This window comes from Passer montanus, unplaced genomic scaffold (genome assembly GCF_014805655.1).
Source record: "Passer montanus isolate IOZ18808 unplaced genomic scaffold, ASM1480565v1 scaffold51, whole genome shotgun sequence".
Taxonomy (NCBI): Eukaryota; Metazoa; Chordata; class Aves; order Passeriformes; family Passeridae; genus Passer; species Passer montanus.
In genome coordinates, this window is record NW_024370041.1 from 4,464,857 (window position 1) to 4,533,447 (window position 68,591).

Below are 68,591 nucleotides of genomic sequence, written 5' to 3' on the forward strand. Positions count from 1 at the left end.
CCCCTCATAGTGCAGGAACTCTGTGTAGCCCTTTTGAAAATGAAGCCTTGCTGTATCATGGAAGTGTATGGTTTTTTCCCCCAAGGTGTATTTCTTCAGGATTTGATTTAGTCCATGGAATTGCCAAAACCCCCATTTATTCCCAACATGTAAAAAGTTTGGTTTTATTAGAAGATATTAATTGAAAGAAGTTATAAATGTTGCATTGCCCTATACTGAACACTTTGGTTTCTGTTTTGTGACCAAAATGCTTTGTTTTTTGAATCAGTTTTTATAAACACTGTTGGAAGGTTAATTTTTTGTTTTCAAATAATTTTGAAGAAATAGCAGAGTTCAAAATCAGGGGAATTGTTACATGTTTGCATTTTTTAAAATGCTATGCCAAGCCTTGCACTCGAGTTAAAATTCAAGATTCTTTAATTGATTTTTAGGGAATCTTTTCCTCCGCCAGGGGCTGAAGAACAGTCCTGTGCATAAAATCAAAACCAAAAAATTGATATTATGGTTGTTTCTTTAATATTGGGTTTCAAGGGAAGGAAAATGAGGTCAGGTAGTAAAGCAGAAATATTTTCCTCATTGCTTTTAAACAAAATGAAGGAATTTGATGTCATTGGGACCAGTCTTTGAATACTATACCATGTAAGGAAGGCTTTGTGATAATACCTTTAAATAAGTTATTATAAATTTTTTCCTTTACATTCCATTGCTTTCATAATTCGTTAATTTTTTAAGTTGTTTTGTTGCTTTTTCCTCTTCATGTGTAACAGCTCTGTCACTCTGGAACAGTGATGCCCCAGGTCCTAAGAGGCAGATCCCCCATTCCAGAAGGCACAGTCTGTGCTGGCAGGCTCTGCTGCACCCCTGGGGGCCCACAAGCACATCCAGCAGAGCAGCATGCAGGACAGCCACCCCTTGTGTCTGTCTGTGGGGACAGAGAGACTCTGTTCCCACAAACAGATCTGAGCCAGGGGCTGTTTGACCTCCTGCTTCCTTCTACCTCTCCCTGCTCTGTGCTGCTCTGGGCCCTTGGAGCTCTGCATCGCTGAGGCTGCAGCCCAGGAGTCACTTGGGAGTTCCTGGGAATTCCTTCCTCCTGCTGGGCACGGCTGGAGGCTGATCCTGAGGATGAGTGTGGATCAGATTCTCTCTCCCTTGGTACTCACTGGCCACGGGACACTGCGAGCTCAGCTCAGGCACTCAGGTGGTGATATGGGAGAATTTTGGTTTCTGTACCAGGACAGGTGGGGTTTAGGTGCATTGTAATGAAGACTTCTGTACCTTGCTCTGCAGCCTGGGGAAACAGGCTGAAGCTTTGTTTAAAAAAGAAGACAGAAGAAAAGTTATGACATTGTTTTCTTTCTCCCACTGTTCAAATACAAGGTAAAACAATCCTTAAGACTTGAGCTTTCTCATGATGCAACTCAATACTTTTTAGCATTCAGCAACTTGAAGGATTTTCTGTTATAAATTAATCTAAACAACATTAACTGTGGCATATTATGTGGCCTTAAATGATGTTCTTTGTGTCTTGCCCATCAAAGTAGCAAAATGTCTTTCCTTTTCTAGCAAAAAGCTGATACTTGACAGCCAATTTCAGAATTTGTTGTTCTTTTATCACATGAGCAAGCATGGAAACAATTTTCAGTTGAGTATGTTAGATGTAATTTCATACAGCCTAGGAAAAATAATCAGAGTAAATGTCTGTTTTGTTCAATAGCTTTGTGTTCATGGTCAGGTTTTAGGAGGATTTTTATTTGAATTACTTGGAAAAGCAAAATATCTTGAAAGACGTATTAATGGGATTTTTCCACATTGTTGAGTCTCGTTATTCCATGTCTGACTGCTTGAGAAACTTCAATGTCTTATTAAATGTTGAATTTTATTCCTAGTTATTTAAGAAGTTGCTAAGTCTCTTTTGTAAAACAGCTCTATATACTTACTTTGGTACCTTTTTTTTCTTCTAAGAAAAAAGTGGAATTGATACATACTGAGCAAGCATGGTTTGGCAGTGAGGGAACAGGGCTTTGTTCTCTCACAGGGAAAACTTACACTCCAGGCCTTCCTAAGAGATGCCCTGGAAATACTGGTTTTGTGCTTCCACAGAGGTGATAATGATTGTGCTGTGGCTTGTTTTCACACTCTTGCTTATCACAGAACTGCTGACATTTCTTGCAGTCCAGTTTTTCCAGTGCTGCTCTCTGTTGCTCATGATTTTACAGGTTTTTGTGACACTGAGCTGGGGCTCCCCAGCCCAGCCAGCACTGCTCCCTCGGGGTCCTTTTGCTGTCACAAATGCTGGTCCTGCTTGGTCAGGTCTGAGTTTGGCTTTTTCACAGTTTTTTTGGGTCTGGTTTGGCTTCACTGTGGAGTCTCCCACGTGTGATAGCAGCTACAATTTTTAAAAAAGCATTTCAGAGATCTGCTTTGATGCTGGTGGCTGATAGTACTGCTGAGGTCACCTGGTGCTGTGCATCAGGATTGTGTCCCTCTGCTGCTCTGAGGAAAAGCACAGCCTTGGGCCAGAGAGAAGCTCCATGTCTCCTAAACCAGCAGTGGGAGAGGCTGCATGGAGCTCTGCCCGTGCAGGGCAGTGGTCAGGGCTGTAGGAACCATCCCTCTTGCTGCTGATCCAGAATAGAATCACAGAATGGTTTGGGGTGGGAGAGACCTTAAAGACTCTCTCCCCCCCTGCCATGGGCAGGGACACCTTCCCCAGGCCAGGCTGCTCCAAGCCCCATCCAGCCTGGCCTTGAACACTGCCAGGGATGAGGCAGCCTCAGCTGCTCTGGCACCCTGTCTGCCCACAATGGCTGGTGTACCACTCTTGCACACAGTTACTCACCTGATAGAGCTGAGACAGATCAGAGAACTGATAGATTTTATAAACTTTTTTAAACACTTTTAACACCTTCCCTGGGGAGAGGGGAATGAGCAGCTGAGGGCAGTAACCACTTAACCCCCCACAGCTGGGTTCCTTCAGCCATCTCTGCTGCTGGAAGGTTAAGTGAGAAGTAACACCTGCTACCACCTCTGTGCAGAGCCATTGAAAATCGTGGATCTTTTGACAGAGATATTGTTTTTACTGGCCATTGAGAGCTGGTGAAGCACAGCAGTGACACACAGGGTCACAGCTGGCTGGGCTGGGTTTACACAGCACCTGTGTGGGAATGTCACTGTAGAAGGAAAAGGAAAACAAGGTGGGAAGGTTAAGAGGCCAAAGGTACTGGTTTCATGGAGCAGTTGACACTGGCTCCAGTACAGGTAATGTTGAACTTTTTCTGGGCATTTCTGACTGCCTGGGATGCTGGCTAAGCATTTCCCAGAGAAAAAAACAGTGACTCTAGTACAGGTAATGTTGAAATTTTTTTCTGGACATTTCTGACTGCCTGGGATGCTGGCTAAGCATTTCCCAGAGAAAAAATATAATAGGGGATACAGAGCAAACAACAAGTTAAGAGTCAACCAGCCACACACAGGAATCATCTCTGGAAAAATACAAATCCCATTAGTTTAACCAGATGGTTAAACTGGGCTGGGTGCACAGAACAGGGCTTGGAGTGCCACAGCAAACAGGTACAAACCAGTGTCCAGGATCAGGGACAGAACTTTGCCCAGGCATTTGGGCAGTGGGTCCCCTACAGCCCCTCTTCTCAGCATGCAGAAAGGGACAAGGCATCTTCTGTGCTTGCACCATGCTGCTCCTTTGGAGCTCCACTCTGAAGCACCACCTGGCAGCAGGAAATAAAAGGAACATTTTTCCAGAAATCAACCATTACTTTAGTTGCACATTTGCCCACAGCTGAAAAGAAGGACAGAGCTTTAGGATCTTTGACTTGTGCTTATGCTAAAATTTTGAGAATGAAAAACAAAAAATTGCATATTATTAAAAGGAGGTATACTCATGTTAGTTTGTGCTTGGGTGGAAATTAGTGTTGTATCAAAGGGATCTCAATAACTGGAGCAGTCACTCCTCACTCTGTTAAGCTGATTATTAAAATGGAGAAATAGATAGGTTGCTGGTTGGTGTTTGGAGGGTTTTTTCCCCCTGAAGAAAGGAGAAAAGTATTTACTTGTGAAGGAAGCCAGGAATTGGAAGACTTTTCCCATCAGCCCAGGGCAGCAGAGCAGGCAGCTGGGCTGGTTTACACAAGGAGCCACAACTCAAAAACTGACTTTTATTCCCCAGCGCTGATTTTTAGCTATACAGAAGTAGGTTGCTGATGGTTAAACACCTTGCCCAGAGCCACATCTGCGTTGCCCCAGGGGAAGGAGAGGCTGCAGGCCATGGCCAGGGCTACCAGCCAGCATAGACAGGCTCTGTGTGTTCTGTGCCCCCGTAGGAGGCGGGTCCTGAGCCCCGGGGCAGCAGCAGCCACTTCAGGGAGTTCTTGCCGTGCTCCTGCCGCCTTCTCAGGATTATTAGAAAGACAACAAGGATCCCACCTGGGAAGAAAAGAATGGTAGTTATTCACTGATGGGAAGGTAAAGTGTCAGGTGATGTTTGCTCCAAAGCTTCTCAGCCAGGTATTCTCTTCTGGTAAAATAAGGGTTTTTTTCCTCCTACGTGTTCTGTCCCTCTCCAAAAAGAGGGGGGAAAAAAGGTTCCACTAACAATAATAACAGCGTCAGCAGTTCAGCTTAACTCTGCAAGGAATAACGACAAGTTTTGACAAAATAATTCAGTAACTTGCTTTCCCACTCCCATTTACTCTCTGGAACTGTTTTCCACTTGGCATCTTATTCACTGCAGACCCCACCAAAAGGATCTTGTTGAGAAATTAGTTTGCTGTGTGCAGCACTCACACTGAAGCACAAGAAGTAACTAAGCTAGATTAACTCTGAGTCTAGACTGAGATCAGGGCTGTCAGGAAAAATTACTTTTGGATTGGGCATAGACATGGAAGTAATTGGCAAATCTCAAGTAGTGTGACATTCTGTTCATTTTTTTCTGGCAGAAGCATCATCAGAGAAAATGGATCTGAACAGCAGAGCACAAATCTGTCTCTGTGATGCAATATGGCCAGACAAATACACCCAAATTTCAGTTGTGTGAGCAGACAGCCTCATGGTAAACACTTGATTTGTGAGACAAGCCGTGAAAAACTCGAGGGTTCCTGCGTGGGCTGTTTCCTTTCCCCCTCTCTGCAGCAAGCTCTGGGAGAGGCAGGAATGCCGTTCCCTGACCCTGGGACTTGTTTATCACAAATGCTGGTTAATGGGCCATTGTCCCTCTCTGAGCAGTCTTTTCATGTACTTCAGTTTAATCTACTTTTTCAAATTAATACTCGCTTCAGATGGCATCTGCTTTGGCAGATTTTTGGACAACAGCCTGGCATGAGGGGATAGGGGTCAGTGGAAGACCTTTCTCATGGCTCCAAGCCACAGCTTGCGAGAACAGCCCTCATCTGCTCCCCCCAGGCACTCCAGCACTCAGAGGGTGCTGCTGGAGCTCCTGCAGACCCTGCTGTCCCTGTCCCCTCCTCAGCTGCCAAGTGTGATGAGAACACTGCTTTCTTGTTGGAGAAGCAGCTTTGCTGTGTGTCTTGTAACACATGCATTGAATCTCTCCTCTCTCTCCTTTTAACAACACAGCCAAGTGGAGAATGGGTCTTCAGGAAGCACATAAAATACACTTGAAACACAGAAGCTGTGAATATGAGGCTTGTTGGATATTCTTTATCCGCTGATGGCTTAATCATCTCTATGACTTGGCTCTTTTGACACAAGATTTTCATCTCTGGTACTGTAAGTGGTACTTAGGAATTTCTCTTCATCTCTCTGGGCACAGAAGACAGATTCCTCCTCCCAGCTTCCTCATCTGCCCTTCTTGCAATCCACAGCACTAATAGTTGCTCATTTTCATCATAACTCTGATTAAACCTCCTCCCAACTTTGATTAAAATCGAGAGAACTCTATTTTTCCCTTTCCTAAGACTAAAAATGCATATTCATTGTTTTGGAATGATTCTTCATGGTGCAGCTTCCCAGTTGAAAAGTTCATCCACTCATTAGCTTGCCCTAGTGAGCTAATTCACAGCAGGTGCCATCTGGAGGGATGCTCCCCACACTCAGCAGGTCCTGACTCTTGGATACAGGGAACATTTGGCATCAATGCAACCGGCACTGTATGAGCCAGCAGCTCCCCATTCTGTGGCATGACTTAAGGCAGGAATGCTTTCAGGAAACCAAGTCTCATACCAAAAGGAAATTGTACTTTTTCCTACTTTGGTGCAGCCAAGGAATCCCTTTTTGAGGGTCCATACAGACCCCTGCTTCCCAGGGACAAACAGCAAGCATTCAGCACTGTGCCACCTTCCTTCAGAGCAAGGGACAGGACTGGCACTGAAAGCAGCCAGAAGGACTTTCATTAGAAATCCAGCTTTCCAGAAACACAGAACACACCACCCAGAGAATGCTGGGTTTAACATGAGAGCACAGAGAGGACCCAGACTGACCTGCTGAGAAGGTGGCCAGGACAATGACCGTGGCAGGGGTCAGCCGGCAGGAGTCCCCTGCCTTGTACAGGAAGAGCTCCATGCAGTAGGTGGGCTCCACGCTGCCCCGGGGGCAGAAGGCATCGGGAGGGCACTTCACTGGGTTCACATCTGGGCTCTGCCCAAGAGAACAAGTAACTCAGCACCAGCAAACTGCAGAAGGTAACCAGGGCAAAGGGAGGTGACATTTTAGCATTAGGAGGAAAAATAATTAAAGGAATGAGCATGCTATCATTAAATTCAGCCTCATCTGCCCTGCAGTGTTAGAGTGTGGGGAAGAGCAAGTGTTGTTGCATAGCAAGTCTGTACCCCAAACCCCTTCATTAATGCACACACCATCCCCTCATGGCCCAGCCAGAGCAGGCAGCTCCAGGCACAAAGCCACACTCCTGGAGTCTTAATTTTAATCATCTCCTTCCATCAGAGCCCTGTCTATGTTTAAGAGAAAAGAAGCTCAGGTTACAAGAAAATATAAAGTGTTAATTGAAGTGTATTTAGCTTGTCGTGGGACAGCTCTGGCTGGCACAGGCTGTCCCCAGCTGCTGGGGCTCGTCTGCCCGCAGTATTAGAGTGTGGGGAAGAGCAGGTGTTGTTGCACAGCAAGTCTGTACCCCAAACCCCCTCATTAATGCACACACCATCCCCTCATGGCCCAGCCAGAGCAGGCAGCTCCAGGCACAAAGCCACACTCCTGGAGTCTTAATTTTAATCATCTCCTTCCATCAGAGCCCTGTCTATGTTTAAGAGAAAAGAAGCTCAGGTTACAAGAAAATATAAAGTGTTAATTGAAATGTATTTAGCTTGTCGTGGGACAGCTCTGGCTGGCACAGGCTGTCCCCAGCTGCTGGGCACTCACAGGGCAGTAGTGGTTTTCTGGGCACAGGTCACAGCTCTCCTTGCCCCGCTGTAATTGGTATTCTCCTGTCCTGCAGGCCTTGCATCTGTTGTCACTGGGACCTTTGAATGTACCTAAACAGCAAATAAGCACAATATTAAGATTTGAAACTAAACCCCAGGACCTTTGCAATTGCATATGGATGAATCAGCTTTCAAAGCCACGGGGAGAAAGAGCATTAAGTGCTCATGTGCATAACAAAAGCTGAGCTGGACTTTGGTCCTGGTTGGGTGGCAAACAGGTGGTCAGAACAGAACAAACAGGGACAGAGAGACTAAAGAATATTTGGGGTCAGACCTTGGCAAACAGAGTAGTGTGAGTAGGAGTAGAGGAGAGGGGTTTAGCAGTGAGTTCTGGCTTTAATGTAGGGAAGATGGGAGCTGGAGGTCAGCAGTGTTTCATCCTCTCCAATTCTGGATTCAAACACCTTTTCCAGCTCTTTGAAACTTGCTGAGCAGACTTCAAAGCACAGCTCAGTTTCCCAAGCTTTGTAGGAGAGACAGGTCACAGCAGTTCCAAATCTCACAGTGGTAAAACACTTTCCTGCGTGTTTAAGATGCAGCTTGGCTGTGAGACACCCTGGGGCTGTGTCCGGACCGGAGGCTGGCCCCTGCCATGGCAGGAGTGCCCTGCCCAGCCCTGCCGGCAGCCTGGCGGTGTTTCAGCCAGCACAGGAGGGAGCACGGCCGTGTCCCTCACGTCCCCTCCCCTGTCCCTCACGTCCCCTCCCCGTGTCCCTCACATCCCCTCCCCTGTCCCTCACATCCCCTCCCCGTGTCCCTCACGTCCCCTCCCCGCGTCCCTCTGCCCCAGGCTGCCCCCGCAGAAAATCCATCTCTGACAGCACGGCCGGGCTTTCCTCAGCAAAGTCACCACCACCGGCAAAGATGCTTTTTGCGGGAACTGTTTTGTTACCCAGCTGTGGATTTGGGCTCCCGGGCATGCCAGGGACCAGCACACATCCAAGGCATTAACCAGCCTGGCACGGGCACAGGCACAGCCTCCACCAGCACCGGTCAAACCACCGGCACCATCCCTCACTGCCAGGGCTCAGCTCTGCCTGCAGGGCACCTGCAGGGTCAGCTGGGATGGGTCTGGAATGAGCCGCTAGAGCTGGAGCTGTGCTCCCAGCCAGGCACAGCCTCCCCTCAGGCACAGCCTCCCCATGGGCACAGCCTCCCCTCGGGCACAGCCTCCCCTCGGGCACAACCTCCCCTCGGGCACAGCCTTCCAGCCTCCCCTCGGGACTCCTCAGCACAGCCTCCCCTCGGGCATAGCCTCCCCTCGGGCACAGCCTGCCCTCAGCACAGCCTCCCCTCGGGCACAGCCTGCCCTCAGGCACAGCCTCCCCTCGGGCACAGCCTGCCCTCAGGCACAGCCTCCCCCATGGGCACAGCCTCCCCTCGGGCACAGCCTCCCCTCGGGCACAGCCTGCCCTCGGGCACAGCGCCCTCAGGCACAGCCTCCCCTCGGGCACAGCCTCCCCTCGGGCACAGCCTCCCCCATGGGCACAGCCTCCCCTCGGGCACAGCCTCCCCCATGGGCACAGCCTCCCCCATGGGCACAGCCTCCCCTCGGGCACAGCCACCCCTCAGGCACAGCCTCCCCTCAGGCACAGCCTCCCCTCGGGCACAACCTCCCCTTGGGCACAGCCTCCCCTCGGGCACAGCCTTCCAGCCTGGCACAGCCTCTCCTCAGCACAGCCTCCCCTCAGGCACAGCCTCCCCTCGGGCACAGCCTCACAGCCGAGCACAGCTTCCCCTCAGGCACAGCCTGCCCTCAGGCACAGCCTCCCCCATGGGCACAGCCTCCCCTCGGGCACAGCCTCCCCTCGGGCACAGCCTGCCCTCGGGCACAGCCTCTCCTCAGGCACAGCCTCCCCTCGGGCACAGCCTCCCCTCTCACCTGGCGGGCAGGACTCGCACCCCTCTGACGCCTCCCGAGGAGCCTCCTGTCCCCCGGGGCAGGACAGACAGACCGAGCAGCTGGTGGTGCTGGCAGGGGAGAGGAGGCAGGACACGCTGTAGGATGAGCACTTCCAAGACCAGCCCAGCCCACCAAAGCCAGCTCTTACAACCTGGAGTCTCCAGGAACCTCTGCTGTTTCTCTGTCTGTCTGACTGTCTGTCTCTAGTGCAGTTTCTCACACAGAACCACAGAATGGTCTGGTTGGAAGGGACCTTAAAGATCATCTCACCCCAACCCCCATGCCATGGTCAGGGACACTTGACCAGGTTGCTCGAAGCCCCATCCTACGCCTGAAGTGGCAGGTGACTTGTCTTTGAGCACTACACTGGTGGTTCCAGCTCAGTGGCTAAAGGGAAACCTCCCCTCCCTTTCCATCTGAGCTCCTGCACCCCGGGAGGCTCCTTACTTGCAAAATGATCCTGGCTGGCAAGGCAGACAAAAAGCTGCATTTTGCTTGGAGCTAAAATAGCCTGAAAAAGAGAAGAATAAGGCTTCAGGATCCTGTCTCCACACCTCTGCCCCACATTGTTGTGAATGTGCTCATGTCCATTTTACAAGCAACCAAACAACTCCCCACAACAGGCTTCAGGTGGCATTTCAGGGCTTTTGCGGTTATATATTTGTCAAAAGCTCTGAAAGAGGAATGGAAATTCCCTGCTGCCCTGTGCCATGTTGAGGGATGCATGGAGGGCTCTGGCAGATTCCCCTGGTGAATCTTACATCACTCAAAACCACGCCAAGGAGACAGAGAAACCTGTCACCCTCCCCAGCACCACAGGCTGAACTGGAATGAAGCTGGAACAGGTGATTCCAGTGCCAACTCCCAAGTTATTCAGCTGGATGGAGCAGGTCTCTGGCCAGGGGGAACCTCTCTGGTCGCCCCAGTCCTTCCAGGCCTGCCTCCACCCCAGGAAGTCTGGGATGCATCTTCTTCCCTGCAGAAGGAAGGACACAAGACCCACCAGCCAAGGTGCCCTCCCTGCACCAGGATGGGCAGGAGGACACGTACAGACCCTTCCCAAAGCACAAAAAGGAGTGAAGTGCCCCAAAGTGCCCAGGGGCCAGCAGGACCCAACTTGTGAGTCCCACCACACAACAGGAAAACTGAGAGAGCAGCACTTGGGAATTCATGTGGGTTTGGAGGTGTCTGATGATGCACAACGTGGTCACTGCCCACATGGGACAGAGTTAAGGTTCAGAGAGGAGCTGGATATGGTGTGGGTTAAGATCTGCCTCACACCTGGATTTGCACCAGGCAGCAGAAGCTGTGGCACAGCAGGATGAAACCAAACACCTCCCCTCTCCCTGCAAGGAAAAATGAACTTTTTACATTTACACTTGCAGGATTTAGGGGCCAACCCCACAGACCCCCCTGTTGTCTAACACAGTGTTTAAATCCACTGAGTAAAGGGAGGGGCAGACCCCATTATTGTCACCAGTCAGATTTTGCTCCTCCCAAACTCAAGGTTCAGGTACAGCCCAGCAGCTCGGTGGGTGGATTTCCAAAGGAACAGTTGTGCATGTTCAAGCAAGACCCCCTTTGGGGTGCAGAGGAGCTGCTGCATTGCATGTGTTAATTAGGGCTTTGCATAAGCAAGTGCTGTTCTGTTCTGCACATGCTGTTAGCCCATCTACAAACACATTGTACCAGGCTGGAGTGGCATTAGCCAGGTGCAAAGCAGCTCCTTTTTAAAACCCCAGTTTTAATGTGTGGAAAATAAGGAGAGTATTACACTTAATATTCAGATTTTGAAAACAAAGATGGTTTAGACTCAGTTTTGCTATCAGAAAAAGAAAGTATTTTGTTTCCTGACAACCCTCCCCCCTTGTGCTAAAATGGAATTTCATAGAAGTTTTTTCCTGACTTTCATTGCAGAGTTAGCATTAACTTGTTGCAAAAACAAGCATGGCTGAGATCTGCTCTTTTCATTTTAATAACAACAGAATAGGGAAGAGATCTGCTGGGCTATTTTTAGCCTGTTTACCCTTCAGTGCTTTTAAGTTACCTGGTAATTGTATCTGCCCCTGGGAAAAAGCATCATGTGATGAAAATGCATTTGGGTTGAACACAGACCAAAGCCTACCTCGCTCACAGGCTCTGCAGGCTGCAGCCCCAGACTCATTAGCAAAATGTCCTGGTGGGCAGGGAAGACACACAGTGCTCCTTGGGAAGCTGGGAGGGAAGAAAGCAGAGTGGGACACAATTTTAGGTCACCCAAGCCTCCATCCACTTGGAGAAGAGAGAGAAGAACATGACACTGACTGCTCTAGAAATAGAGAAATTATGAAAAAGGAGTTCAGGCAGAAAAACATTGGTTTGAACTCACCTAAATTTTAAAGGTCTACTAAAAACTAAAGTTTTCTGTATTATTAACATTAGAAATGCCCTGTGGCTGTGGGCAATATGGAAAGGGACCACCTGAATTGAAGGTCTTTAAGAATATGCTGTCAGACTTAAAAACTTTTGCTTAAGACTCTTAAATCCACTCTTGCAAATGGAATAGGGAAGGTGTTTGCTGTTCAGCATCCACCAGGGATTTCAAAAGGAGCTAAAAAAAGGACCTAAACCACAGGCAGTGGTCAGACTTAAAAACTTTTGCTTAAGTCAAGACTCTTAAATCCACTCTTGCAAATGGAATAGGGAAGGTGTTTGCTGTTCAGCATCCACCAGGGATTTCAAAAGGAGCTAAAAAAAGGACCTAAACCACAGGCAGTGACCTGTGAGAGCCCTGACCTTAAAGAGCAAGGGACTGTGGAAAAAGGGAGGCAATATGTCAGACCTCCAGGAGGAGGGGGAGGAAATGAGGCAAAGGCAGGAAAGAGGAAGATTTTACATTCATCACTAACAGAGCCAAATCCCCCTCAATTCCTTATCAAAGGAATTTGATAATGGACTCAGAGATGCTTTGGAGGAAAACAAGGACATGCTCTTTAATTCCTTCAGAAATTGCAGGGCTGCATGAGATTTGCAGGAAAAAAACAACCAAACAAAAAAAACCCCAAACAACAAACCAAAAAAAACCAAAAAACACAGTCCAAAACCCCCAAAACCAACCCCCAAAAACATAGTAAATGCTTTGCTGAAAACAAACCAACACAGGGCCTGGGTCAGCCAGAGCCTCTCAAAGCTGAAGGCCAAATTCTCCAAACACCACAGAAATGTTCAATGGTCCTGTGGAAGCCCTGAGGCCCAGGCAGCCACCAGGAGATGGCCATGCACACACTGCACCCCAAGTCCCCTCCAGATCCCCCACTTTTGGTCCCTGCTCTTGCACGCACCAGCCCACCACTACTGCCTGACCCTCTCTGGCCCTGGCCCTCTCCCACATGCCCAGAGCAGAAGCTCTGTGTGCCCTCGAGACATCTCCTGGCTGATTTTTAAAGCAATTTGGGGGAACATTTTTAAGGCAGGTCCTCACAGCACAAACTGCAAGGGCAGAGCATGGAGGGGAGCACAGAGGAAGATCCTCCTGGCACCTCAGACTCAGGGGCTGCTGCAAACAAACTGCACAGTCAGGTCACCCTTCCTACAGCCCAGGACTGATCCACATGGAGCTGCTCTGCAATGGACACAGTCCTGGGAGGCTCTTGCCACCCTTCCTGTCCTTGTCACCCCACAAAGGACACAGCTCACTGCTTGCAGACATGGATACAGCAAGAGAAAATCTGATAGGAATGGAGAGAGTGGCACATGCACATGTCCCCACAGCCAGAGGACACTCGTACAGCATCCCTGGATTGGGCAGCCTGCTGGAATTGCAAGACTGGGCTCCTGGCTGGGTTGTCTTGTCAGCTTTTCCACACTCTGTCAGTTGAGGGTATTGCTTTAAATGCCAGCAACTCAAATGTAATGAGACGCCTCAGGGACAAGAAAACAGGGATTGAGAAAGTAATTGGGCAAAGCAGGGAGATGGAGCCTGTTTGTCAGACATATCCTAGAGAAAAGCTGTGGAGATGAACCCACATCTCACTGCCAAGTGTCTCCCCACCATAAAACATGTTCCCTCCATGCAGACAAAAGGCATGAGGGTAAAAAAGGGAAGCCCACAGAGGGGCAGCCCTCAGCATAAGCAGATCCACACCAGCTTTCCTGATGAGGAGAATTTAGCCTCTGAGAAACAGCCCTGGCAGCACTTTTTCTACAGCCCAAAGGAAGAGATTTTTCTATCTGGGAAGTGTTTTGTGGTTTATCACCCAGCCCCCATGCTAGGGGCTCAGTCACTCACCTGGTGTAGGAGCCCTGTGGGCAGGGCAGGCAGGATGGTTGCCCACCTTGGGGCTGGTAGTGGCCTGCAGGGCAGGGGCTGCAGGCACCGGGGCCGATGCACGCGCCCCCCGCGCAGCACGAGCAGCTCAAGGTGCCTAAATCGGGACAGAAAGTCAGGATCAGGATTGCAAGACTGGACTGAAACCCCTGTGTCTGCCAGGACAGGTCACTGCCACAAAGGCAGAAGCTTTGGGATGCAGTTCCTCTGGCAAGGCTCTCATAGAGGGTAGAAACTGCAATATTCATGCTAATGATGCTGCTGTCCACTGTTAGCAAGCTGCAGAACAGCCACAAGATGATCTAAGAAGTCAAGGCTATCAGTGTGGATCTCCAGTAATGAAGCTGACTGCTTTTTCCTTCTTTAATTTGAGGGGCCAGGAAAATTTTTCTTGTCTTCCCTCCAACACACAAAAAAAGACACACAAAAAAAGAAACCAATATACTTATTTAGATTACTGATAATTCAAGCTTGTAGAAAGCAGAACTGATGAGTAAAGCCCCAGAGTCAAGGATCTGCCTTAAGCAGCAACAGCTCTTCTTTGAGGATGGGTACCATGGCATTCCCAGCAGGCAAGTTCTACCCCTCTCTTCTCCACAAAATCAGTCCCAGACACACAGAGGAATTGGCTGGTTTTACTGCAGCTGCACCACCAACACAGGCAAAAGGAAAAGGCCCTGTCAAAGAAGATCCTGCATAAAACGGAGGTGGGAGATAACCCCTGTCCTCTGCAGATTCACTCTAAAGCATCAGAGCTGCTTTTAAAAAGTGCCCTGCAGGGAATAAGCAAAAAGTATGTGGCTTGTATTTTGAAGAATTATTTTCTTTTTTGAGGTTTTTTGGTTTTGTTTTTGTTTTAGTTTTTTTAGGTTTGTTGTTGTTGTTGCTGTTTTTGGTTTGGTTTTTTTGGTTTTGTTTTTTTTTTTTGTGGGATGGGTGGTGGTGTTTGAAATCAGAACCTAACCATGTTACAACAAATAACTTCTGGGAAAGGTTATATTATGTACTGCTGACCACAACAGAGGTTGATCAAGGATCTTCTCAAGGCCATGGAAAAAGGCTGTGTCTATAGCAGAGATTCTATTTCAAACATTCAAGACAGCTGGAAATAGACCTCGTATTTGGCCCTGGAGCCCAAAATGATGTTCTGCCAATAAATCAAACTGCACTCATGTTACACTTTGTGCCACAATCCGACTACTTTGTCACCCCACTGGGGAAGCCTCAGAAAGACCAAAACACAGCACAAGGCCAGGGAAGACCAAGCCTCTGATTTCAGGAGGGTGAAATGAATTAAGTCCCTCTCCTGCTGCCTGTCCAAGCTTCCAACACAAGAACAAGTGCTGGCTTCACCTGCCCTGACAAATCCCATTTCCTCTAACACAGCAGCAACCTTACCTTGTGTGGGGACAGTCCCTGGGGGGCAGGGGACACAGGCTGTCACATTCACTCTGCTGCAGTTGGAGGGCTGGGGGGTGCTGGGGGGCAGAGCTGACGACGGCAGCCCAGGGGATGTGGTCACCCCTGGAGGGGACGCTGGGGCACTGCTGGGTGTGCCTGTCAGTGCTGAAGATGCTGGAGAGGTGGCCCTGCTGCTAGAGGTGGGGACTGTCCCCGTGCTGGAGGGCAGAGTCTGGGCAGGGGTTGTTGTGCTTGGATCAGCAGATGGAGCTGCTGTGGGTGCAGCAGGGCTTGCAGTGGTTGGTGTCAGTGCAGCTGAGAGTGTTGCAGGAGCAGCTGGAGGAGCAGAGACGGTAGCAGGGGTTGCACTGGGAGGTGTTGGGGTGGATGCAACTGGGACCTCAGTGCTGGTTGCACTGGGAGGTGCTGGGGTTGATGCACTGGGAGGTGCTGGGGTGGATGCAATGGGAACCTCAGTGCTGGTTGCACTGGGAGGTGCTGGGGTTGATGTGATGGAGACCTCAGTGCTGGCTGTCTGGCCTAAAGCAATACCTAAGAGAAGAAAAAACATAATTAGTAGTTGAATTATTGTTATCTCTTTAATATTGGCTTCTCATTTAGGTCTTTATCAACTGCTTAAACCATGTGTCCTTGTTTGATGTCCAGAAACTCCCCTCTGCTGTGTTCCACTACAGAGCAAGGATCTGAGGCAGCATCTGGGCATGTCTGGCACGAGAGACTTACCAAGGAAATAAATTAGTGGGTTCATGAGGCCACAAATAAGTAAATGCCAGTGTCTGGGAGGTCTGACTTACGGGTGTGAGAATTGCCTGAAACAGCCAGTTTTGTTAGCTCCTTGAGACTGTTTACTCTGAGATCTCATGACAATCTGATTTAAGATGCTTGTCAAATAGCTGACTGCTTTATCCCATCTCCCTTAAACACATCAGCCAAGAAAAGACATGGGCTCAAGGCTCTTTTAAACTGCTCTGGTGGTACTTCCAGTAACCATGAAGGGAACCTGTGGGCCAAGACTTGCTTTAATTCTGAAATCCCTCATCAGAGTGAGGATTGCTGAAATCTGTAGAGAAAGGAGGCATTGCTGCAGCTCAGGTTGTTTTGCTGTGATACATGATGGACTGGAACATCAACTGCTGATGGAAGATATCCCTTGGCACAGCATGGGTGATGTCCTTCAGTTTCTAACAGAGGAGACACCCATGAAACTGAGCATGGAAAGCTGCAGGTTATTGTTAATTTAGCAGTGTGGTACTAAGCAAAGGAAGAAAAGCAAAACCAAAACAGGCAGCTCCTGCCCCAGCAGCTGTGCCACCAGCTGGGTTCAGGAACTCAGGGCAGGGATTTCCTCAATATTTACTGCAACTTCTGAAAACACCCAACCTTATACAGCACCAGTAGCAACTGGAGCTGATACTGTGGGGTGTAAATGCTCTCTCAAGCAGCACACACCTGCTAAGCCCCCTTGCCAATCCATGCCCAGTGGCACAGAAAACACAAGGATGCCTAAGAAACTGGTTTATGGTTTTCCAGGAGGTCAAAGAGTGCAGCTGACACCTGACAGTGGGATGTAGGTGAGGAAGGACACGGGCAGGGTGACAAGATGGGTGACAGCACAAGCTGTCAGGTGTCAGACCCACATCCCTGCAGCCTTTCCCCCAGCCCTGATTCAGCCCCAGCCTTTAATTTCTCTCTTAATTTTGTACCCACCATGCCAGGCCAGGCACTGTGGGCACCAGAGCTCAGCACTACCATGGTACAAACATCAACACGCAGCCCAAGCTGATGGCAGCTCCAGTTAAAGTTCTGCACCAGGATCAGGACAGTGGATAAAAGAGTCTTTATAAGGTTGTGGTCACATGGAGACAGTTTGCTGGGAGTGCTCCCTCCTGTTGTTGACTGCCTGCTTTGTGCTTTGTGCCAAAATCCATCTTGGTGTAACTACACAGTACAGCAGATGAGCACCCAGCCATCTGGGCCACTGCTCAGGTTTTAAAGAATTTACAGAACAGTCTGAGTTGGAAGGGACCCAGAGGATCATGGACTCCAGCTCTTAAAAAGAATGGCCCAAGGTGGATCAAACCCACAACCTTGGCATTATTAGCACTGTGCCAATAATGTTCAGTACCAACTGAACTATATCTCATTTTCTTGCTGTGGCCCTAAAACAGAGACACCAAATCTAACAGTGATCATTTTGTAACACACTGGTTTGCCCCTGGCTCTAATTCAAAGGCCAGAGGTGCCAGCATTGATCCAAGGCAGGGAGAGCAGCTCCACAGAGCCCACACAAGACACTGCTGCTGTGGCCAAGCCTCCACCCAGAACCAAGATGCACAATTCCCCTCATCTGACTCCCCTGCCTCAGGGGTTGAAGCCAGTCTGCTTGCTTTTTCCTCACCTCTGGCAACAAACTGAGTCAGTCCTGAGATCCATTAAACTAATCCTAACATAAACACTTGCAGTAAGGTAAGGGCAATGTCAAATTCCCAGAAAAAACCTTTCAGAAGGACCTCTGAGATCAAAGTCTGACCTCCCACAGCTCCCTCCTGACCCCAACAGCTCAACTCTGCCAGCCAGAGACACTGCAGAGGTTTCAGCAACTTGGGCTGGATGAATTTTGCTGTTGTTGGGGTTTTTTAGTTGAATATGTTTCATTGGTTTCTCGGATTTAATGTCAAATGGTGGTGCCCTTAAGAGGAAATTTTAAAAATGGAAAGTAGCTTTCCACAACATGTTACCAAAAGTAGTAAAGTTGTTCACAACACTTCAGTAGCCATCAATAACCTTTGATAGCCAGTACTTCTTAATAATTTAAACAACTTCTGGAGGAAAAAAAATAGAAGTCAGAAGCCTGAAAAAAAATTTTTTTGAGCACTACTTAAGTGTTTATGTATTTTACCAGTTCTAGTCAGTCACAGCTGTGAAAAATCAGTACTCAAACAACCTCAGCTTCATCAGACAAAGCATTTTCTCCTCTGCACTTACACTGCTTATGTCATGGAACAGCAATTTTGCTTTCTAGAGCCTTTTTTTGTTTTTTTGTTTTTTTGTTTTTTTTAAGGAGCACTGTGAATCACCTGAAGTATCTCCAGGGGAACTTGAAGGATGTGTTATTTTGCATGTGACGCCCTGGTACAAACAGGAGCCTTGAGCAAGTCAGGGAAGGATAGAGAGCTGATCTTTCCCAGCCTATCAACAGGCATCCTGCTCCTTGGGGTTTAAGATAAAGCCTCTGCAAATCCTCACTATGCAGAGTAATATAGCTCTGTTTCTTTTTTTTTTTTTCTTTTCTTCATGTAAAAGAAAATTTTTGTATTTACCGCATGCACCCCTGAAACACTGCCTGTGTTTCAACACTTCCCTCCTTCCCACAGCCTCACCCCACGGTGAGGCCCAGGGCTCTCACAGTCCCACTATGGCTTCACCCCCCTCTTTTCAACCAGTGAAGAGAATCTCTGTGTCCTTACCTATTAAGCACACCACGGTTAAGCTCCACAGCAGAGGACACAGCCAGGCACTCATTTTTCCCTGAGGAGTAACGCAGCCTGTCAAGAGGCAAGATCAGCAGCTAATGCCCTCACCCAGCTGCTCATTCTCCTCCGCTTTGGTGCCCAGTTTTGTCACCTGACTCATCATGTGGCTCAGTCAAGTCAACCTCTCCCCAACAAAGGGGGGTTTATATTCGCTTTATATTCGGAGACTGCAACAGGTCTGAGACCATACAGCTTCCTCAGAGCAGAGCACCCAGCAGGCACCCAGAGGAGCAGATCTGCCCTCCCAGAGCTGCAGAAATCCGTGTGAGGAGTGTTCTGGGGGAACTGATGGGAAGGAACGGGCAGAGCAGCATGGCAACCCAGCCTGGCTGCGGGCCAGCCCCCCGTGACCTCGTCAAGTGAGAGGATTTCATATTTTAGACCCACGGGATTTCCTAGAGAAACAAGAAAAACAACCCCAGCAGACTTCCCATTTTAACTGGGGCCAACCATGCTGTAAGAAGAACACAGCCTCTGGGGAGCACAGAGCTTTCCCAACCAGCATTTCACTCCCCTTCCCTCCCCCATTGCCCCACGGTGTCCAGCTTGATGCATCAAGTTGTTATCAGGATCAAGCTCGTAGATCCTGATGATGACGATGATTTTGAGGTGAGAGCATTAAATTTAATGGGGCCCCTCCCCATTTTCTGTGTGTTCCAGTGTCTGTACTGCCTGCTGGGCCACCTGAGGACACAGATGTCCCCATGAGTTCCTCACCTTGCAGCCCTGCTTTGAAATATCCCCCTTTCCCTCTGCCCCTACTGTTCAGCAGTCAGCATTGCCAAGCCCCTGCTGTGAGAGGATTTCCTTTAGCATTCAGCTGAATGCTGACATGTCACATGTCACCTCTTTCCCCAAATTGAGGGGACAGAGGGCTACTCATGCAGGATTGTGGATGCTCCACACACAGCCCCACAGCTGCACATTCAGTGACAGCAGGCACTGCCATGCGCTGCTCATGTCCCTTGTGCTCCAGGATCCTCAACAGGGCCCAACATGATGAGCCAAAAGTAGCCTGCTCTGACACAAACCCTCTGGCTTTCCTCACAGTGGCCCAGGTGGGGTCAGTTTGGGGGCAGGGACACTTTCTTGTTCTCCTGTGACAGTCTGCCTAACCATCCTGCTTCATGGTAGGAGCACAGAGACAGGGCAGCCTCCTCCACCCACTTTGGGTGGGTGTGGCATTTGCGTTCCCTGAACAGAGAGAGATGACATTCTCTCTCAGGGTTTTTCCTGGAGAAGCACAGAGAGAAGAAGAGAAAACAATTCTTATCCTACTTGCTGCTCCTGTTGTTTTTGCACGTGTGGAATGTGCTAGGAAGATTGTCAATTGTTTACCTGAAGTCATTTGGATTCTGCTGAGGATTGTTTTGTTTCTTGGCCAATTGGCTCGAAGTCTTAGACAGTCGCGGGATTTTCTTTAGTATCTTTTGTATAGTATACTATAGTATCTCTTTAGTATAGTTATAATATAGTAAACTAATGTAATATAGTATAGTTTTAATAAAGCAGTTGTTCAGCATTCTGAATCAATGAAGTCAGATGCCAATTGTTCCCTGCTCCAGGGGTGCCTGTTTATGCTATAGGTGGGTGCAGGTCAGACTGTGACCAGCTGCTCCAACACTGTCAGACAGAACCTTAACCTGAACTGATGACTGCCACAAGCAAGACACCAGGCTCAAGGACTGAGCCCTGGCAGCCCCTCAGCGACGCTGCCCAGTGGCTCTGGACAAGGCAGGGCTGGGTTGGGTGCTGCCCCTTCCCTGCAGGCAGGAGAGCTCTCAGAGTGACACGGCTCTGCTTGGCTTTGCAGGCTGCACAAGCCTTTGCACAGGATGTTTGATGTCAGTCTGTGTAGAGAACCAGTTCCACCCAGAGCTGTGCAGGGCCATCCACTCTCAGTGGGCTGAGGCTCTGCAGTGAGAGACAACTTCTGCAGGAGCGGTATTTGAGGATGGAGCAGCTCTGTGCACTGTAAAACACTGCCAGCAATTCCCCAGTGAGATTTATCCTGCCAGGGAAGCTGGCAGCAGACCAGACCCCTCCATCCCATCCCACAAGCTGTACCCCCTGGTTAGTGGGGACACCCTCAGTCCCAGAACCAAGTCACACATTGCTGAGCAGCTACAACACCCATGAACACACTGGAAAACCAGTTCAGAAGTGGATGTGGCAGCACTTTCACTGTCAGTTTCAGCCTAACATGGAAGAGAAAGGGAAATTGTGCATTAAAGCCATTCCTGTGCCCTCAGAGCTCCCTTTCTGGGTGAGCTACCAGAGCCCAGGTGAGAGATGAGACAGGCTGCTTTCCTCTCAACCATTTTAGCAGCTGGGCAAGCTGGAAATACATTTCTGATGGGGAAAATCTAATGTCACTTCAGGGCAGAAAAATACATACAGACAAATTCATAAACTCCTGAGCTGCCTGGGCCTGTCTCCATTGAAATTAAATGCTTTTGCTAGTTGGTTCACCGAGAATAAAAAGCAGTGTCATGGTTTATCAAAAGCAATGTCCTAGGCTGGCACAGGGCCCTGATCTTGTCAGTTCTGTTGCTCTTCCACAGTTGGCAGACCTTGTGTCCCCAGACAAACCAGACAGTGCCCTCCACCCTCAGAGTTTACAGGGCAGAGACAGGAACAATGATGCTCTCCCAAGAACGCAGCATCCTGTGCAAACACTCCAGCAGTTTGTGGCAGCCCCCTGGCCTTGCCCAGCCTGGAAAGGACAGGACTTGTCCAAGGCTCTCCTGATCCATCCCAGCTGAGCAAGCAAAGGATGTGCCATTAGAGGTTTCATCTGCTGAGGGCAGACTTGGATTTCTGAGCTTCTCAGGCTTTACAAAGCCAAGGACCACCACAGGGCTCTGCATTAACTGCCTGCCAGTCACCTGGGTGTTAGATATCCAAGTGCTCTGTTTACAAGCAGAGCTGCCTGCTGAATAAGAAACACCGATCAGGAAGACTCTCAAACCCCAGCCTTCTTCACAGTGTCACCTGTGACCTACCACTGCCTCAGCTTTTGTCAGCTGGGATGTGACTAAGTGCTGTGGGGTGAAAATGCCCAGGTGAGGTCCCACCTGCAGTGGGGACAGTGCAAAGGAGAGGAACGTGTGGAGCTGACAGCTGATTGTCACATCCATCAGCCTGAAAATGGTAGGGCACCAGGTGACTCCTTAAGGTCAGGATGGTATTAACTACAAGCAGAGGAGAGCAGAGTGGTTTGGCTTGAAAGGTACTGCTAAATATCATCTCCTTTCAACCCCCCTGCCATGGATAGGGACACCTCTACTAGACCAGGCTGCTTCAAGACTGATCCAATCTGACCTTGAGCACTTCCAGGGATGGTGAAGCCACAGGTTCTTTGGGCAAGCACTTCCAGTGTCCCACATCCTCACTATTAAGATTTTTTTCCCCAATAACTAATCTAATCCTGTTCCTTTTCAGTTCAAAGCCATCCCCCCCTTGTCCTATCACCACGTGTTCTTGTGTCCCTCTCTCCAGTTCTTTTATAGCCCCTTGAGATAGCAGAAGGTGCTGTAAAGTCTCCCTGGAGCCTTCCCTTCTCCAGACTAAACAACCCCAATTCTCTCAGCCTGTCCTCACAGCAGAGATGCTCCAGGCCTCCAAGGCCCTTAAAAACCCCAATTCTCTCAGCCTGTCCTCATAGCAGAGGTGCTCCAGGCCTCCAAGGCCCTTACGGTCCCTCCTCTGGGCTCAGATAATTTTATCCTTGTATTCTTAGGCTCTTCCATGGTTATCCACCACTCCACTGCACTGTTGGTGTCCTAGGCTTAGCAGACACCTGTTGGAGTGGGAAATGACTGTTGTGCTCCAGGGCAGGCAAGGTGCAGCAAAGCTGTCCTGTTCCCATGACTCCAGGAAGAATGGGGATGCTCGGTGTGCTGCATGCAGCCATTTCACAGGACTGTGGCCCTTTGGCAGTGCTGCTGAGCTAGAAACTGGGAGGGCTGAGCTGCTGCTGTTGCTGGGAAAGAACAACATATTCAGGCAAACTGCAAAAGATTCTGACAGGGGCTTTTTCTTGGAAAATACTTTTCTTCAAGCATTATATGTTGTGATTCATACCCAAACCTGGCTGTGTGTAGGTACCAGGTATCACTTGATCCTCCACAGACAAGAAAGCAGAAGCACTCCTGACCCCCCTGGGATGCACCACCCCACAGGATGTGCTGGGAAGCAACAGTGAATCCAGACCCCTCTTTTAGGTGCAAGGTTATTCCAAGGTATATCCACTGACTCCCATAAAACAGGTGTCCAGGCTTTAGGGACACAGGTCCAACAAGCAGTCAACAGCTTTGTGCCCAAGGGGGAGCCAAGACACTCCTACAGAGGTGAGGGGGAAAAGGAAAAAAAAAAAAAAAGGGAAAAAAATAGAAAAAAAATTTAAAAAGGCATCACCACTGTTCCCAGAGGAGCACGCAGGGTTTTGTGCTCTGGACGAACGGGAACGGCCACGCGATGGCACCACAGCGCTGGGCAGGGACACCGCCACCAAAACCGCCTCGCCCAAAAGCAGCCCTTGGGAGCGGCTCTTCCCAAAGTGCCCCCGCAGAAACCTCCGGCAGCGGTGGCTGTTGTGGAGGTGGAATAACGAAACCCACAGAAGGGAGCTGGAGGAATTGGGAATTGAAGTAAAAAATAAAAGTTATTACAGTCACTCTGAAACAAACCCCTCACACCTCACCTTTTCGTAAAAAAAAATGTGTTTCTTCTGTGTGTCTGAGTTTAGAAGGAATAATAATAAAAGAGTAGAGCTAGCCAAAGGAAAGGTGTGTACTGCAGCAGGGATCTGATGGTTAGCCAGCCAGAATCATATACAGAGGCTGGAAGTTTCTTTTCTCACAAGCAGCACAGAACATTAAATTCTTATTTAGTCCCCCCCTCAGTTAAAAAGGTGGTCTGAAATGGACCAGTGTGTCTGGTGTGTCAGTCAGTTTGAGGATGCAGGGCAAACCCAGCTGGTGCTTTAGGCAGAACAAGTGCAGGGGGCGTTCCTGTGCTGTTCATGCCTGCAGCATTTGGGGGAGGGAAGGAGGAAACACCTTCCATCCAAGCACAGCTTGGTCCCACTGGCCAACAGCTCTGGATCAATGCAGATGATCACAAAACTTCAGCACAAGACCAGCTTGTCTTGCCAGCTCTCCTATATCAGGAAACAGCCAATTAAAAAAATTATTTTAATTGAAAGATGAAAATGAAAAAGGAGAGAGACTATGGACTTCAGTGACACCAAATGATGGGGTAGGCACTAGAGCCAAGCTTACATGCTAGTGAGGGGTTCAATCAACCATTAAGAGAAACCAATTTCTTTCTGTTTTCATTAAGTTTTTACCAGGAAGGAATAAGTATATTATAAAAACAAATACACAGGAACCACATTCTGAAAGCCAAATAAAGAAATCTCCCTAAGTTCCTCAGGAAAAGGTCACAGAATCCCAGAATGTTTTCAGCTGAAAGGGACTTTAAAGATCATTGAGTTCCAACCCCCCTGCCATGGGCAGGGACACCTTCCACTAGACCAGGTTGCTCCAAGCCCCATCCAACCTGGCCTTGAGCAATTCCAGGGATGGTACAATGCAAGTGTCTTGAAACACAGCAGGTTCTGGAAACAGTCACCTCATTTACTTTAGAACAGGCAGGTTTTGCTTCTTGCCTCATTTTCCCTTTCCCGCTCTCAGGAGAGCCTACACACACCCATGTGGCAGGGAGAGGAGTGTGGTCCAAGATGTCCCAGCTCTGTCTAAAGGCGCTCAGAACACAGGACAGCATCAGGTTTGTCCAGGTCTGGAAGAGGTCAGTGTTTGGTCCACATCAGTGTTAAGAGTTAGCACTAGAGCAACATCCTAAACATTAAATCCCCTGCAGCCCTGTACCAGCTAAGCCTCTCCAGTGTCCAGTGGCACAGATTGCTAAAAACAGCTGGGTCTGGTTCTGCCCAGGCCAGCCTCAGCAGGCAGCTGAACTGGCACATCCCTGTTCATGTGGAGTGAATCAGGGTCAGGGCACCAGGAAATCTCAGAGAGCAAGTCCCCTATGAAATAACAAAGGAAGTGTGCATGCCAGCCTCTCCTAAAGCTTTTGTCCCAAGCATTCTACCAGAGCAGCTGACCTGGAACAGAATTCCCTTCCTGGCTATTTGATAAGGTCGACTTGACACAGAAAAGAAAAACTTCTGACTATGTCTGGCACGGCCCCAGCACAGGCAAATGGAACAGAGCCATTTCATACAGCTGCACATAGGGAAACTGGGATAAGGCCAGCCACACCTCTCACATAACATTAAGACAAACCTTCGTGCTTTTCACAGAACCAGACCCTAGGAACAGTACATGAGCATGAAAACAAAAGGGTAGACAACACCCACAACAAACCCCACACCGAAAACCACCAATCCCAAAACACACTCACCTTCTGCAGCACTCAAACTGAGAGAAGCCACCATTGCCCCAATTCAGATAAAGGCAGCGTTGAAGAGCAGGGTTTATTTCACATTTCCATACCCCATCCCCAGAAGCTGGGCATGGCAGATGTTCCTCACACCATCAGATCTCAGCACAGGCACACCCACACACTGCAAGCACCCAGGGCTCACCAGCTTTCAGTGAACCCACACACAGAGCCAAGAGCAGGTATTGCAGTAAATCTACTCACAAATATCCTAAACCAGCAAAACCAGCACTTGTCAGCTTTGAACTGCTAACTCTGAAATGCACCTACAAAAAAAATGCCACAAATCTGAAATATACACAATATCAGGCAATTTGGCTGTTTGGTCTCAGGCTGGTGGTACCACTGTTAGCACAATGAATAACTTGGTTATTAAGAAGAGCATCAGTCCACTTCCTTAGAAAATCTAAATTTTTTATTATACATACTGTATTACACTGAAAATACGTACCCAAAGACAGAATATTTTGAATTTACATCTGTACAAAAAAAAAACCAAACAAAAACCAATAGAAAACATACGGGCTATGCTATAGATGTGACATTTTACAAAATGACAGTTTTTGTTAAAGGCACCAGATTCCCAGAGGGCTCTGGCTTAACATTTTTTAGTCTTTTTTTTCCAGTCAGACCTTACTATGAAAATGTGATTAATTCTTAAACTGCATGATGTCAAAGTCTCAAGATTCTTTAATCTAGACAAGTGGTCTGCACTTTGACACAACTTAGTGAGAGAAGTGACCAATTCCACATGGAGATATCAAGCAACTACCAAAGGCTCCTCCCCACTGTATCCAGGATCCTATGGTATTGAACTGAAAGATTAAATGGCAAAGCCAGCACTGAAAATCAGGTTAACCCACAAAATACCAGCCCAATACTAGAGTGTTAACTGTACTAAGCCTAGATGGTTTGTATGGAGATAACTACAAAGCATCGGAGTAGCAAAAGAATGAACAGAAAGATGGAATCTGTGATCTCAGCATCCTTGTTGGGCTCCCTTTCTTCGTTACACTCATTTCACTCTTTCTGGTCCTCACAGCACACATGAAAGAAAATGGAACCTTCAGAAACCTGGCACTTCACTATAGCACAAATTGTTGAAGAACCCTGGGTAAGATGAATGTGCTCTTTCTCCCCTAAAAACAAAGTCTGGACAGGAACTGGGAAATCACAAGCCACTTTCACTGCTTCTTTCTGCAGTATTTCACACTCAAATCAAAGACCCTAATTCATATCCTGCCTAGGCTTGCACAGAGAGGAGCTTCTCTACAAGCAAGGGTAAGAGAGACTGGGACATTCCCCTTGATGAAGTGCAGCTCAAGCCCAAATTTCTTAAGTTTGGGCTTGCTATTTCCTAAAACTTCATGCTTGGATAAAGGCATGAGGAAAGGAGAAAAGCAAAGCTTTAAGAAAACTCTGAATTACTTCTCTGGTCAACACAGTAAATCTGCAAGTCATTCTAGAGTAAAGAAATGCTTTTGTTTAACCTTACACCTTAACCTGACAGCACACACTGAGCCTCACTGAATAACTCCACATCCAAGTGACTGAGTATTCAAGACAAAAAATGTCAAGTTCCAAGGCCAGATTTTGTTCTGTATGTAACAATTCCAATATATTGGAATTTCAATATTGAAGTTTCTCTTTCTGATTTGTCTGGCATTATTCCTACTTCCAAAACACAGATTTGATGATTTAATTCGCTGAACCAAAGAACTCCATGTAGTTGTCCTTCTCACTGTATCACTTTAACAATGTTCCAGAAACTTTCCCTTCTTTAGGCGTTTAAACACTTTGTAGATTCACAGATCAAGTTGAAGTAATCCCCTGGTATTGAGGGTCAGAGAGTGACTTTAAAAAAATTAATTTTGCAGTGTTATATTGTCTCACCCTAATGAATTTACAGAATTTAAAATATACTATAATTCTACTTAAAATTTCCATTTATTGCCTATGACTGACTTTAGACAAACAGGCCAACTGCATTTTGCAGCAATTACAAACAGCAGCATGGTTAAGCTTCCTGCATACTACAGCACTCAGAGGACTCCACTGATTCTAGAAGGGCTTCTTGGAGAGCAGAGGGACAGCCATCTCCACACAAAGCACAGGTCTGAAATGCAGGCTTCTGTGGCCCCAGAGAGTGTAGTGAGGGACCACCATTAATCTCAAGCAAGCCAAAAGAGCCACCACAAGCAGCTCCAGACCACGACTGAACAGCACAGGTCTTGCATCAACAGTTTACAATGACAGTACATGCCCCTCAAGCCAGCCAGTTTTCTAAATGCTCATTCTCAACAACTGTATCTGATATTTGCAGCTCATCCAGCAAGCAGGAACAGTTAAGACAGACGTATACACATGTACAGAAAACTGCTCATCACAAGGGAACTTCAAAATCTGAATGCAGACAACAAAAGGAATGTCACTTTTCTTTAAACCTTTCTTCTAAAAGATGAATACTTTCATATCCTACCATTAGCCCTCACTGTGTAACACTCTAAAACCAAATAAGTTATAACCATAACACATTCTAGTAAACTCCTAAAAACTAAAACTCACTACTCACCCTCACTTGTCAAGCTGTTTAAAAAGAAAAGTTGGAATCAAAATTGCAATCTAGGTTGTTTCTGAAATGGGTAATTCTGGGGAGGACAGCCCTGATGTGACAGTTACATGTGAGCAACTTTCACACTAAAACATGCACAACACTCTGTAACAGCAGCAGTTACCATCAAATACCCTGCCTGTTACAGGAGCCAGAACATTCTGTGTATTTGCTTAAATAAAGTTAACAAATCTACACTTTTGGTCACACCTTAAAACACTGTAGAATACAGGGCATTTTTTAAAATATTATTTATAGTTGCCCTGTCATGTTGGGTAGTTTGATTGAAAAACAAAGATTAAAATGCAATAAAAAATTCCCCAATAAAAAAAGATTCTAATCAAATACCTAAATGTCTTTATTAGTATACAAGTGTACTATGGGATTTGGTCTGCTTTTTTTTTCAGAAAAGAGGAACAAAAAAAAAAAGCCTCATTTAGTCCTAAAAGTTCCACTTCAACATGAATCTTTAAGTCAGCCCAAGCTACCTCCTCAACACATCACCACTCTGCTACTCATCTTTGTATTTCTTCCTTCTAAGCAGCATTCCCAGCCAAGCACAGCTCCACACACAAGTACTGGCAGAAAGCAGACACTGAATTCAAGACTCCTTCAAATGATGAAGCTAAGTGTCCCAAGAAGGAATCCTGACTAATGTACATAAATCCTCTCAGTAAATGCCAGCTTTGCTTGTAGCATTAAAGCCAGATTACACCAGTAGTATCAACACAGTTGTAAAGATAAAAATGTGCTTCTTCTAGCAAGGGACAAGTACAAGGCACATTTATATGCCAGTATGATTGTGGTCACATTAGCAATTAAACTGATAAAACTACACTGGTAAGAACAACAGCTACAGTCATTAAAAAGTTTTTGGGTCAGGGTTTGGCAATCAAGCAGCTTTTGACTGCTCAACCAAACATACATTAATAGTGCCTCAAAACAACAAAACTACTTCTACTCAGATGTGTCTCAACCATTTCTAGGGCCATTTTTAAATTAAGCTCCAGTTGGTTTTGAGATGTAGTGGTTTCCCTTCCTCCAGGTAAGTTATGCTGTGCAAAGGGCTTGTCATGCAAGAGCCATAGACCAACTTCTACCCCAAGACTCCTATGGCAAGAAACTATCACTTCCAGGCAGCGACAAGCCACAGTTACTTTTATAATTTTGATGAGTTTTTTCCTTCAGAAAGTTATGATTCTCAGTTTCTGTCCATCTCAAATAACGCCAAACAAAGATTAACTCATGCTGGGCGTGTACACTGACAATATGGAGAGTTAACAAGATGTAGGCTATGGGGTAGCTAAAGTGGTTAAGGCTTATGCTCCCAGAAGGCCCCATGGGAAAGGCACGGCTGCAGGATGAGGGGTGGGAGCGGCTGAGGGGTGGGAGGCAGCCAGGAGTGAGGAGAGTCACTGGGGAAAGCTGGGAGTGAGATTGTGATAGGACACGTGGACAGCAGCACAGCAGCTGAGCCAGCCAATGGGTGCCTTCTTTCTGTTCTGTTAGGTCTGTTTGGTTTCAGTTATGTCAGGCTGAGATTAAAGGTATAAAGGGGATCAGTTTTTACAATAAAGTGATCTCCTTCGGATGCATAAGGGGGTCCGTGTCGCTTTGTTCCCCACTGCTGGCTGGCCCAAACAGGGACCCATAAAGGTGGCTCATGCTTCGGTAGCGGCTCCCACTAGGTCAAGGAACCAGCCAGGCAGGATCCAGGAAAAGTTCAGGAAGGAACTTGGGAATTTAAAGTGTGTGCACCTCACCGGAAGGATGGGGAGACCAGTGGGAGAAAGTATGGGAGGTGGAATATCAGGGGAACAAAGCAGAAGCTTAGGCTAGGTCAGGCAGCTCCTACACCAGCAATCTATTAAAATGGCTGATGTGCAACTAAGCACCCTGCTGGACTGGGTGTCTAATCAAGCTAAAGATTTTCCCTTTAGTGGGCCCCTCTGATCAGAAACCTGGCAAGCAATAGGGCAGAGACTTTTTGATATCACTAGGGACGGCAATGCTGAAGCTTGCAGGCACCTTGCTACATGGGGGACAATCATGGCAGCCATTAAAGGAAGTCATGCAAATGTCGGCCATTACGCGGCTTCAGAAGTTAATTTCCTCAAACCCTCAGTGCCACCAGAACCCATATATGACTCCAAGATGGACCCAAACCCTGCTGAATTCCCTTATCCCGAGACCAACCCAAGCCCCACGGAACTGCCTTACCCTGATAAAAATCCCTGCGTGGCTGGCCCCCTTGGAGCAGAATTCCCACATCGCAAGAGGGTGGCAGACTCACTTCCTGCCCAAGATAGTAATGCAGTAGTCCAGCGTTGGCAACACTGCTGGGAAGCCACCATGAAGGAGGGCAACTTGGTGGTCATTTGGGCCTGCCCAGTAATACATGCACCAAAACAACACACAGCGGACTGAGCTAAAGACCTGCAGGTGCTTGTAAAAGAAAGCAAAGTACCCTCCCATCACACCCTAAGCTACCTTGAGTCTCTCAGTACTGTGTATGTTCTCACACCCCATGACTGAAAAAGCACAAGGAAAATGATTCCAACAGTGATGCAGTTTGCAGTCTGCCTCAGACCTGAGCTAGACTATGAAGACCTGAGGGTGCTTGTAAAAGAAAGCAGCGTATCCTCCCATCGTCCCTAAGCTATCTTGAGTCTCTCAGTACTGTGTACGTCCTCACACCCCATGACTGAAAAAGCACAAGGAAAATGATTCCAACAGTGATGCAGTTTGCAGTCTGCCTCAGATTACTGAGAGCTGTGTACAGCCTAGGCAGAAATGCACCAGTTGCCATTGCACAGCTGAGCAGAGAGGGTCCCTTGCAGTCCCTGCAGCGCAGGCAGGTTACCCGCGTGATCTGTGTGATACCATCACTCACCTAGCCCTGCAGCAACTCCCAGGGATGGCTATCAATTCTGATATTTCTTTTGCTAAGATTTTACAGGGTCCAGCGGTGTTGTTTGTGCAGTTCCTGGACAGACTGCATGCCACACTCTCCGGGCAAGTCAGCAATAATGAGGCCAGAGTTACACTGCTGCAGCAGCTTGCAATCACAAATGTGAACAAAGACTGTAGAAAAGCACTGCTCGCTGTTCATAACCCATGTACTTGTGATACAGCACATATGGTCAGAGCATGCCAAAATGTGGGAACTCCTGCTCATAATACTAACTCTCTGGCAGTGGCTTGAGCTGCACACTTCCAGGTCTTGGACACATTTCCAGGGGGTCCCGGCTGGGTGGGGTCAGGGCAGGCCTGGCAGCCGCATTGACACTGCTCACCTTGCTGCAGGGGGCCTGTGGCCATCAGGGACTGCCAGTCTGCCAAGTACAGCAATGTCATGCACGAAGCGTGGCCCAGAAACAACAGCACAGCCAGCCCAGTGGCTGTCACCAGAACACTTGTCTCGTACATCCACCCAGAAGCAGCAGTCAGGGCACGGGGCCACCAGCAGCAGAAGCAGCCAAGGGGCCAGGCTGCACTCTTCTGGGGCACAGGGCCACAGCATGGGTGCTGCCATGCCACCTTTACAGCGGGCCCCAGCGTTGTTGCTGCTAGCCACCAGGACCTTGCCTCCTCAGAGGAGCAAACCTGCCCGGAGGCTGCAGGTTTCACTGAAACAAAGAGATGTTTCCTTTGATAGTTTTGAATTGGTTTGTTTGTGACAAAAAGAGAAATGGTACTTTCAAAGGAGTTGTTTATACATGTACATAGTTATAGTTATTTACAAGTTATTTATGACAAAACCGATTGTTCTGTGTGTTATTACTGAAGATTTCTTTTAAGGCTATGACAGGAAAGCCTTCCCAGTCTAGGTCTTAGCTCTGGCCAAGCTATGGCCTTGACTGGCAAGGAAAAGTATGCTATCAAAGCCAGGTGTTCTGTACAAATAAATGACTCACTGATTTAGCTTTGCAAAAGCTAGACCACTTTCCTTTGAGGTAAACATGGAAGCCTTGTCTGGGAAAGGCCTTCCAAGTCCTCATTGTGAAAGAAGGCTCCTTGGCAGACCTTGGGTGATAGCAAAGCATATAGGCAGTTGTGAGCTTCACCTTGTTAATTTCATTCAAAATTGAATTACATTCCTGTTAAGTGTTACTACTCACAACAGAGAAGCCTCGGTTACAGTTTTTGAAAAGTTGTAATAGTTATTATTATTATTATTGTCACTCTTACTAAAGTCTTAGGAATTGCTTAGGTTTTTCCTAGTAGGTCTTCATTGCTTAATAAAAAAGAGGGGGGAGATGTAGGATATGGGATAATGATTATTAAAGTGGTTAAGGCTTATGCTTCCCAGAAGGTCCCATGGGAAAGGCACAGCTGCAGGCTGGAGGGGTGGAAATCAGCTGAGGGGTGAGAGGCAGTCAGGAGTGAGGAGAGAGCCACTGAGGGACAGTTGGAAGTGTGATTGGAGAAACACGTGGACAGTGTACAAGCAGGAAGCTGACTGGATGATAGGACACGTGGACAGCAGCACTGCAGCTGAGCCAGCCAATGGGTGCCTTCTTTCTGTTCTTTTTGGTTTCAGTTATGTCTGGTTGAGATTAAAAGATATAAAAAGGGGCTGATTTCTACAATCAAGTGATCTCCTTTGGATGCATAAGGGGGTCCGTGTCACTTTGTTCCCACTGCTAAAACAAAGCTGCTCAATTTCATCCTATGACCCAAGCATAAATAAGCTAAACATCCAGTGGGTACCTTTAGACACTGCCATCTACCATCTGCAATAGTTATACTGCAGCTGAAATACAAAATTATCAAGTACCGACCTGTGGCTCTTCAAACATCCATTCTTACGACAGAACTTATGTTGCCAAAGAAAATGTTTTTATAATAAAGATCTGTGCCCTCAGTTAACAGTAAACCGTGAGTGACTGCGCAGTAGTCTTCTCTTCTGGTACTTTGCAGTAAACTGCTCCCATCTGTAACCTTTCAGCTGTGATCTCCTTTTTCAGCATCCTGAACAAAAACACACCAACAATGTCTCACCCCCTCCCCCAAGATCATCTTTCCCTCTCCCAAGATTAATAAAAAAATTAATTGAGTTTGACACCATCAAACACTTCAGTGTTCACTGAGCTCAGTTTGGTTGAAGAGCACAGCTTCTACTCTGGAGGGTAATAAGAAATGTACACATGAATGCCATTTTGTACAGTTGACATACTCTATGAGCTGGTTGACTCTAAACTTGATTTGGTCCAGTCTGCTGCTGCTGCATCTCTTAGGAAACATTAGTTATAGGTTTGTACTTCTTGAATCTGGTCCATTCACCAGTAGCATAGTTCATTTCAAAGACTGTGTCAACCAACATAGTGGTGCTGCCCGTGCCATCTGCCTTTGGTAAATCTTCTGTGTGTTCACTAAGTTTAATTTGGATGATGTCACCTTGCTCTTGGCAAGGATTCTCTGCAGAAACAAGGAGAGAAACACGTTATACATTTCAACAGTATATTAGCCAAGATAGGAGGTTCTTATGCTTAAAAAAAGCCCCAACAACACAAACAACAACTCTCAAACCACAGACTAAGATTTTCCTCCCTCCATAGTCCCGAGACCAAGTTTTAAAAACAACAAAACCAGACCCCAAAAGACAAAGCTCAAGGCTAACATAATTGGAAGAACAATAAAAGAGAGTAAAGCCTGCCAGTGTCATTTTTCTCTACCTCAAGAGTCAGAAGAGATTATTATATTTAAATGGAATTGCTAAACTTGAACTACCAGAGTTACTTTATTTGGGAGACATTTTGTAGTTAAACGCCTCTAGAATTTTTAGCTGTTAAGGAAGCCCAAAAAGCTTCACTGAAACTGCTTGTTCAAGACTCAGGTCCATGCCTAGTACAAATTTTAAATGTCATACTTCAAGGTACTGGAATGATGCTCAAGAGTATCAGCTAGCAGTTATTTATCCAACCTTCAGAATTTCAGAAGGTACTGACTAAAGGAATTCATATTAATATTTACTTTACTATATACGTATACGTGAACCTATATCACACACATTTCCAAAATAATATTTTACCTTGTGTTAGAAAAAGCTGTGTAGATATTAAAGCACAGCCTCCTAGTGCAATTTGAAGTAGCATTGTAATTAATGCAAGATGCACCAAACTTAAAGCTCAGGGATCACCCCAGTAACTCTGCTCTGGTCATTGTCACCAGTGTATTGCATTACTTCAAATGCATGAGCCACACTCAGGCTGCAGGACTCAGGTGGTAAGAGCCCCCAAATGCCAAATTAGAAACCAGAGCTAGTGCAGATGCTGGAGTTCACTTAAGGACTCTTAAGCCCCTTCTCATCTTACATCCAATAATCTTCTAGGTAAAACAGCTTTGGTCTATCAAGGCCAATATATAACAGGATCCAGCTATGAGACAGCTTATCTCCCTGTGATTCACAGCACCATTTGTTATCTAAAGTCTCTGAGATAACAGTTACCAGTTTCTAAAGCAAGGAATTAGCAAATAGGTTCTGTACTAGCCAACTGGTACATCAACTGGCCACAAAAGAATTTACATTCACTGGTCCTCTAGGCAGACCAGCAGCACCCAACCACTTTGTTCACAGCTTATCAGCTGCCTTGCTTCTCTTCAACCCCAAGCCCTGATTCTACAGTGAGCTCAGTTATATTGTGGTCAGCAGCTTTTCTGACAGACCAGTTGACTTAGTGGAAATGAACCCTAAAGACCCATTTCCAGGTAGTTAGAACTGTAATTCATGAATTATATGTATGTAGAGTCCAGTGTAAAGCAAAGACTCCAACACATACAGACAAAGCTAAAGCAATGCACACTCATATGCACAATTAGAAATGTTGGGATGTATTTCAGATTTGTGTATTCAGAAGCAAGCTCAATTAATATCAATACATGCCTCTGGATCCTGCCATGAATCCAAGTATAAGAGCCTTTTCTGGCCTTGTAACTTTGTTTGCAGTCTTGAACATTTCCTGTGCAGCATACATTTGCTCCCTCTGTAACAAACAATAAATGTCAATTCAGTTGAGAAAAACTCTGCCAACAGGGAGCACATTAATACCCACAGATGAGCATAAAAGCATAAGGCAAAAGTTTGTAGGATCTACAAAAAGTTAACAAAAAATGCATCCTAACCCCAGGCTTCCCCTCTGCAACAACTTACACCCAACATGCACAGCAGTGACAATTGAACTCTGGACATTGAAAAAAGCAATCCCACCTTCAAACAGTTACAAAAACATGTGAGAGGCTTAATGTTTACGTTATCAATTTTGTGTCTTTTATGACATTAGGGAAAAAAGAAAATAATCCAATGCTTTCTATACAATCCAACAAACTCAGGCTTACAATAATTTCAGAGGATTTCTTTTCCTTTAATAAATGCAGTAGAGGTACTGAAAAGAAGTCACCCAGCTTGCTAAAGTTCAGATCTTGCAAGCCAGGCTTACAGGTGTGCTTAGCAAAGTCTTCTGATCATTTGCATCTTGAACTGAACTCCAAGCATGCACATAATACATACCAAACCAGGTACATATGCACCAGGAATAGGAAGCTTCAAGATATATCCCCACTCTCAGGCTTTGAAAAATGTGTAAGAGGGGGTGAGGTGGGTCAGAAATAAAATCTTTTACCTTAAAATAATCTATTTATATATTTTCTCCTACTACAGCTATGTCAGGACAATTTAAAGCAATTTATTTTATGTGTAATTGGCTGGGAAATTTCTGCTGGAAATACACCTTTCTCCCAGAATTCTTTATAATGAGCAATACATTATTTTACATAAAAAACAGCATTAGCACTGCACAACTAAAAATGTTGTGAATAACATTAAGACAGCAATGCTAAACCACAAAGTATTTTTGTAATCTTTGGTTATAAAAAAAGCAGCATCAACCACTCCATAATCCAAAGGCCAAGAAATGCCAACATATAAATGAGATCCAATCCACATCAAAACCATCAGTCAAAAAGAATCTGCTTTTACTTACTGTGAGAGAGAGGCTTTTCTTCGGTGGTGGCTGTTGCTGAGTTTGGGGGGCCACTTGTGGTGCCTGTGCCGCAGGGGAGATGGCAGGAGGTGTGGTGGGTGTCAGGGGTGAGGTAGGTGTAGCTGCAGGGGGATTAGAGTTGCTGTTGTACATGGGTGTTCTTTGTTTGAACTGTGCAGGAAGAGTTGTAGTAGCATTTGGAGCTGCAGGCTCTTCTGTCTGTCTGTTGGCCTGCAAGGCCTCTCGTGCAGAGCCAGCTGCAAAAGCCAGTCAGGATAGTTAAAACATTATTATCCACAAATAGGGATTAGCATCACCAGCGACCCTCAAAGAAAGCTAAAATCTCTGATGATTCCATTTTAGCACCACGATTCAATATGCCATCTAATATCCATATGAAAAAGCTAAGAGCTAATGCTCTTTCCACTCAAATATCTTTAGAAATCATTAGACAGAGTAACTAGCTGTTCCATATGGATACGCTATATTTAGCATCAAATTTGATGTTTAATCAATATCCAATTTATTAAACTGAAACTGCAATACTTACTTTTCAGTTTATATAGCTCTAATAACTGTACTCTGATCCTACCAGGATTGTTGCTGTACTATTACAACAAGCAAGTCAAAAATTATTTTATCAGTTTTTACCTAATGTAGCAGCAGCTTTCAAAGGAAGTACCATTAAGATACTGAAAATATAAATATACTTTAACAGATGTCATAATTAAACACAGTCTTCACAAATCACTCATTATTTAAACACTAACTGCTAGAAATTAAAACCCCACAAGGCTTAACTGTTCTTTCTCAAAGCTGATCCATTCACCTGCAATAAGGAAGTTATACTATTCCAAACCTGGCTGCAGTTGGAGGCAACTCATGAAATCACAGCAGCTTGACCACACAAGCTACCATCTGTCCAGCCAGTGGTAATTACCCAGTGGACAATCTAACTACCTTCTTTTGCAGCTCTTGGACACAGGCACAGCTGCTCAAGCAGCCTTCACAAACCTCACGAGCTTTAAGCTGACCTGTTCACCCTGGGTTCACAGAAGACTACAGGCAGATATGGATCACAGCTACACTAATGCACCTTAGGGAAGATTTTAGGAAATGAGATTTCTATGGTTCTCCACCTTGGCACAGACATAGCAATGGTTTTAGCAATACTGCTATTTTTCAGTATATGTGGAACAATTGAAGAGATAAACATTTACAGTATGAGTAACTCCTTATTCTTTTACAAGTTTCATTATTGGCTTTGTCTCTTGTCAAAATAACTGACCTTCATAAAGTAATGTCTTAATTATGCAGCCTCAGATTATAAGAGGCCAAATCTGTGGATCTTCTGTGTGCATCTTATATCAAGAAAACAGTTTTATGTTCCTGTTCCCTAAGAAAAGTTTAATACTCCTAAAGGAAAGAGTACAGAATAGAGAATTTTAAACTAGACACTTCCTGCTGCTGAACACAATGCCAGCACTCTGGAAAATAGTACTACAGCTGCTGACACACTGCTGTGCTCTTGGCTGCATTCCTTCTGGAGATGCCAATTTTCTGCCAGAGAAAGATGTGCATAGACCTTCAGAGAGATTCTGAACTGTTTTGAGGCCAAATGAAATGACTGGGTCCTGCATCCATGCAGTTTTCTATAGTGCCCAAAATGCCACAGATCACAAGTAAAAATAATATATTAAACTGAAATGTTGGGTCTCTGTTAATGGGCAGATCTAGCAATGAATCCCAGCCATGCACATCTGTTAGCACAAACTGATGCATTCCTTTAAAGACTTCACACACAGCAGGGAAGGAAAAATAAAATCAAGCTGGTTAAAATAAAACTGTAGGAAAAAAGGACTTGTACAAACTATTTTTTACTATTGGCATTTTTCTAGAATTGAAAATAACAGCACTTTTCAAAATAATCAGTAGGTCAGGTATTATCTTTGTTATACAAAGGTAGAAGAAAAATGGATGGCTTAATCCCAAACTGTGTAAAAGGTAATATGTACTTGCCTCTAGAAATAAAAACTGATTTCTGAAAGCAACTGTTTTGTATGTGCTAGTATGTGTGTGCATGGAATATATACTTCAGACCTATACTGATTACTCTTTAGGGATTACAAAGGCTGGATTTTCTATTACTGTGTAAGAAAAAAAAAAAAAATCAGGAAATTGTTTCACCCTAAAAATTTAGGGCCAACAATTATTTTCTTTACTTAGGTTAAATGATATCTCTGGTTTCCCCAAACTTAAAGGCTGGATTTTATATTGCTAAGGTGGAGTTTCACTGAAGTTGAGGGACAGCAGTTTGTAAATAAAAGAGCAGCCAGACAGTAAAACTGTACAGAGTTGCAGTTATCAGATCCCAAGAGCAAAGAAGTGTCTGTTACCTGGCTGTGTTTCAGAGCTTGGGATATAGGAGGAAGACGGCACCACACTGGGGGTAGCAGGTAAATAACTTGTAGAAGGTAGTGCAGGCTCATTGTTCAACGAGCCAAGTTTCTACAGGACAGAAAAGAAAGTATTAAAGCCACACTGCAAGTGTTCATGGGCTGTTTCTGCATTTTAAATACAACTTCAACATTAGTTTTACTAAGGCATTCCTTTTGGTAACTTAAGTGCAAACTCCTCTGTTAGGAGTCCTACCTAACAACCTGTTCAACACTGACTTTGTACTTCAAACATCAGAAATTCTGCTGATGGCACTTTATGAAGAATTGCACTCTAGGACTAAGTGATCTGCCAGAGGAAGCATGCTCTTCACCACTAGCAAGGAGAACCATGATCATCCATGGGCATACGGCCTACTAGGCTATCACCCAGGAGAACACAAAGGCCTCTGGGGCACAGGCAAGCAGAAGGCAGCAGTAAGAGCACAGGCAAAACTTCATTCCCACTGAAACAGGCAGTCAACACCAACATGACTGATGCCATCTAGGATGATGAGGCTGCAGAAAAAGGCTCATTTTGTACTTCATTATACGTGATACTGCATACAGCCTTTGAACATAAGGGGGTAAAAGAGGAAAGAAGTTTCAGGGGGAATAAGTCTAACAGATGAATCGTTTGAGGCAGCCCTATTGTATTAAACAGGGACATTCTGTAAAATGTGGAACTTGCTAAAACAAAGATTCTCTTAGCACTCTGCAGAAGAGAGGCAATGACCTTCACTCCTGACTCTGCCTGTATGTTGGCCTTGGCTTGTCACACATGCCCAACAGACAGTTTCTCACTCAAAAGCAAGGGCAGGACACAACATTCTTGTGGAACCTACATCCTGACTGAGGAAACAAAGCTGCACCAGAGTTTCTAATATGCTGTATCTGAAATAGGAGGAAAAAGGCCTACACATGACAGGTTCTTCCTCTTCCTGACTGAATGACTTCTACAACAGGTTTGCTTTTTCTTTGGTAAAAATTATAACAAAATTTTAAAAAAAAGAAGTAAAAATTTTTAAATGTTTCAACAAGTGAGTAAAATACCATTACAGTGTTTAAGTGGTTTAGAATAGCACATGTCAATATTATTTTTCCTTTTTTTTGACTGGTTGGTTTTGTTTGATTGATTTAGCTTGGTTTTACCTGTGTAGACACAAGGCCAGCAGCATAATCTGGGGTAGCATTTTCTACTACTGTTTCTTCTTTGGCTTGCTTTTCCACAACTTCCGTATCTATTGCATAAAAACACAAGTGAGTCCAAACATTTTTTTCAGAAATACTGAATATACTTTTTAAACAAAAATATAAAAATTCATTTCTCAAAGTATACTAAAACATGCTTGAAGAGGTATTTGCTGAAGTAGATACAGTAATCTCCAAACACAGTTTTATAATGAACCAAACAATGAACTGAACAACAATGTACAGGATACAATAACAGAGTAATCTGATACCAGAAAACATGAAAGCCCAAGCAACATTTTAATTGCAATTATGGTTTTGTTCTGAAGTGGTATTCTTTTTGGTGACAAATACAAAAAAGTTGGTTTAGGACAAATATGCTGCTGGTATCTTCTTGACATGGTTAAGTAGGGCACAACCCTGTAACTTGCCTTAAAAGCAGTGCATCAGATATTATTCACTTGCTAAGATCTCTCAGTAAAAATTTTGAACAGTGCTATAAATTTTTTCAACATTACTTTCACCTAATTTACATGGCCATACAGCCAGTAGAAGTGAGCAGATGAAAATAACTCAAAAATTTCAGTACTGAAGCCACTCACACACCCATGGGCTGCCCAAAGCACAACTGATTAGCTCAATCCTTTCACATGACTGAGTTAGATTACCTAGGCCAAGGCAATATGAGTAGGAGCACTGAAAAAAGTGAAATCCTCCTTTAAAACCTATTTGGGCTGGTTGGTATCACATCCCCTAATTTTTTAAAGTTTAGTTCAGGCTAAGCTTTAGCAAATTAAGAACAAAATGGTACTACAAATCTTGATCCTGTTTGCAGGTGTACTGACAGCCTGTGTAAGTAGAATGCTGTACCAACCTAATGTCTTTCTTCTTCTCTTTGCTTCACGGCCAGCACCTACCATATCCAGCTCAGAGATATCTAAAAGCTAAAAAGAAAGACCACAGAGAACTTAATAATCATTGTTAAATGCACGTAGTTTCCCTAAATATCATCCTCAGGTTTTTTTTTTTCCCTTTAATATATTGATTCAAAGCAGCAGCAGAAATTCACTTTAGGTGAAAGAAGAGACCTGAGCAGAAAAACAAGGAGTGTACCTACCTTTACTCCTCTTTCTTTGCGCAAAGGTGTTCTGGAAGGAGGAATAGGAGTTCTGTTTCCAGAAGGACTAAAAACACTGGGAGCTGAAGTACTCCTGAAGGGAGCTTGTTTTGGTATCCCTTTGAGTGGTGCTTAGGGAAGAGCAAAAAAAGCAACAACTGAAATATGTGTTTAACTGGTTATGGAAAATGCTGTAATGAGTTCTTCAGCTCCTCCCCTTCTAAATGCACGTACTACTTGCCTTTAAATTAAAAAGTTTATAATAAACATTAATATTATAATGTGGAGTTTGCTATAACACTACATGTCTCTCAAAGGTCAGATTAGGTTTTACTTTTCAAAAAGGGAATAAGGGCCAAACTCTGACCAATGCTTGCAATCCCATTCTATATGAAGTAATCAAACAGGTGCACTGCTAACAAAGTCTGCTTTTCATATACAAACAGAAGCTTGCCTTGCTTGCAAAACAAACTCTGAACATGTAAAACAGTATAGGATATAAATCTTTTGAATCCAATTATTGACAAAGTTGCTCTTTGATTTTCACAATCAAATTACTTGATAAAATGGTATGTAACCAAAAATCTTAGCCCAGCTTCTGCAGGGCTAAGGGCTCATGATGTACTGCAGAGGTAAGTTACTGCCTGACACAGGGGTGTGAAAATCTAGAGCTGTTGTTTGCACAAGGAGGACCAGCTTGGATCTGTAGTGCAAACAGAACAGCTGCTGTCTCAATGCTCAGCAGCATCAGCTACACCTGTAAGCATCTGTTTCCTCCCAACTCTATAAAACTGCCCCTCTACCTCACACTTAATGCTACCACTAAACACAGTAATCTTAACTATTAAAAGATATGGGATTCATATACACATCTATCAGGTCTTTGAGCTTCCTGACAATCTCATCATGCTCTGTAAGTCGAAGATGAACAGAGAACTTCTGTTTGAGCTTACAGACTCTGTATTCTTCTAAATGTTGTACTGAAAATGTTTGCACCATAGGACAGTAAGTATCTTTCAGCAGAGCAAACCTCAGCAGGTCCCCAACTCCTTTTCTAGAGGCCAACTAGCTCTAAAGGCCAGGTTCTAAGAACTGGCTTTAGTAATTCAACAGCAACACAGAATGCCAAGAACTAACAGTCCTTTTCTAAAATGGAAAGTTTTTAGTTCAAATTACAAGTAGACCTTTTGCATTTCCTGCTTGAACACGAGCCCAAACTTCAGCACTCAAAGCCATGTCTTAAATAGCATTGACACAAAGTACTTCAAAGTATTTCATAGTACTTCCAGCCACAACACTAAGAAATCACTCAAAGGTTCACACATCAGCATCACTGGTGGCCAGGAATCTTATTCCTGTGCAGTGACTTAAGAGTATGTAACTAATTTTAAACCCTCTTCTCACACTTTATTTGAAAGATTCAGACAGTTCAGGAACTTCAGCAAACAGCTGAAATGCATTGATACAAAGCTGAAGGATCATTCCACAGGTTTGCCATGTAGAATTCACTGCTCAGCCTTGGCTGCAGAGAACACACCGTCCCCTCTTCTTTCTCCAGACAGAATTATACAAATACAAGACAGTTTCAGTCTACTTCACAGCGTTTCAAAGAGCACAGCAGACTACTGTGATCCACTCTGCTCTCTTTTGGAGCAACATGGCTTAGTCAGGAGTTATTCCTGGAGTGATGCAAATTAAATTCCTATCAAGTCTATAGGAATGATCTAGCTGCATACACTTTAGAAGCATGGCAGATATACTTGCCATTTGAAAAACCCCACACACTGTTGTTCTATCTGACAAGACATGTCAGAAATACTTAAGTATCAGGAGAGAGGAAGGCAGAAAGGGAGAAATCCTTTGCTTCAAAAAATATTTAAGCTTTTGTAAAAAACAGATGGCAATTCTATTCTTCATCAAGGCTACTTTATCAGGTTTTCTTTCTGAGAACTGATGAAAGTGAGCCATACTTGTTGTATCTATCTTCTTGACCAGTCCCCTGCCTTTGGCATGGAAAGGCACTCCTGCAGTCTTCTTGAGCTGCTGCGCAGTTTCTGTTGCTAAAAGGAAAAATGCCTTTAGTTATTGCAGAACCTGTGCTGAAAATATATAACACAATGCTTCTTACATGTAATGTTATTAAGTAATACATAGAGATAGCAATACCAACAAAGAAAGGACTGTATTTTAATTAAAACCCAGGTCGTTTATGTGAAGTAAACACAGTATTTGGAGAAAATGTGAAATCAGGATGACTCTGCAATGGATAAGGTGGCCTAAGCTAAAAGAAATTACCAGAAAAGGCAATTTACTCAGTAGAAATTGAAATAATTTTTAAAAGTTATATGACACATTATGGAAAGTTACAAAATTTGTATTTCACCAGACCAACTCAAGTTACATGCAAGAAAGCAGCAAGCTGCTACAACAGAACAGCAGCTGCAGCAAACTATTTTAAGATTCAGCAACCAATACATACATGTACACGTGTTGCCTTTTGTTAAGAGAAAACTCTTGGTTTTTACACCCTATACAGCCACACTGAGTGAAAGAAAGCATTAATTAGCAGCCCTTGCTCTCTGCTCCAAAAGCACATGGCAAAATAAAACTGTCCTCATTTTACTTTTGCTTCAGGAGCTTTAACCAAAGGTATCCTCAGAGGTCTTCCCAGCTGGCTGTTACATATACCCAGGAGAGGACCAATCTATGCTTTAGGAAGCTACAGCTCTTTGTGTGCCTTGAAATGAGAACAGCATTTCAGTCAATATCAGCATTTTAATGCAATCCTGGCTGGAATGACTTGCACCTGCTTTTCCACATCCTCATCCAGGAAAGCTCTTGTAATAGAACATTTTCATGTGTATCACAATTCTGGAGAATAAGACTGAATATACTGAGCATAAATTGTCCCTTCACCATTTAATTTGTACACAATCTTAATACTACTTACACTTCTGCAAGAGTTCAGCTCTGAGAGTGGCACTTTTAGGTTTCCTTTTCAGCTGGAAATGTTTCACTGGGGGAGTAAGTGGCCCAGCTAGTGTTGTCAAGGCATTTTTGTTTAAGTATTGGCATTCCAACGGCAACATAGCTGAAGTTTCACATTCACTTACTGCATAAAGAGTTAACACAGTACACAGGGGTATTAGCACCTCTTTGACAGCTAATGACAAAACATTTTTCAACTAGACTGTACAGGTGGTTTTAAATTTTAGATTACTTGTATAAACACCAAGAGTAATTTAGTTCCAATAATTACACAATGTATAACCAGTTATTAGTATGTTTGTTTTTCCCATTAGCTTCATAAAAGCTTCCATTTTAATTATACTTAGTCAAATTATAGGTATCTTAAATATGCTGCTATTGTCAAAAAAAAAAAAAAAGAATTCTCAGGTTCCTTAAAAATTACACATGAAAACCAAACTGTTGAAAGAAAATCCAAATCACAAATGTGGATAGACAAATGATTGTTTGTAGGAAGAAAACAAAGCATTTCCACCTCCAAGTCATTTAATTATTGTTCTGCTGCAATCTCCAGCCCCGAGATTGTGTTTGTCCATGGATGCCCGAGGGCTTTTTCTAGACAATGTGCTAAAATAAACCCACTGGAGTAGGAGTAGCTTTGCATCACCATTTACTCTTTGAAGCAGCAACTGTGCAAGTGCCTGACCCCACATTTTCAGCTGCTGGGCAATCTGTGGCTGCTTGGCCATCAGCAGCACAACTCTTCCTGAGATCAGCCTCCCTCCAGACACTTCCAGCACAGGCAGCCCCTGCCCAGGACAGAGGTGGTGCTTCCACACAAGACAGACTTGGTGTTGTCTTGGGACCACAAATGGGAGACAGAGCAACACAGAAAAAGCCTTTACTGACTAAGCTGCAGCACAGGCTGTGATATTAATGCATCCACACAACTTTTGTGCTGCCCTTCACACTCCGGGCAATAACTGACATTAAATTGTGATGATATGTGAAAAGATAATTTAAGAAGCTACCATTCCTCAAATACCACAGTTCCCAGTCCAGTAACATTCCAGGTCATGAACTGTGGTAGTTCAGAGACAAGACAGTGCTTGTTCTTGTATCTCTACTTTAAGACAGCAAGGCTGCCTGTGAAATGACAGGTTATTCCTAAAAAAAGGCACCACATTCCTGCAATTTTCACCAACAGAGATGGCTTACCTTTCTCTCTAAGCTCTCCTAAAATATCTTGAACATTGGGATTCTGTTCTTCAAGATCAAGGTTAAGGGAGCCAGTATCTGGAAAGGATTTTAAAATATCAGCTACCATTAAGACCCAGGGGTCTGAATCCAAGGTAGCGAGCTGGATAATTTCAGTCAGTGCCCCTTTCATCTAACAAAAAAAGAAAAAGAAAATCAACCAATTGGAAACAGTTTAAAACAGGTTATAGTCGGATTTATTTTAAAAAGATACAAACATGCACAATGTTTTACTACTGGGGGAGGGAAGAGGGAGACTGTTTCCACACAGTTATACATTAACTCTAGAACCAAGCAGAGAATGAACCAAGGTATTTTTTTAAACTGCTTTCAGCCAATCTAACCCAAGTTTGTTTTGAGCTTTTGGCAGCTCAAAACTTGGTTTAGGACTGGGCATTTTCAAAAGCAGCAGCCAAATTTTTACATTACTGTCTCTCCTCCTGTTTTACATTCACACTCCCTCCCTGTGGACCCACCCCTTCTATTCAGTGATTGGAATATGCAAATACAATGCAAGTTATTTAGAACAGGCATCTAAATGAAGATGTGCCCCTTGCCAGCCTACAGCATAATTACACAGACAGATTGTATCTGCACCATAACTGTCCTCAAAATACTACTTAAGTTGAGGCCAAAATAACCTAATCAATACTGTATTATTTTACAAAAATTATGTATTATGGGAAGTAAACATAGCCCTCTTAACATGCCATGAGCACCAAGATTTTCTATCTACCCAATGTTTCTATAGTCAGAAAAAAAGTTATTTTTCTATTTCGAAAAATGCAAAAAAATATATTCAGTAAATTTTAAGTCGTAACAGTATTTTTTAAATTACTGACCAACATATCTGTTGGCACTATAACGTGAAAATCAAGGTTACTACTATCAGGGGTTTACTTCGTTCACCAGTAAGGATAAACTCCCAAAGACTGAATTTTCTTTTTTTCTAAGTACATTTTCACGTAAGTGTGACAGCACTAGCTTCAGTGAACTAAGATGTTTGAGTTATTCTGTGTGTCTAACAGGCCACAAAACACAACAGTAAAATCACATAAAGCAGTTTATTGTAGTAGTTGTGTTTACTCTATCTGCATTGTATTAACACTGAAGAATGTACAAGCAAGTAGAAGCAAATACATGAATTTTGCTTTTTCACCACCCATTGTGGCACATATAGCTTAGTTACAGTCATGTTTCTGAACACAGCAAGACACCCATCTTCACCTTCATGCTGTTTCTTTCCCTTTATTTAAAGCACTCTTCTATGAAAAGGTTTAATAAAACAAACTTACTCTATGCATACAACTCCAAATAAAAGAAATAAAAGTTAAATTTCTGCTCCCCATTCCTCTCCCATCCACTTTTAAAGCTCAGAGGCAAACAAACATTGACATTTCTCAAGTCCTTTCATCTGCACAATGTTATTGCCCTCTCACTTTGGAAGGGTTTACAAGTCCACTCCAGAGCCAGTTTGTCCTTTACCCCCTGCATGTTTTAGGGCTCACACATGATGTGCTTGTGAACCAAACTGCATCAGTCCATCTGACCCAAAATGAGCACCTCTGGAGCTTTAAGCTCAACCAGCTCCTTAGAGTGACTGACTGCAGTCACACAAACACCAGAACCACAAAGGGGAGCAGGAAGAAGACACTACATGGGCCAGTTCCCATCTTAGCAGTGCCATTGATTTGCTTTGGATTAAACTGAGCACCTAACCAGGAGCACACACTGTTTAATGTGCTGTCAAACCACACATTAAACATTTAACCAGCTCTTACCCAGTGGAAAGAACCAATTTCTGAGGTTCTAGTCTTTGCTGGTTCTCCATTGCTCATTTACTCCTCAGTAAAATTAACCCCCCTGCACACATAAACCCCACCAGAACTTTCACACACTCAGCTACATCTCTATTCTAACCCTAAACTCCTTAACAAAAGTCACTTCTGCAGTGGATGAGGATGACTGTAAACACTATCAAAGCAAAGTCTTTTGCTCTTTCATCTAGCCTAAAGGAATCAAGGTACTGATTTACACAAAACACATGAAATATCCCAGAAGAGCTGATGAATTCATAGCTTTTACAAGCTTTTCTGTGGATTCCACTAATGCAGGTAAGTGTACAGAATGTAATTTCCTTCATCAAAGCAGAGTCAGGGGAAAAATGTCTCTCGCATCCTCTCACAATTTACCCTTCATAGCTACTTCACAAAACTCCTATTTGTACCAAAAATTCACAGAGCTACATGCCTATACTGTGAAAGTTCCTGTAGAACTGTGGTCTGGGCATGTTGCATCCTCTCTGCTCTCAGGCTTAAAGTTCAGGCAGCCTATTTATGCCAAAACCCACTGCTTAACAAGCTTTTGCTTCCTTCAAGAAAGGAGCCCAGAAACAATCTGTTTGCCTTGCACGGGGCAAATAACATTATCACAAGGCCTCATGACAGAAAGAACACGGTGAAATAACAGTCACCATCACACATGAGGAAGCAAAGCACACTAACAAAGGCTGTGAGCCAACCAGAGACCTTGCCTGAATATGGCTTTGCATTTAACAAGCCTGGATTCAAGTTTTGACTCAGATTTGTCTTCAAATGGCAATTTAAATACATTTTCCCACCTCACTGTTCAACTGGCAGCTGAAAAGAAACATTTATGGTTTGAGAATGCATGAAATGCAACTCATCAGGGAATGCTACATGCAGTTTTCCTGTTACTTTACAGGGCACAGCCATAATCCCTAATTCTTAATTGCCTATGATTGCAACACTGGGTCATTAAGACTCCCATCAGCTCCAACCAGCGTCTTGTTAAGCATGAATGTCAAGATGTGATGTAACATGTGCCAGTGTCTTTCTCATCTAAAACTTAAGGATCTTAAGTATTTTTATCAGCATGCTAGCACACAAGAAAAAGCACAGGCCATGACTGGAAACATCGAGCAAGCAGGGATCAGGCAGGATGGGAAAAGTCTGGGAACACAAGCAGATTAATAATGGCTGTGCAGGAAGGACAAACAGGACTGTGGGAAGGTATTTAAAAGGAAGTGTTACAAGTAACACACAAGGTGACAACTCCAAGGTGACTACTTGCAAATATTTCACAGTTATTTGCTTTCTATTGTGCTTAAATTAACGTGTATGATAATACTTTCAGACAACTGTATCAACAGTTGGCTAATAAACCAAATGAATCTTTAATCTTTCTGAGGTTATAGGAAAAAATGGTATTTAATAGGTAGCTGCATTATCATTATAGAATATTTTCATTAAACTAAAAGCATTGGATTGAAAACACAGTATTAATATTTACACAATACAGACCCAGGATGGGTCAATACCACTATTGTACGTGGCTTGCACTTTAATCATGAAAAAGAGCTGAAGTGGCCAAGAGAACTATTGGATTAAAATATACCATTTTACACCACAGAATAATGATGAACTCTCAGTGCAGGCCAGAAAGGTGCACAGCAGCAGTCTGTGTGCTCTCACTACAGAGGGAAATGCAAGTGTCATGTCCCCTCTTTCTCCTTTGCACCCACACTCCACAATCCCCACTTCCCTGCAGAGATGGCTCCTGGTGCACATAAACCAGCACAAAGAAACAGTTTGGATTTCTACTCTATGAACAGGCAGGTCCCTGCTGGGAGAGGGATCCCCCTCTCAAGACAGTTCAGAGAGCACAGAAGCACAGACCTTGTTCCAGACTTGGCTGTAACATCACAGCCTAACCCTGAACAAATAAACACTGGCACAAAAAGAAAGCTTGCACTTGCCATTGTGAATCAGGTTAACAAGAATATAATATGCAAAATAAACAGAAATAACAGTTCTGCCAAATTCACAACTGAAACTCTGGTCAGCACTACGCTGAGCTTTAGGCACCATTTCAAATAAGTGCAATTATCTAGAAAAAAATTAGCAAATGGAAAGCCTTAAGATTCAAGATTTGTAAGTTCTTCCCAGAGAATTACAGTGGGAAAGGAATTTTTGATAACTGCCTACAAGACACAATTTAAAATGAAAATGAAAGCCAATTATTCTTAGTAGTCAGCAGGAACAAACATGCAGTAATGAGGTTCACAGTATGATAAAAAATTAGTTTTATTACCTGTCCCACAAGAGTATTATGAGGATTAAGTCACTTATATCTATATAGTATTTGGAGTGTTGAATGAAAACATTATGAAAATTGAAAGATATTACATATGAGGATAAATTCACTCAAGTGAAGGGCTGAGCCTTCAAGAGGGCTCACTGAAGATTCACTTGTGTAGACTGAAGCTTTCACAGAGATTTAGAAAGGACCAGGAGCAATTAAATCCCTTCTAAACCAAATACCACCAGTTTCCTTGATTCCCACATTGCTTTTTACTCAAATGTCTGCTCCCAAATGGTTTCTGTGTTATTCTAAGCTTTCATGAAAATGCTACTATACAGAAAACAGAAAAATAATTATTTTGAAGAGAAAATAACTCAGTTGACTCTGTTACCTAGAGAGGAAAATATCTTTTAACGTGTAACATATCCTGCAGCTGCTATTGAGATTCCCAAAGCTTTACAAAGCTGATGTAATACATTTTCCAATACAATGAAGCTTCCAAATGCCAGCTCGGTGCTTCTCGCACACCATCGATGCAGACAGGCACATGGCATGGGAAAGACAAATGACTTGCCAAGGAGAATCATTAAGCACTCTCATAGTTAGGTTTAATAATTTTCAGACATGGGGGTGATTTCCAAGTGAGAAATTCACTTCCAGGCAGCTAGAGCTGGCAGGAAGGCACCATTTCCAGTGCTCCCCAACACACAAGCAGAGGCTGCTGCAGAGATGTGCACAGCCATTCTGCACACAGACATATTTATCTATTTTCTGGATATTGTGTGCAAGGGGCTCTATGCCAATTAAAACATCGAATTTTTGATAGTAAGTTAGGTGACAAATCCGCACAAATAGAAGTATCATAGCAAACTAACCACAAATGATGAGCATCTGATAAGACAACAGCTCTTTCTGTCAGCAGTTTGGTTACATCAGCTATTTTTACCAATCTGTAATGAATTTAGTAGGCCTACTAGCAATGTTAAGGGTTTCTGCCTCAGGAGTTTTTCTATTTTTGACCTTTTTTTTAAGGCCCTTCTCCCATTTTAAGGGGAAAAAAAAATCCTGAAATAATTAAATTTGCTAATGGTAGATCTCAATCAAGCATCATCAGTTTACAATAAGAGATTAAGCTTTTTGAATTCATGAACTCTACCAAACTGAAAAATCCCACAGCATTTTGTTACAGAAGTAACAAGAGTTTTACATTTGGAACACAACTGATCACTTTAAGTACACAGTCAATGGCTTTTCTCTACATACAGTTTATCTGCACAGCTAACACAAGCACAGATCCAGGAAAGCTGCTGGCAGCTCCTCCTCGGGTTTGGTTTAAAACATTTAAAACTCAGTGTACACACTTGAAGCATTTCAAGAAATTATTTCAGTTCGTCTGAATGCTGCTCCCTCAAAGAGTTGCTGTGAGTGCTATTTGTGAAGGTCCTTAAGCTCTTTGAAGCTCTTTTCAATTGAAAACAACCACTGATTTTTCTAAACACTGCAATACTAATTTATTCCAGGCTACTTGGATTTTCACACTAAGGTCACAAGAATTTTGCAAACTCACAAGTTCACACGAGCTCCCATCCCCCTTTCTGGCCTAGATTGTTTTGTTTGTCCAGAACATTTATCACACACAAGGATGACAGCTTGTTCACTGGACAGGCACTAAACATGAATATAATGTTTTAAAAATCAGCATAAACAAGCTGAACTAGATTTTTTTTTAAGTGACACCAGTGTAACACAGTGAAGATTCATACAGATGCACATGGCAAGACAAACATTAAATAGCATATGGCAAGACACACACTAAATTATTTCTTAAAGAAGATGCTTGCCCATTTTCAGCCTAGAAGTGCACAAAAGTTGAGCACACAACAATCCAAGTTACATACCATACCCTGCCTGGTATATATGTATATTAAGCTTAAGAAGCAGCTGTCTTGGCCAAGAAAGACTGGTGAAAGCACAGCTGAGGATACTCTACACAGGAAGGTGAAAACTAACTCCACACCACTTCCACAATCGTTACCAGGAAATGCTACTGTACATAATGGAAGTGGGAGAGGAATTCCTCCAGTCTGGCTGAAGAAACCTAATATTTCCAGCCATTCTCCAGCTATTGCCCCAAACATCTCCAGCTGCCTACCGGTAAAATAAGCCAGGTATGGGCCAGGGCCGAGTGAAAAAGCCTGCAGAGCCAGCTCAGACTCGAGTTTATTAGCTGGGGTAGGACAACAGAGGAAAGGACCAGCTGTTCCCAGAAAGGTAAAGAGTGACAAACAAAAAGCGTGGCAATTTTCCCCAGTCAAGACCTGACTGCAGGAGGGTGGGGAAAAGCACTGCTCAATGCAGACCCCAGATCTTCCACTCCCAAAGTTTCAGCACTTGCTGCTGTCCTCCCTAAAGCCGAGATGCTCGACTTGTGACACCTACACAGCTGCCAGCACTAAGGGAGGAGCGGAGGAAGCTGAACACACACACACGGCCGCTCCTAAGCAATCCTGCCTCTCCCCTGGCCGTCGCACAACCACCGCCTCAGAAAAGCCCTCTTCTCTAAAAGGCACCCAAAACACAGCCCTACAATGAGTCCCCGTGGGCCACACAATGGGTTTCACGTCCAAACTGCTTTCAAAAGGCTACTGCCAACCAGGGAATCCCCGAAGAGCAGGAAGAGGAGGAGCAGCAGCAGAGCTCCCGCTCCACTCGCTCCCTTATCGCGGGGAATCTCGGCGCTTTTCCTCACACCGAGGACGAGCCGGGAGACCTTCTTCACTTACTCCTGCCTGTCCGAGGAAGGCTGTGAGGGGGAGGGCTGTGCGGACCAGCCCTTCCACACGCCCCTGCCCTGAGGGGCTGCGGCCGCTCGGCTTCGCCCCGCGGGTCCCCCCTCCCCGCAGCCCCCGTGTGGAAAATAAAAGGGCAGGCGGGCGGGGGAGGTGGTGCTGGCACTGCCCCCCTTTCTCCCCTCACGCCATCTCCGACCTCTCCCCCTCACACACACGCGCGCCCCGCTTGGCTGCGACTCCCAGCCGGCTCTCACCTCATCCACCGCCCGGCGGGGCAGGTGCAGCATCCCCAGGAGCAGCTTGAGCTTGACGGCCGAGGAAAGGCCGTGGAAACAGAGACGGATGTTGTCGATGACCGAGGCCGTGAGCAGCGAGGCGATGCTCGGCGGCGCCCACAGCTCGTCCGTGGAGCCCAGTTTGTTGTGCAGCCACAGGCCGGTGTCGCTCTCCCGCATCGACGCCATCTTGGGAGCGGAGCGAAAAAAGAGGGGATTCTCGACGGGCATTTTATGAAGGCACCTAAAGGGAGGAAGGGAGGGGGTGAGGACCCCTGCGGGTCGCCGTCTTGTTCGTAAGCCAAAATGGCGGCGCCCAATGAGATTGCGCTTGGGAAGGCGGAGGCGATGCCGTAACCTAAAATGGCGGCGCCCAGGAGGGGAAATGCAATAAGGCGCTTCTCATCTCTCGGCCAAGTGCAAAATGGCGCCCGCCACAGCTCTTCGTCCGTACTACAAGATGGCGGCGCTTCACTGTAGAGAAGCTCCTCTCTCAGCCCCAACTCACTGTCCCTCACAGTCCGCCCTGACACTCCGGGGCAGAAACGGGAGGAGGGCAGCGAGCGGGCCGCCGAGCCGCGGCGGGGCTGGAGGCAGGGCTTCCTGCCCGAGGTGGGTCGGCCCCGGCGCGGCGCTTTCCGGAGCACCACGTCTGCTTCCCTCACAGCCCCAAGCCCCCTTGGCGGCCCGTGTTCCCCCCAGCGCCGCTCCCTGCCGCTAATGCCGCCTTAAAACGCTTTGAGCCAAAGGCGCGGCTCTCTGGGGAGCTGCCAGCCGTGCCCGCCCAGAGCAGCTCGGGCGAGGCGGAGAGCCCGGGCGCGGCGCCGCCTCTGACGGGGGCCGAGCGTCTCCTCCATGGCTTTCCCGGGGCTGGCTGCCTCAGCCATGGCGGCGCTGGGCGCGCAGGAGCCCGCAGCGCATACGCTCGTGTTCCCTAGCGATTCGGCTCGTTGTTATTTAAATGTGAAAAAATTAATCAATTGCCTAAACTCCGGAAGATTCAAGGGGCTTTCAAGCGCAGCATAAACGGTTCGGTTTAGCGCCTCTCTGAAATTGAAGTACAGGAGTTGCAGGAGTGCTGAGCAGATTCTGCTGATCTCTTTCTCCTACGTTTTTGAATGAAAACGTTTTCTTTACAACATTCTGCCTTTCAAAGACATTGTTTACAACCTGATTTCTCTGTGAGAGCAGAGCAGTTGTTGCCGAGGTGCTCTATATTTCCTCGATATAGAATCACAGAATCCTTCAGGCCGGAAAAGATCTCGAAGATCACGAAGTCCAAACATCAAATCTGCAGTGTCTATGCCACCACTAAACCCTGCCACCAAATGCCACATCTCCAGGTCTTTTGAACAGCTCCTGAATGGTGATTCCACCGCTTCCCTGGGCAGCCTATTCCAATGCTTAACTACCCTTCAGTGAAAATGGTATTTTTTACTATTAAATCCAAATATGGCATCATGGAGTCTTTTATTTTGTTCATGTTACTGATATCCAAAATGCAGAGTGTCTGCAGCTCTTGGGTGCTATGACTTCTGTCGGTGTGGAAGTATTTTGAGGCAAAGAGTTTCTGTGTGAATAAATTATATATTAGTACATTGTGGGGTTTTTTTTTCTGCCATACCTAATCATGCATTTTTTTGGTACCATCAAACAATTTGTACTCAAATCTGATTTAAGACAGACCTTTTGTATGCAGTGAGCTGATATTTTAGAACAGCAAAATCAGAGTTGAGGCAATTTGTGTAGCACAAAAATATCCAGAATTTCTGTCTCAGTATGGGAGTTCAGTATGTAGCTGGGGGGGAATTACTTATCCACAAGTAACTATTTATCTGTTAGTTTGTACAGAAAAAGGAATACATTGTAACTAAGACACTGAGATAAATTACTACATTGGAAAGAATAGAAAGTTAATTAAAGCAAAAGGTTTAAAAATAGCTGTAAAGGAATTGCAGTAGTTTAGTCATATAATCCACGTGTAATTATCACTGGTAACCTTTGCTCCCCATTAATTATATCCAGCTGTTCAAGGTAGGCACCAGTATTGGTAAGTCTTTGGTACATGCTTATCTATCGGGTAAAATCCATGAGATAGTGTAAAAAAACCTAATTAGGCAGGGAAGACTAGTGATGTTCTCATCTTCTAATTGTGCAGGAAAGTAACCAACTCCTTTTAGAGCTGTTTTTGGAGAGGTAAATCAGAACACTTTGTACAGCTGGTTGTCTTCAAGCAGTAGCTGTAACAGAGTTCGCCTGGTTCTGTGAGGTGGCACAAACTCCACCAGTTCAGGTGGCTGGACTGGCTGTCCTTCAAAAGGATGGCTCTGTCTCCCTAAAGTGATGGTGGGATTTGGTGCTGCCTTTCTCAGGAGAGCCACACTGCAGGCTGATGGAAGCTGAGGAAGGTTCTTACACTCTGTTCCTGTGCTCTCCTTGAGGTATTCTGTTTTTGAACACTGTCAGTGTTAGGGCACTGAGCTGCATGGCCATCTAGTCCGAGCTGCTGTGACTTCTGTGCTTTTATCTAAGTGTGACTTGAGAAGGGAGCCTGTTCTGTGAGGTGTATCTGGAATGTGAGGATTTGCATAGTCAGTTTGGCTCCAGCCCTATCACCTGCAGATTTGTCCCTCTGGCTCTTAACTGAGGAGGCATCAGACGCTCTGGAGATTAAGACAAAGTGCCAGCCCACTGTAAGAGCTTTTGTCCTGCCAGCTACTTGTCCCTCTGTTGGAATAAAGTGCTTTATAATTATTCTTTTAACCTAAATTTTGTTTAGCTTGGGTAGTGATTTTCAGTGTGATATGGCAAATATAAAAAGGCTCATTCCTTGGGGATTTCTGGAGCTGGAAAGGGCATACTTGATTTCTCTGGAATGCTTTATATCCCTCAAGTTGTTGCATTGCACAGATAACTGTCTGCAGATGTTTCTTTCCTGTAAGTTGCAGGTCCCTATTTCAAAGGAGGAGATGTTGACTATGAAGTTGTTGAGAAGAGTTGGAGTGTGCTACAAAATTGACCAGGGGGACACCCTGGATTCACCCACCCAGTCATGAGAGTATTGAAATAAGAGCCAGACACAGGCAAGGGTTCATTTCTTTGAATCTGCTTTATAATTGTTTTAAGAAAGGTGCAACTTTTTCTCACACCAAAACCAGTGCTCCATGACTTTCCCAACCTGGAGTTTTAGCTTGTTACCTCTTGAAATATTATCTATCTAGTGCTGCACTACCCATAGCAGGGTGCTGGGTTCCCTGCCAGATTCAGGATAATGGTTTGTACCCGGCAGGACGTTCAGGGGCAGAGCCTGGAGTTATCCTGGGTCAAGGAAAGCAGCACAGCATCAGGTACCCTCCTAGGCAGAGGTTTCAGTTTGGTGTTGGCACTGATCTCTCAGTGAACAAGAAGCTGCTTTACTGTTTCTTAGGAAGTGCTGAGGCATGTGCAGCAAACACAGCCTTGGCACCATTGGCACCTCGTCCTGCAGTGGCAAGCATGGCAGTGTCTGAGCCAGCAGGGCTTTGGGCTGTGATTCATGCTGTGCTCACAGGGGCCAGCCCAGGAAGGCAGAGAGAGCAGTAGATTGTGTATTATCACACAATTTATCCTCCTGCTCCCCCAGCATTGCCATCAGGACTGAATAACAGCTTTTCTGTGAACTTTCGTGTGTGTATCTTGAGTTCTAAATACCACATCTTTTCCACAGGCTTTTAAAGTGCAGTTTCCTAGGTTTTGAAAGCAGAAAAACAAGATAAATTTCATCCTTTGATATCAGGCTGGCATGTAAGTTTTCTGTGGGGTTAAGCATTTCGAGCTGTCAGGGGCACTAATGGGGTAACTGGTAGTAGTACAAGTCTAATATCCTTTATGGTAACTGACCCAATTTCTCAGTGGGTCTAAGGTACACAGTTAATTGTCTTTAAGTAGTGGTTGATTTTATAAAATGGTATTTAATGTCAGTTTGAAGACCTGTAAATACATTATACATTTTTATGGTAATTCAGTTTGTAAATGGTGCTTATTATGGGTTAATGCAATTGTGTGGGTGCATCATTTTGTGTGGGAGTTTTATTTGACCCATTTTAAGACTGCTGTAGCAATGTGATCTGAAAGGACACATGGGCTGAGAATTTACTCAAATAAAACCAGATTATCTGACTTCCTCAAGTCCAAGACAAAGCTTCCTTGTGTAACCTCCTGTGTCAGCTGCGACACAGCCATATCCCTTCCCTGGCAGGCAAAGCCTCTGGCAGAAATAAAGATAAAAGCTATAAAAAATGTGCTGGTATGTCTTGTCCTGTGAATTGGCACGGCATGATGGGCAGTAATTATTTCAGTGGTGCTCCATCCAGCTGCCTGTGCCCAGGATTATGCTTATATTGCTGTCGTACCCTCTTGCAACTTCAGTCACATGATTTTGTGATTATTTTCCCTCTCAAATAAACTTCAAAGTGATGTAGTGACTTAAGACCTATGATGAAAATGGCCCATGAAAAGGAAGAGGCTGAACTCCAGACAGTAATTTCCCTTTTGTCTTGCTCTAGAGCAGTTTAACTTGATACACTCCTGCTCTGGGCTCTGATGTGTGGCTGATGGGGCCTGAACTGAAGCCCAGCAGTGGTGAAACAGCTTCATTGAGGTCTCTGTAGAGCAGCACACCTACCTGAGGGGTCCCATCCCTGAAGGAAGTCCCATCTGTCCCATCTCTTTGGGAACAGATCTGTTTGGTTGCCTTTGCCACCTCTTCCATTGTCTTCCTTTTACTCTTGATTTTAGTAAGATTTTTAATAGATTAATGTAACAAAAGGAAGATTTAAAATTGTTATTTTAAACATGAAACTACGAATGCAGAGCTCAACTAACTTCTCAATGACTTCTAATAAATAAGAACACCATCACTATGAGCAGTCCAAATACCATTAATCAGACCTAACAATGTGAGAAATTAAAGACCATTAGAGGTTTTGAAAAACCCCTAGGACCTAAAACACAAAGTGTTGCACACAAATAAATTTGTTGTTTTAAAGTCACATATTTGCCCATGCACTCTGCTTCAAATTGTCTCTGCTTATGATGATATGGCCAAGTGGTAGAAAGGCCTTGCATTGGATCATCTGTTACTTGACATCTCGTGGCATACAGTAGATAAAACATCCTGTTGTTATTTTGCTGGAGGCATAATGCTTTCAGCAGCTGTCACAGTGGAATTGTGCTGTGAAATGAGGGGTATTAAAGGTTGTGACATCAGGGCACGTTGAGACAATGCTCTGATCTTCCACAAGGAAGTCATGAAGTTTTCAAGGAAGAATGCTTCCCTCTTCATAAGCCCCAGGACTTTGTTTGCCAACACCTATAAGTTTCTTTCCTTTTTTTTTCTCCCTCATTATTATGTTTCAGAAATTATTCTTCACCTTATTTAATTTTTTATCACTCTTCTTGCACGTGGAATTCAGGAATGTAGGACTGGATGAGATGTCCTACATGACCACTTGCTGTCATGTGCCATGTTACTACATCAGTCTTTTTATAAGCTATTAAACTCCATGTTGCAACTGGCTTGACTGTTTTATCCTGATGCTGAAGGCAGAAGAGTATTCCAGAAACTCACTGCTCTGGCAAGGATTGCTACCTTCTAATTTCCCAGCTAGACTACACCCATTTTTATGAACAGCTTCTTCTCTTCTTTCCTTGCAGAGCGGATGAACTTTGACTTAAAATAGAATTTTTCAGCCTCTGTAATAATTTTTTTGCTCCTCATTTCTCTGTTTTAATGATATTTAATACTTTTCTTGCCACACCTCTTGATGGAGTCCAGGGTGCAGTTTGCATTATTTGCAGTGAGAATGCACAGTTGGCCTAAATGGGCTTGTGCTCAGCCCAGCAATGGCCTGATTCCTTGGTCCTTCTGCTGGGCTGATGCTCAGCCAGTTTCCCCCTGTCCTCATGCCTGGGGTTTTCCATCAAGCCTGAGCTGTTTCTTGGCCTAGTCCTGAAATTTATCAAGATCTCTCTGGATTAAGTTCTGCCAGTCCTCATGTCAGGACTCCTTAATCTGGCATCCATAAATGTGCTCAGGGTGCACCCTGTGTCATCATCTCACACACACTGTTCTTCACTGGCTGCATGTCAGCCATTCCCTGAGCCTGGCCTTCCAGCCAGTTTTAAACCATCTGACAGACTGGCTGCCCAGCCCTTCCTTTCTCAAAAAAACACATTTTTTGGTGTCATTGTATAAATTAAAGTAGAATATAACTGAATTTTTTTTGTTTTCTTTGTTAGTTTTTGTTGTTGTTTCTTTGTTTGTTTGGGGGGTTTTGTCCTTTTTTTGTTTGGTTGGTTTTGTTTTTGTTTGGTTTTTTTTTTGGTCATAGATCTCACACTGAACACTTGTTGAGAGTTTAAAAGCCCAGGGATCACAGAAAGGACATATTAAAATAATCTGGGTAGGAATTACAGTATCTAGAATTGTGTTACATGTGCCCTTTTCCACCATTTGAGATGCTCCATGTGTGATACAGCTGGATGTTCCAGGTGGGATTTGGGAGATGTAGGTATCTGGGCCTAAAACTCTGTGAGTCAGTAGAGAACTTGGATTTCCCAGCCTGTCTCTGCCTGCTCTGAATCCTGGCCAACACAAGGTGGAAGTACTGAAATTTAGAAGTTGATAACTCTCACAGACAAAATTTCCTGCTTTGAGTGGTAGCTCCTGACCCAGTGAGCTTTCCAGAGTTACTGCTGATGTATTTCTTACTCTTATAATTAAAAGAGACATTCCTTAAGACAGTATTTGCTTGAGTTCCGTGCATAAATTCAAATAATTCTTTCTCTTTCTCATACACACACACAAAATTTCATGCAGATCATGAATCAAAAAATTATAAAAATTTCACCGAGCTCTCCAGCTTGTCTGACTAAACCATAAATACCAGTTAGTGCCTGACAGTTAAGATCACTGGTGTTAGTTCAGATTCTGCTATGAGAAGTTGAGTCTTTTTTGGAAAAACACAGATTACAGTAGGGAAAAAAATGCAGACGTCCAAATACCATGACAAGATAAATATATCTGAGAAATCTGGCTGAAATCAAAACATCTGTCATCATTTAAGGGATACTATGAACTTGAACTATAGTCCCTTAAAGATAAAATAAACTGAAAGCTTTTCAAGGTTTTTATGCCAGCAAATTCTCTCCACCTATTTTTGTTTTTGAAATAACACTTAAAAGTGTTTTATTTTTGCTCTTTTCATTGCTATAAGAACAACCCAAATAAGAAGGGGAAGATTACTAGCTTACTCCACAACTTCAGAGCTAGATAGAGAACAATGTAAATTATTACAAATATTTTAATATTTTCTCCCTTTAAGTTATCTTAAGCTTTATTAGCTTTATTGTACAAGTGTTTCTTGCAAATGCTTTACTTTTAAAGTAATACTTCTGTAATCTGTAGGAAAGGTCAGGCTTATGGCTAAACATAGTTATATTTTATCATATATATTTTATCATATTTCCCATATTTTTTATGGAAAAATAAACAATCTTGTAGGCTTACACTCCTTGTATTTAGTCTGATTTCATCTAATAAAACATATTACCTCTCCTTCCAAGCTCTCTTTTCCAGCACAGATTTTCTCCAGCATGGTTGGATTTCCTCCAGAACTGAAATAATAAATTACAAAGTTGCAGCTTTTGCTGACACTTAGAATATTTGTATGTGATTGTTCATGAATTATTGAGACATTGCTACTCTCAGAACAAACTGATATTGCATATACATTATAGAACCAGTAAGTTAACTCAGATTAGTATGATGTGCTGAGAATTATCTTTCTTTCAAAAAGAGTTATTATTATGATTTCAGCAAGACTTTTGTTGTATTCTAGTAAATGAGGTGATATCCTGATGAACACATTTACAGGGAGCTTCTGATGCATAAATTTGGTTTACAAATACTGTTGGTATCCTTTGGTGTGGTTCTGCTTGCCAGTGGATTGTATTGGCTCAATCCCTGCTAAAAATGATTCTCACCATTTAATGAGATTTGTGCATGTGTTACCCTGTTTAACAGAGGCAGCAAAGGACTAGGGTAGATGAAATTCTATCCTGCTTAGGGCCAGGAAACAAAACTAGGTGAGATGAGGCAGGTCTTCAATTCTCCAGCACCTCATTGGTGTTTTTTACTGGACATTTTTCTCCTTGAAGAATCACAGAATGATGGAATGGTTTGGGTTGGAAGGGACATTCCAGATCATCCTGTTCCAACCCACTGCCATGGGCAGCCTTCCACTAGACCAGGGTGCTCAGAGCCCCACCCAGCCTGGCCTTGAACACTGCCAGGGACAAACATCCCCAAATTCCCTGGAAAACTCTCCCAGTGCCTCACCACCATCTGGAATTTAACTCTTCTGAAAGAGAGAGATAAACTGGGCAAACCAACGAGGAGAAAGCTGGAGATAAAAATAATGTTGCACTTGTCCCAATTTACAGTTGTGTTAATGAGCAGGATGTTTAAATCCAGCTTAGTGCGTTAATCCATTTTTAAGTGTTGGGTGATGTGAAGTAGCTTGTAGGAAAATGTTCTGGAATGGATTGAATTGACTCTTACACAGAAGAGTTTTTGATCTACAGCTCTTAATGCCCTTTTCAAAGGCAACATCGTGGACTTAGCTTTTCCAACTGATGGGGGAGGGAGTGAAAAGAGCAAAAGAGGAAAGAGAAAATGAAAAAAAATAAAATTCTTAATAATAATTTTTAAAAAAATCAGTAAATGTTTTGAAAAAAGTAATTATATAAATTTTTCATATTATTTCTTAAAGTATCTTCAGATCCTACTTAAGGGACCATCATTAGGAGGTCAGGCATAGTAGGGAGGCAATAAACAGGGAGCAATCTCACAAATAGACTCACTGGCACTGAGCTGTGTCATAGGGTGACAAAAATAACATAAAAGCTTTTAAGGCTGCAAAGTCAAACATTCTGCAGTTAAAAAAATGCCAGGATTTGTGTTGTTTTCAGAACTTTGATTTGCCTTCTGTGTTATATTTGATTGCAAGGCAGTCATTAATGACAGGAGCTCATTAGTGGCCAGAGAGGACAGTAGCCACTTAATCGGCCATTCTTCAATATTTTTTTCTTTTTGATGCTTGATAGGGGTCTCCATGCCTTACTATTTGCTGTTCAAATTCTGCTGTGAAGGCAGAGTTACCAGTTTTGTTATGCATTTTTCAGTGATACACAACAGGGTAGGAGCTGAGAGCTTCACAAACAGAATTCAGTGTATTTTGATAACATCCTCATAAATTAAGGAGAAAATAGCATTACAGCTAATTACATTATATTGCAGCTACATTTTTAGCCATAAAAGCACAAGATTAGAATTTAGGCTTTCAGCAAAACCCTCTACCCAGTTCATGTCCAGCCATGAAAAATAGGTTTTTAAGTGGCTAATTCAGAAGTCTGTGAGAAGGATAAAAATAGAATCCAGTCCTTCTGAGCTGCATACAAATGCCTTAACTTGGAACCACTTTTTTTCCTCCTGCAATCATAGTGTTCACTGTCTGCAACATTCTCTGGACAAGATCTGATTCATCACACAGTCCTGACTCATCTCCATACCATGGTCCATTCTGTTCACTGAGTTGCTATATACAGCTCTGTGCCAACAAGCTAGATGTGCTTCCCTAAGCATGATGGAAAAATGGTAGAGGGAGAAAAAAGAAAAAAAAAAGAGAAAAAAAAGAGGAAAAAAAAGACCATTCTTGCAAATATTTCTGCAGGTTCAATGGTCCTGGTATTCCTCTGCCTCTACACTGATGTGGCTTCAGTGTGTCTCTGTGCACATGTAGGTTAAATGTATAAAAACCCCTTTATTTGAAAGATGGGTTAAAAACAGCTCATGGGGTGTGTGGAAGACAAGTGCTGAGATGGAGCGGAGGAATTCTGGTTGCCAAGAGGCTTAGGGGAATTTGCTGGTAGGAAAAGGAGGCCTCATTTATCTCTGGAAGGATGTGTCTTGCTGTTTCCCACCACTGGCCCAGATGGGAATGTGATCCTGACCTGTGAAAGATAACAGGATGCCCCTCACCCTGAGAGATTAAGCACTGCTATTCATTGCACCACTTCCCCCCTTAAAAAGAGCAAGATAAAATCAGTTCTCATTCTTTTCCTGATGTGTGATGGAGCTAAACCCCTTGAAGAAGTGATAACACATAGGGGAGGGATTGTTTTCCCTTTAAATTCCTATCAACAGCCTTCTGGTGGGTCTGCTTCTGCTTCTTGGTCTCTGTATGTGAGTGTCTGGAAGCTGCTGAGTGCCTTTGCTGGGATTGTCTGTGGGTGATGAGTGCAAAAACAAGATAATTCCTAGCGGTTTTCTCATGTCAGTAGCCCTCTGGGTACTCTTCCAAATGGCAGGAGAGCCTGGAACTCCTCAAGATGAGCCTGGAACTCCTGAAGGTGCAGCAGAACAGTGGGGTGTGTGCAGCAGACTGGGTAGGGTGGCACCATCAGTGCATTACAGCTCTGCTGGGACAGGGACATGTTGCATGAGCAGCCATGAGTGAAGTGTAACAACGGCCTGGGGTGGCAGCAGGGCCAGGTCTGGCTCTGCTGCACAGCTCTGCTCTGCTTGAGTGGCTGCAGCTGCTCCAGGTGGGCACTACAGCCCTACCAACACAGCTTTGGGAGTTCCTGTTCCTTCTGCAGTACAGGCAGACAGGACCCCCCTTCACATCTCCCTTATGGCAGGAGGAGAGATTGAGAGCTCAGTGCCAGCACTGAGAAAGAAGTCAAGTGTTTGATGGATTTTTGTGCATGAGGATGCAGAGTGCTCAGTGCATCTGTACATGCAGTAAATGTAAAGAGCCCCTGGCTCACGGGAGCAGAAAGTCCTGGAACATTCATGGACTTGAACTCACAAGCTCCCGTAAGTTTTTACAGAACATTTTTAAACTGAGGCTGTCACAGGCTCATCACTTGGCCCAAATTTGTACAGTGACTCATGGGAGCAGTGAGAAGCACATCCCTGGTACAGAGTTTCCCTGGTAAAGTTTGAGGCTCTGCATCAAACTAGGAGGTGCACAAACATTTTAACAGAGCAGCCTTGCATTCCTTTTATTAAGATGGCCATTCTGCAATCTTTTATTCTCATAAACAGCTGAACCAATCTTTTAATAAACAAGCAAACAAAATACCCTTCAGGTCCTCAGCAGTCAGCCAGCACAGAAAATCTCATTCAAACAGTTAAGGCTGAATTTGTAAAGTACTGATGACAAACCTAATAATGAAAGTGTCAGAAGCCATGGCATGCAGTCACTTACTTTTACAAGCTATTAATTCATGAGATCTTGTACCTTCTGTTTCTTGCAGCTATATTTCTCAAATCAGTTTAGTGATGCAAAGGGTTAGTTTTAGGTGAGAGAACTCAAAACTTTATGTTTTAAATTAGATAAATTATTAATTATTGCTTGATAATTATTAATTAATTTGAGCAAGACTGAAAAAATGTGAAACAGGTGAGCTAAGCTTATAGCAACAGTTTAGAACATGAAGGGATGCATCTTGCAGCATCTGGCCTTTCAGGCTGTTTTATTACAGAAGAAAAGCATTGATGTCTTAATTTCCACTTGAGAGATCTGCCCAGATCATACCTGTTCTCATTTCTGTAACCAAAAGGTGGCAGCATATTGTCTCCTTTCCCTCTCCATCCACACCAGCTCTAAGCTCCTGAACAACCTTACTTGCTCAGTTTGTCGGAATGCCAGGAAGTCCAGAACAATCATGCTGACTCAGGAACACTGATGAGATCTTACGTAAAATCAACTCTTTATCACCTTTAAATAGAAGCAGGAATAGATCAAGGTCTGATGATTTTATCCCATTGTTTCAATGACAGCCTGATTGACTTTTGGAAGTGGGAAAAAGGGTTAAATTTCAGCTCAGTGCTGTAACTTCAGAAGGGACATCTACCTATAGAGCCTAACACTTTTGTTAACATTAATGATTGTTAAAAAGCCTGAGGCAGATAATGTGCCAGATACTTTTGCTGTGTCAGACTTTAACTCAGTTTTGTTCCTACTTAGACACTTCCTGCTTTGGTAAGTACACAGAAGGCCAGTGGGCATCCAAAGGTGAGCAAAGGTGAGGCAAATACTTCATGTAGTGCAAATACCAAGGTGAAAAGTACATGAATGTACCTACTGAGTTTTGCTGCATGAAGGCATCAGTTCAGAGGCTTCTGGACAGATGCCCAGAGACACCCATTTCCCATTTGGCTGGCAAAGTGATCTGGAGGTGGAGGAAAGCATTCTGAAACACAAGCTGCTCTCAGATCTACAGGGGTGCTGTGTACTTGGCACAATGCCCCAAGTGCTCAGGAAACACAGCTGCTACAGAGCACTGCCGTGTGTGTCCTCAGCATCTCAAACATCCACGTGCATGTCAGACTCATTCCTGCTCTCTGCACTGGTTTCCCATGCTTAGAATCCAGGTCTCAGTCATTATTTCCCTGCTGCTCTGTGGCCTGAGAACTGTGGGTGACACTCTCTGGGGTGCTGGGTAGAGTTAACAGTGCCTGAGGCACTGGGGAGCTTTTTACCACCAGGGTAAAAAAAGCCCTTCAGCTTGAGAGGATTTAGAACTTCTGTTAGCCCCAGCTGAAGAACAGGTGTGCCGGAAGGATAAGAAAATTTTTGGTAATTACAGAAAACTTTAAGGTCACTTTCAATCTCCAACTCTGTAGATGCCTATAAAAGAAAATCCCATGAGTACAAGCCTCAGCAGCCATTCAGTCTGAGGCCAGAAGCTTTTTTTGAAGTTCTATGACTCACTTACTTCACCAGGTTGCTGCAGCTGGCAAGTGTGGCTTGTGGCAAGCAGCAATCCCACGTGGCACTGTTCCTCCTGTCCTTGCTGTCCATGACTAGAGATCAGAGCTGGATGGGGTTTGAGGAGAATGATGTGGGAGCTGGTGCTGACAAGCAAGATGCAGATGCAGAGGTGGCTGAGAACAAGGGCTCCTCTTTCTCAGTGATAACTGCCAGGGTAGATGCATTTTGGGAAGTAGCTCACAGGCTGAGGACACAACTCTTGCAGAAGTTAAGGGTCATTCCTCCAAATGGAAGATGGTTTTTGCCCTGATGTCTCTGACACAGAAACATCATTCATTTAACTAAGAAAGCTCTCCAAATATCACTTTCTCCCTCCTAAGAGTAGAAGAGGAATAACAATGCTTATATGAAAGTTTTATGTGGTGTTAGCCCAGCACATGAATGCAAAGTACTAAAATAAACTTAGCAATGTGGCCACGTAAAAGCACGTATGGAGGAGGATTTCCGGGCAGTAGTCTGGCTCTGTCATAAGTAGAGATGCCTGTGAGGGAGGCTGGTGGATTTTGGTGTGGTTGTTGTATCCAGGTGCTCCTCAGCAGCACAGCACTGGCTGGGTGGTTTGATGTGCAGTAATTCTTGCTGTTGGCTGCTGTGTGACAGCTGCTCCTGGCTGGAGAGTGCCTGGAACTTGCACTTCCTATTTAATCATCCTCAGTTCAGGCACCTTTCCACAATGTCAGCATTGGCTCTGGAAAGAGATGATAACCAACAAAAAGTGGCACACATTGTCCCTGCCCATGGCAGGGAGGTTGGAACTAAATAATCTCTGAGGTCCCTTCCAGCTCAGCCCATTCTGTGATTCTGTGGTGAGCCCCAGCCACTGCCAGTCTGTTACTCAGAGCAGGGATGCCTCCCACCAGCCACACTTGGTTTTATGTCTATCATCAGAGAGACAGAAAAAGGATAGTATCATTAATATTCTTGTATGAACTTAGACATGCACAGATGGGGAAATCCTCTGTGAATTATCTTATATTTTACATGCTGTCAGCCAGGTGATATGTTAATAAAATTCATCCATGCCAATATGAGCAGATTTCAAAGCTGCTTGTCCATTGCTCCCTTCATTTCCCACCTCTTGTTGAACAGCTGGTCTCTAGAAACAGAGGAATTATTTCTGTTTGGAGGTTTCAAAACCAGCTTGAAAGATAAAGAACAGAGAGCACCTCATTGTGTTCTCTCTCTCCCTCATTGTTAGCACAGATGGAAAATTGTCTGTATGACTGTAAATCTCAGTCCTTTCTAGACCTGGAATATACATTCAGCACAGGTTCTGTTTTGAATGGGAATCTATTTTCCTCTATCCTTTATTTTAAAAACATCTGTAGTTCACAGATATGATCAAAACTGAAAAGTCTGCATGTCAAATGGAAATGTCAATATAGTATGGTGTGACATGAATAGTGTCCAAATATTTTCTTATGGCTTTTATTTTTGCTGGTGCAATAAACGTATTTTTTTAACATTTGTCTGTCTCAGAAGATGGGGTGTTCAAATGGTATTTTCTTTATTCTGGAAAGTTACCATTTCTGCTGCATTTATACCCTTCTGCCTTTCTCCAGTGTCATTTGCAATTTAACACTGGTTAGAAGGGATGTAATTCATGGCTTGAGAAACATCCCCTACCACAATATCCAGCCTCTTTTTCAACTAGATAGAAAATGCTAGCAAAAAAAGGTGCAGCCTCCATCAAATTTAAACAGCTGATCTCAAGATAAAAGGTAACTCATGGCATAATCAATCTTCAAAGGCCATTCTTATGGAAAAGGTGAGAGTTTAATCCTCTGGCAATTTCAGTGTTTGGAAAGTGGCAATTTTCAACTCCATCTTGGAAGAAATTAATTGCCAATTAGGGCATTGAATAGCATGAAGATGGGATGTCTAAGTACAGTATGTGCCTCTGCTCTCCAATATACTTTTACATTTATATCTAGACCTGGTCTATAAGAATCCACTTGTTTTGGTAGTTGCTATTAGTTAATGAGAAGCAGCAGGCTTTTTGAATAATCTAATGACTCCTGACTGTGCTTAATTACAGCCTTTAAAAAACATGCATCTGACATTTTCTCAAATAAAATAGTTGACTAAGTAGAAACAGTCCAACTAATAAAATAATTGATAGCAAAACAGCAAATATTTTCTTCTCTCTCAGAATTTTAAAATTCCAGAATATGCACATGCTTTAATTTTTTGTTTGTTTGTTTGGTTTTGGTTTTTTAGCAGACCTGGAGCAGAAAAGCAGTTTGGGAGATCTAAGTGAGGGGAATGAGGAGAATAATGAGGAGAAGCATTCCTGAGGTTCAGGATAAGGAGGGCAATACTGCTGGTCTGGAACTGAATAATTGTTCTCTCCTCAGAAGGGAGACCTGTCTGGAGCCAGGCAATCCTGCCTCCCAAGGAAGGTCCCACAGCTGGCTGGCTGATGGGAGGCTCTTGGCCTCTCTGGAAGGCAGCAGCTCTTGCTGAGCTCAGAACTCAGTTTAAGCCAGGAGCTGACAGCCTCACAAGTGCCTCTGTGAGGGGCTGTGGCTCCTGGCTCTGCTGCAGCCCAGCAGCTCTGTTGGCTGCCGTGGGTGTCCCACACCACCAATCTGTCTTCTAAACCAGGCATGAAGCCCCTCCAGTAGCATCAGTGCAACAGGGCAGTGAATCAAATTGTGCACATCAAGGGAAAAATGTTAAATACTTCTGGCTTTAAAACTGCCAAACAGATGTTCTTTGGTTTTGACTCAAAACCATTCAAGTTTAAATACAAAAGCAGCTGAGCCAAGTGGGAGCATTTCAGGCTCAAAAAACCCACTGGAACCAACAGGGAATGGTAGGCTTGTTTTGTTCTCACACCAGTACATAAATTCTGTTTCATGAGCTTTCTCTGAATTAATTTCTGTTCCAGGACAGTGTATGAAAAAAAATAGCAATTGGAGAGGTTAAGTGAGGATCACAATAAAAGTTGTAATTCAGCTTTAGCAGCCCAGGATGCTGCAGCCACATTTGTCTGCCTGTATAGTGCATGCTTTTTAAAACACTCTAGAAAGACTTGGTACCTCTTTGTCAAAAGGATACTTCATCAATGTTACTAGAAAATCTTTCTTTGCCTCAACTGTATTGTAAACGTGATACAAATCCATGAGAATATTTTTTTTTTATCTGGAGAAACTATTTATTTAGAGTTTCTTATTAAAAAAAATCTCCTAATATGACAGCCCCATTCCCTGGATGTGAACCCATTGCCCCACAGTGATTCAGGGTCAGTAATTCTGGTGAGGTGGCTGCCCATGTTAGCAACATCAGCTTATCACAAGTGCACTGTTAGCACAGACATGGCAGGAATTTATGCTTTGAAAAATTTAGTCTTTTGACTCTCACATAATCTCCATTTTCTTCCTCCTGATGCAATTTCCAGAACATAGTGGGAAATGAAGTTAAAGATACCTGTTTTCTGAGGAGAGGAAGCTGCTGTCAGGGATAAAAATTCAGGTGCTGGCCCAGAGAAAATTCCTTGGCAAGAGAAAAATATTTATACACCCAAGAGTTCTCCCTTGTTCTTTCCATTTTTGGGATGTGGACATGAGAAGTAGCTTGTGCATTATCACAAATTCAAACAGCACCTAAAAAAATGTGGGAGGGTACTGTGGGGTGCTCACATTCCTGGGGACAGGATGGTTTTCCCTATTGCAGACTCCTCACCCAGAAGAAATGAAGAGAAATAGCCAGGTGGTTACTGCCTTTTCTTTCCCATATCCCTAAAATTAAATGGAAAGTTCTAGAAAAGGCAAGATGGAATTCAGTGTGAAAAAGATGGAGAACCTCTAGAGAGGGCCTTTCCAGCACTTGTACAGCCTCCTGTTCACCTTGGAGACAGCTATTATTTTTTGGGAGATGGATTGGGCAGCTTATTTTCTCAGCCCTCCCCTGCCTCTAATATTCTTCTT

At 44.3% G+C, this 68,591-nt stretch overlaps 3 protein-coding genes across 10 annotated transcripts in view; 1 reads left to right on the top strand and 2 right to left on the bottom strand.

Moving 5' to 3' along the window:
- The window catches only part of NSD2 (nuclear receptor binding SET domain protein 2), a 99,736-nt gene extending 97,839 nt beyond the window's left edge, over positions 1 to 1,897 (top strand). For all 7 annotated transcript variants that reach the window (XM_039723926.1, XM_039723925.1, XM_039723928.1 and 4 more), the window contains one exon: positions 1 to 1,897. This exon is cut by the window's left edge and continues 1,732 nt beyond it. The gene's annotated coding sequence lies outside the window, so the exon portion shown is untranslated.
- Positions 1,898 to 3,466: 1,569 nt separating this feature from the next.
- LOC120509367 (vegetative cell wall protein gp1-like) lies at positions 3,467 to 18,849 on the bottom strand. Of its 2 annotated transcripts, XM_039723902.1 has the most exons (9): positions 18,511 to 18,849; positions 15,020 to 15,574; positions 13,583 to 13,718; positions 11,441 to 11,529; positions 9,763 to 9,826; positions 9,295 to 9,383; positions 7,351 to 7,463; positions 6,456 to 6,612; positions 3,467 to 4,443 (listed from the first exon to the last, which is right to left on the bottom strand). In XM_039723902.1, the coding sequence occupies exons 1-9, from the start codon at positions 18,563 to 18,565 to the stop codon at positions 4,295 to 4,297; spliced, it is 1,407 nt and encodes a 468-aa protein (XP_039579836.1). In that variant the 5' UTR covers positions 18,566 to 18,849; the 3' UTR covers positions 3,467 to 4,294. The 2 variants fall into 2 exon arrangements, with proteins under 2 accessions (XP_039579836.1, XP_039579837.1); XM_039723903.1 differs by lacking the exon at positions 3,467 to 4,443 and having other exon boundaries at positions 6,476 to 6,647.
- Positions 18,850 to 32,475: 13,626 nt separating this feature from the next.
- On the bottom strand, positions 32,476 to 53,356 carry NELFA (negative elongation factor complex member A). The gene is made up of 11 exons (XM_039723878.1): positions 51,755 to 53,356; positions 44,566 to 44,737; positions 43,331 to 43,492; positions 42,351 to 42,440; positions 40,381 to 40,511; positions 40,138 to 40,207; positions 39,225 to 39,313; positions 38,034 to 38,145; positions 35,638 to 35,894; positions 34,542 to 34,641; positions 32,476 to 33,076 (listed from the first exon to the last, which is right to left on the bottom strand). Exons 1-11 carry the CDS (start codon positions 52,004 to 52,006, stop codon positions 32,892 to 32,894), a joined length of 1,620 nt encoding a protein of 539 aa, XP_039579812.1. The 5' UTR covers positions 52,007 to 53,356; the 3' UTR covers positions 32,476 to 32,891.
- Positions 53,357 to 68,591: the final 15,235 nt, after the last annotated feature.

Coding starts and splice junctions, on each gene's coding strand:
- LOC120509367 (XM_039723902.1), bottom strand. CDS start 18,565: ATGAGTGCCTGGCTGTGTCCTCTGCTGTGGAGCTTAACCGTGGTGTGC. Junction 13,719..15,019: donor AGGGACTGTCCCCACACAAG/GTAAGGTTGCTG, acceptor GTCCCGATTTAG/GCACCTTGAGCTGCTCGTGC. Junction 11,530..13,582: donor CCACAGGGCTCCTACACCAG/GTGAGTGACTGA, acceptor CTTCCCTCCCAG/CTTCCCAAGGAGCACTGTGT.
- NELFA (XM_039723878.1), bottom strand. CDS start 52,006: ATGCCCGTCGAGAATCCCCTCTTTTTTCGCTCCGCTCCCAAGATGGCG. Junction 42,441..43,330: donor AGCTGAACTCTTGCAGAAGT/GTAAGTAGTATT, acceptor TTTTCCTTTTAG/CAACAGAAACTGCGCAGCAG. Junction 39,314..40,137: donor GAGAAGAAGAAAGACATTAG/GTTGGTACAGCA, acceptor TTTATGCAATAG/ATACGGAAGTTGTGGAAAAG.